Source organism: Diceros bicornis, chromosome 4, assembly GCF_020826845.1.
Source record: "Diceros bicornis minor isolate mBicDic1 chromosome 4, mDicBic1.mat.cur, whole genome shotgun sequence".
Taxonomy (NCBI): Eukaryota; Metazoa; Chordata; class Mammalia; order Perissodactyla; family Rhinocerotidae; genus Diceros; species Diceros bicornis.
In genome coordinates this window covers 102,388,318-102,458,576 of record NC_080743.1, presented here as the reverse complement: position 1 = coordinate 102,458,576, position 70,259 = coordinate 102,388,318, and the positions used below count along the sequence as shown (strand labels likewise).

At 45.5% G+C, this 70,259-nt stretch overlaps 1 protein-coding gene across 3 annotated transcripts; it reads right to left on the bottom strand.

The window, feature by feature from the left end:
• Positions 1 to 36,933: 36,933 nt before the first annotated feature.
• On the bottom strand, positions 36,934 to 62,279 carry LOC131405005 (uncharacterized). 3 transcript variants are annotated; one of them, XR_009219891.1, is made up of 6 exons: positions 62,012 to 62,279; positions 51,865 to 51,945; positions 50,903 to 51,164; positions 44,740 to 44,920; positions 39,086 to 39,163; positions 36,934 to 38,432 (listed from the first exon to the last, which is right to left on the bottom strand). XR_009219891.1 is itself a non-coding variant. In XM_058540308.1 (5 exons), exons 3-5 carry the CDS (start codon positions 50,999 to 51,001, stop codon positions 37,947 to 37,949), a joined length of 663 nt encoding a protein of 220 aa, XP_058396291.1. In that variant the 5' UTR covers positions 51,002 to 51,164; positions 51,865 to 51,945; positions 62,012 to 62,279; the 3' UTR covers positions 36,934 to 37,946. The 3 variants fall into 3 exon arrangements, 1 of the variants encoding a protein (XP_058396291.1); XM_058540308.1 differs by lacking the exon at positions 44,740 to 44,920; XR_009219892.1 differs by lacking the exons at positions 36,934 to 38,432; positions 39,086 to 39,163 and adding an exon at positions 39,485 to 40,468.
• Between the last annotated feature and the right edge of the window lie 7,980 nt (positions 62,280 to 70,259).

Genomic DNA, 70,259 nt, shown 5'->3' with positions numbered 1-70,259 from the left:
ACTTGGGCGTTGATTTATTCTGAATGAGATGGTGACCATTTGGAAGGTTTTGAAAGGAGGAGTAACGTGGCTGGACATATGTTTAGCAGACTCGATCTGGCTGCTCTGTTGAGAATATACCACACAGGGGCCAGGGCAGAGGCAAGGAGACCAGTTAAGGGGCTGTTGCAATAAGCCAGGCAAGAGGCCTTGGAGGTTTAGGTCAGGGTGGAGAGAGGAGGTTGAATTCTGGGTGTGTTTGGATGTTGAGACAGTAGGACCGCGTACAGATGGGAAGTGGTGAGGGGTGGGGCTGGGGAGGGAGGACTTGAAGTCGGTACTGAGTTTATGGCCTGAGTCAAGAAATAAGAGACTCAGCTGGGGAGACTTGGGGCAGTCCTGCTTGGTGGGTAGCTGTTGGGAGTTTGCTTTTGGCTGAGTTGACTGTGAGATTTATATTTTGTCTGTGGTTCTTTTCCATAAGAGGAGAGCAGAGAATGGCCACCTGGAATCTGTCGTATGAAGCCCCTCCCAGGCTCCCTCCTGGCACAGACATCCTATGGGAAGGCCTTGGAGTGGAGGCTCCTCTGTGCCAACTTTCTTGGGTGTTCTGGCCTGTCAGCACTGCCCCTCCCTGGGTTTGTCACCTTGAAAAGATTTACTCACTTATTGGAGACTCAGGTTTTCAAAAGTTAAAGTTTATGTAATCAGTGGGCTTGAAAAGCAGTATAAAATATTTCCAAAGAGGCAAGAAATAGGTAAACTTCAGAAAAAAATAAAAGATTCTAGTATTACACTGAATGTGTTAAAAATTCTTGTTTCCCTTTCTGCCTCCCCTGAGCGTGTGTAGTCATATTGTTAGTTCTGTTCTTTTCTTTGGGATGCAGTGTTTTCAAATGGAATTCCAGGGCTTACACTTGAACAGCAAGTGTTAAATATGATTAATTGTTTATAAAACAATGTCTTGCCACGGAAATAACAGTTAACATTATTTTCTGAATGTAATAAATACATGTGGCTTTTCTTGTTGAACTAGAAAAATGCTTTACAACTTTCTTCTCTCCTTTCCATTAAAGTGTAGGTTGTGTGAATTTGCTGGATTCTGCAACACGGGATTTGCCATTTACAAGATCACTGTGGTCCAAAGCAACGTGACTGGGAGCAGAGGCCTGGGGTCAGGGTCTCTAAGCTAAGCCCCCCTTGAGCCTGCACAAGGAAGTACTTGAGGGCCCACACGTTCTTCCTGCATGTCCTCTCTGCTCATATCCACCACAGAAGGAGCCTTTCTGCTGAGAGAAGCTACAGAGCCCTGGAAAGCTGGGAAGGCACCTGCACAGGGGGTGGAGGTTGCTGCCCTTCCTGAGGTCGTCCCTGTGCTCCCCTTGGGCCTGTGTCTACACACAGGGTGGAGTTTTGCACCCACAGTGTAGGGGCCCACAGAGTGTAATTTGTGCACATTGAGAAAGTCTGTGAATGTCAGGAGTTCTGTGTCTGGATTAGAGTTTATGAACTTAGGGTTCATTTGAGTCACAACCTTAAACTGCATCCTGTCGAGAGTCTCCTCACTTGTGAGAGTGGAAGCTGAGAGAGGGAGCCCTTCTCTTCCTCAACAGGCAGAGGAGGATGTGTGAGCTCCCAGAGTGCATTCCTGTGGCTCCTCAGGTGTCCCCACCCTTCTGCACCAGGGATTGACCCACTCCAGGGCTTCTGTCTCTACCAGAAGAGTTTAAAATGTGTTTAACTTTCTGAATGTGGCTTTCCTTCTGTCCTGTGGGAAGAAGGCTGCTTATCTGTGCTGATTCTAATATTTGTGTTTCTTTCCTTTGGATTCCTGTATCAATTGAACACTGCAGCCCTGTGCTTCTGGTTTCCCTTAGCTCTTTGTAATTTTATTTCCTGTATGAGAAATAACATTTTGAGTTTCTTGGGCTTAAAAACGTGAATTGATGGAGATATATAATGTCAGTAAGACAAGAAAATTGTAGAACTACATAGAATTTTTGTTTTTAGGCAAGAGAATCCCAAGATGTGAAATGAATGTGTTGACGTTTTCAGGTGCAGTTTTCATTTTTACATCAGTGTTTGCATGTGCATGTCCCTAGAGAACATTGAGATTTAAAAAGCTAAGCAATGGAATTTCTGTTTTAATTGATGTGAAGAAAATTAATCAAATAAATCCCACTATGTTTAAGGAGCTAAACCCAGACCCCTCTTGCATTATAATATGCCACTGATTCCTGAAAATACTGCCTGTGTGAGACACAGTGGAAGGACAAACTAAGACGTAGCTTGTCCTTTTAGTTAGCGAGAGATATGAAAATTTCATTTCGTATGGTTACTCTTGTGTAACCGTTAGTGTGCTAAAGCAATTAAATCTTAGAATGGTTTCCTATGTACAGAAGTTAAAATTAAAGAAAAACTATTAAATGGGAAAATATGGTATGTGTAAATTTCTGTTTATATTAGATAAATCTGTAAGATAGAAAAGTCTAACCTCAGAAGAGTCACTGCCAACATTTTTGGGTCCCCTCCAGCGCTGTTACTCCAGCCACCCCCAGTATACAGTTCTGATCATTCTTGAGCTTCCTGTTGGTGTTTCTTTGTAATAAACAAAGCCATTGTGAACGCATATTTTTGTACTCATGCTTGTCCTTGTAATGAGCGGTCAGACTCAGCAATTTTTGATGTATGCTGACAGCTTACGCCTCTCCTCTCCATCTTCCCCTTGTGTCCACACCTGGATAAGCTGATGAGCAAGTCCGGAGGCTCTGTTCTCTGGCATTTGCTTTGGATCCAACCACACAAGTCCCTGTCTGTGTGCAGAAGTCTTGCCCTGGTCTCAGCCCTGGCAAAGATTTCTTGCTTTGACCAAACTTTACTCAGGCCCCTGAACCTTCTTGTAGGCCTGTCTGTGCACTTCCTTGTAAAATCCAGTTTTAGCAAGAACCTTGCTAAGTCAGTTTAACCAGAACCCACACACGAATGTCTGATCACACTTGAGATTTGTTCAGGCTCCTCCTCCTCCTCCACTATCCCTCAGGTGGTGTCTGATCACTCTGGCCTGTCTCTGGTAAGAATCCTGTTAGGTTAGGTTAGCCAGAAACCCCAACACTTGAGTTTCTCTTAGTAATTGTCCATCCCTTTACCCCCACCATGCTGCCTGGTCATGAATTCCCACTTGCCCATGCTGCATTCAGAGTCGAGCCCAATCTCATTTCGCCCCTGCTGTGAATCCCATCAAGGTGGTCTCTGCGTATCACAGTGGTTCTGAATAAAATATGCCTTACTATCTTTGACAAATGTCACTGAATATTTCTTGTTTAAAACCGCCAACCATAATAAAAACCCAGGCCAGTCTCCTTTCCTTGCTCCCTCAAGCCATTTCAGAGCTGCTTGAGATTCTGGCCCTGCTCTCCTCAGAGACGTCTATTATGTGAGTCATAAGACTTTTCCTAACTTCTGTGTGTGTGTGGAGGGGGGCACACACCAGCATCAGTCTCGGCATGGGAATCACAGCACTTGCCAGTGATCAGTCATATTTTGAAAGGAATCTCTTTCTCTGAGCGGTAGGTCTCAACAGTGGGCACAAAGAATTCAGTGAACCATGTTATAAACAGGTGTCCTGTCATCCAGGCTTTGTTGTTCCATTTGAGCATTGACTTTAACTTAAAGTCACCAGATGCATCACCACTAACAAGAGAGTGAGCCTGTACAAATGCCCGGGGGGTGGATCAGAGGGGGAGGGGAGAGAACAGGATCCGTTAGAGGAACCAGAGGTCAGAGTGTGAGACAGGAGTTGGAGAAGGGGCCAGAGCAGTTGGTAACAGCACAGAAGCCAGGTCAAGGCCCTGTGCACCATGTCTGGGAGTCAGGATCTTCTAATTGCAGTCAGTGGGGGAGCCCCACTTCTGTTTGGATACCTGGGGGACAAGAAGACAGTGTCTTACCATGTCTGTCTGTCCACAGCTACCAGACCCTGGCCAGGGAGCATGAAGCGCTGATGCACAAGTACCTGCACCTGCTGCAGATCGTGGAGACGAGAAGACAGTGGCCAAGCAGCTACAGCAGCAGATCGAGGATGGGGAGATCAATATCGAGTGACTGAAGGCAGAGGTGACTGCTGGCTAGGGGTGCAGAGGAGGCTGGCCAGGGGGCCCAGGGCACAGGCCCAACACCTCACACTCCGGGCTCCTGCAGGACCAGGGGGCACATGATGGGCAGGGCAACCAGCTTCCAGCCACAGCTAGGCCAGCCTCCAAACTTAAATTTAGTGATGCTGGCAGAGTGGGAAGGGCCTTAGTCAGATCTGAGTTCAGATCCTACCTCTGCCACTTGACAGTTGCAAACTGGAGTACGTCCACCCATCCTCTGTGCATCCATTCCTTCATCTATAAAACAGCCTTTTTATACTTGCCTGACAAAGTTGTGAGAATTGAGTGAGGTTATTTATAGGCGAGGTTTTAGTTACTCTTCTGATGACCACATTGACTAAGCATTCCCACATTATCAGCTGAAGAGTCTGGGGACACAGTTACTGGTGAGTCATCATAGTGTGGGCTCCTGGCTCAGTTCCAAGCAGTGGTTCCCTCTGCCTGTTATAAGAGCTCCTACAGGGGCTCACCAGGCATGAGTTTGGAGGCCATGCTGTTGCTAGGTTAAGCCTTCTAAAACTTAACTACTCAAAATGTGGTCCATGAAGCAAGAGCATGTTAGAAATGCAGAATTTCAGGCCCTGCCCAGACCTCCAGAATCATAATCTGCACTGTCACAAATCCCAGTTGATTGCCATTTACATTAAAGCTTGGGAGGCGCTGGCTCTCTTAGACGCCCCTCACCAGCTGTCTACTCCAGCACTGAATGATGTGATTGCCTCTCCCCCCTCATCTCACCAGTGATCACCAGATGCTCAGAGCCATTTGGTCATGTCACACGAGGAACTTGGCCTCTCAGCTGAGGATGGGAAAACGGAAACACAGATTCTAACCAGGGTCGGCTGCATGATTTGTAGGGCCTGATGCAAGGGAAAAATGTAAGGTGGAATCACGGAAGTCGACTTTCCCTTCTCACAGTCCACCAACCCACCCATGGCAGACAGGCGACCCCCCAATTTCAACCTCCAACCTCCTCTAAACTCTGTGCCATGATACACTTGGTACCTAGATGAGGGGTGGGCAAGATGCCCATGCTGAGTCACCCACCTAGTGCCCAAGTATTGTCTCCTTGCCCTGCCCTGAGACACCATCGGGTGTGCACTGAACCCACTCTTACTGCACCTACACCAAGGCCCCTGCAGAGGGTGGAAGGTGACTCTCGGTGGGATGTGAGTCTTCCTGGCTGACTCAACCCATTTGCTCCCAGACAGCAGGTAGAAGAGGTCATGGGTTCTGGGGTGCCAACGTGTGGGGGTCGAGCAGCTGAGAAACCATCCCAGGGAGGCAGCAGGAGGCAGGAACACATGAGGCCTGAGGCTCCAAGCCCCTGGGGCGTGTTCCATCGTTCCATCAGATGTTACTCATGAAACATAAATTCAAAGAAAAATGATTAAGAACTTCAAGGTTGCAACTGCAGAACTTGAAGCTCCAAGCATGGGGCTTTCTGAGCATAGGATCCCATCACACGCCCTTGAAAACAGCTCTGCCTGGAATGTTCAAATATCTGAAGTTGCCAATTCCACCTTATGGTGCCGCTGCCAAGCTCTGAACTGATGGTCACGTCAGCTCGGAACTTGAGGTTGAACAATAGTCTCAGATTCCACACACCTCCTCTACCCTGCACCAGGCACTGTCAGACATGCTTCCTTAGTCAGTCCACACAACCATCCTCATAGGATCGAATGAGGAAGCAAGCTCAGAGAACTCAAGACACCTGCCCAAGCTCACACAGCTGGGAGGTTGCAGAGCCAGGACTAGAACCCAGATCTGCGTGTCTACTTGCCAGTCTTGCCACTCGTAGCCTCTTCTCACATGGCAGCTGGGATGGGGGCTTGTCCCGTGTCTAAACCATCTGGTTCATGCTGAGATCTATCCTAGCCCTACACATATCCATGAAGCCAAGCTGAGTCCTTGTTAGGGACCAGGGAATAGGTCTAGGGACCAGCACCAGATTAGTGGCTTCATGTTCAAGGTGTCATTCACTCACTCACTCGTTCACTAACTGCCTAAGATCAGCTGACCACTGCCTCATCCTCTTCCCCAGGCCCCTCTTCCCCCATCATTCGGGGCTCCAGCCAGTGTCCCTGGTCATGAGCTGTGCACCTCTTGGCCTCTGCACATGCTGGGGCTTCTGTTTGGAGTGCTCCTGCCACCCCCACGCTTTCTTCCCTGGTGGAATCCTACCAAGCTCGAATGCCTCCTCCTGGGGACTCTCATCACAGAATGTGCTTTGCGTCCCCTGCTCCCTTGGCTTTCCCACTCTCAGCATGCCACGTCAGAGCCAGGTCCCTGGGTGTCTGTCCCCCACCCGGCCTGGTGGGACCTCCTTGAAGGCAGGAGTGTCCTTTATCACTCTGTCCCTTCTGCCTCACACATAGTAGGTACTCTGTAAGGGCTTGATGAATGAATGGACATCAGGCTCTGTGGTAGGCAGTAAAGAGATGGAAGTTTCTACCCTTAAGGTCTGATTGTGGTAGAGTGTGACTGGCACCATAATAGAGTTCCGGTGTGAACCCAGGTAGAAAATGAGTCACTTTATGGCCAAGAGGGTGCGGGTTCATGTTGCATATGACCTTGAAAGGTTTTGGGGGTTGACAGGCGAGAGAAGGGGTGGGTGCAAAGGGCAGGGCCCTCTCTGGTGCTGGGGAGCACAAAACTTGTCAGTTTTGAGTGAAAGTGTGTGTGTGTCAGTGTGGCAGCAGAGGCCTTTTTGGTGGGAATTTGGAGCAACGTTTCCAACTGAGTGCGTTACTCTCCAAGGCAAATGATTTTTTTAAAGAAGCCTTTGAAAGATCAGCTTGGTAAAGCTTTCTGGCTGTAGTCTCTCTCTCTCTCTCTCTCACTCACACACACACACACACATACACATCCTGCAGGGCAGAGGGCACGTGTGTGCTCTGGAGGGGCTCCAGTAAGGTGAAACAGACCCTATTTCCCAGGAAGTAGGCCATCAGGTAGGCAGGAGGTGCTAAGGAGCCAAGTAAGTGATGAGTGACATCCGTGACAAAGAGGGTCTTAGAACTTCAGAGATCGGAGGGATCTGAGAACTCTGAGGTCCACAGAAGAGGAAGGGACTTATCCAAGGTCACTTCCAGCGCTGGAATCCAGGCTTAACCTTGGGTCTCCCGGCTGTAGACCCTTGGCCTGTACCTGCCCCACAACTTATTCCTTCCTTGCTGGGGAGACGGGCCATATGAAAGGTGCAAGTTCAGGAACCACCATGTCACCTGGATGGCCTCAAGCTCTCATGGTCCACCTGATAGCCAGAAAAATTCCTCAAACTCCATCCCACATATTCCTGAGGATTTTCAGGGTCTTCCATGTTCCTGGCCACATGTGGCTTCCAATTCTGCTCCCCTGACTTCTTGTACCACTTCTCACAGTGGCTGTCTTCACTCAGTCTTGACTGCTCCTTACCCCTGTGTGGTCACTCCATGTGTCCGTCAGGTGGAGCTAGATTCTGCTGCAATTACAAACATCCGCCAAGTCTCAGAGGCTTAAAACAACAAAGATTGCTTTCTCTCTCACACTGTGTGTCCATTGTGGATTCTGCTCCACAACATTCTCAGAGACAGGGACACAGGCTGACGGGGCTCCAGCATCAGGAAATTCACTAGTCCCATTGCAGGGGAAGCAATGTGGCAAATGGTGCCTGACAGCTCTGCTCACATTTCATTGGACAAAGCGAGTCACATGACCACGCCTGACTTCAGGGTCCTGGGCAGTACAGTCCTGCCCTGTCCCAGGAGGAGAACCAGAGTATCCAGGAAAGCCCTAATGACACCCGACTGGCTCCTCCTTCAGTCCTCAAGCCCCCGACACTGGCCAAGTATGAACCAGACTTTCTGAACGGTTTAGATACAGTAGAGGGGGTTTCCAGTACTGAAAGAGAAAATGGTTTACAGGTGAATAGAAGACATCTTTGCCCTCCTGTCACTCAGCCTTTCCTGCTATAGGGATTTCTTGCTGACCTCCTCTCCTCACACTGGCCACTCCCCACACCCTCCCAACTGCCATTTTGGTGGTGGTGGGGGGTGTTCATAATCCCTTTATTTGCCAAGACCCTCGCACTCATCCAGTGATGTGCTGGAGCTGGCTCATACCAACTTGCAAGTCAGTTGTGAAATTTTCAAGAATCTTGCAAGCTTGTTATTTTAAGCTTTGGTAGCTTAAAACAGGCCAAGGTAGGAATGTTTACACCATGGAAATCGGCCGGCGCTACCAGAGTTTTTATTTCAGAGAGCTGGTGGTTAATCCTTTAACAATATACACTTGTCTACACCTTTTTTCAGGACCAGCTAAATACTTTGCTGGGCCCAGTGCAAAATGAAAATGCAGGGTTCTTAAGAATTTCAAGGCAGCAACAGCAGATCTTTAAACCAGGCATTAGGCCCTTCTAAGCAGGCTGTGCACAGGTCACACATCGAGGACACTGGCCCTGTCTCTACTCCCTCTATATTCTCCACCCCGGATCCCCCACCCATAGCCGTCTCTCCCTAGAGGTAATGGGAGATGACACCTAAACAAAAGTCTGCACAAAATTTATTAAGCAAAACTATCCAGCTCTGCTCAGTCTCTTCTCTCCCACCTAAACAGGCCTCTTGGACCTCATCTTTTGTAACCAGAAAGCTCCAAGGACCATCTAAAACAAAGGGAGCATCCTCCTCTGAGAAGAATCCTCCCCTCCTCTGGAATCCTCAGTTTGGCCCCATTTCATTGTTTTAATAGCTATTTTTCTCCCATTTATGATTGGAAGTAAGTTGGGACGGCTCAGGCAGCCCTAGAAGGCAGGGTAGGAGTTTAGAAACGGTCGTGGTATTTTCCTGGCTTGGAAGCACTCAGAATCCTGGAAGGCTGACTCTGCAAGAAACTGCAGAGATCTTTAGTTCAGGGTTTAAGGTAAAACTGTAGCCGTGGAATCAGGTTTGCAAACCAACTTTGTCATGGAGAGGGCCGCCTTGACCCCTCCCCAGTCAGCCCCTCTGTAGGGCCCACTCTGTGCTTTGAGTCCTGTTTCCCATGTTCCTCCTGACATCCCCACCCCTGTTGTCCTGCACTCAACACCCTGTCATACTCTGAATCTTTGTTCACATCATCCCCTCTGCTCCAATTCCTTCCATTCTATAACACAGCTGCTGGGCTCCTTTTTTGTGTGTGTCAGGAAGATCAACCCTGAGCAAATATCCACGCCAATCCTCCTCCTTTTGCTGAGGAAGACTGGCCCTGGGCTAACATCTGTGCCCATTTTACTCCACTTTTATATGGGATGACACCACAGCACTGCCTGACAAGCGGTGCATGGGTGCAGGCCTGGGATCCGAATCCCAGGCCGCCAACAGCAGAGCACATACACTTAACCACTATACCACGGGGCCAGCCCAATTGGGCTCCTTTTTTGTCCTGCTAAACCTCTGGGTAGCGCTTGTGGCTTCCACGGTGAGACCACTCCCCTGCAGTAGGTGTGCACCTCTGTTCTGTCCTCACCTTGTTGGAGTATAAGTTACCTCTGTGGGTATCTGACCCCCTTCTTAGGCTGGAAGCTCCTCCAGAGAAGGGATCTGACTTATCCACCTCTGGCTGTATCTCACCTGTGCCCAGCATGTTGCCCACCACAGAGACTCCATCAGGACATGCTGACAGCATTGGCACAAAGGGAGACAGAGATGGGCATCTCTTAGGCTTGGAAGAGGCCGGAGGGAATGGAGAAGGAAGGAGACAGAACTGAGTTGTGTGGCAGCTGTTTGAAAAGCAAGAAGTACGGAGACTTTAGCAAAACCTTGACTGCTAACAAAAGAGAGAAAACCATGGACTAATTCCTCCATCAATGACTGCACTGACTAAATGAATTCTGGATTAAAGACACTGTCTCTAGAGAGGGGAGTGGGGTGGGGTAGGAGCCAACGAGCAGTGCCCCTAAGGGGTGTGGCAAATAAGGGTTTGCCTGTGATGGGCCAAGAAGGCCAGACTGTGGGGTGGCAAGTGGGCAGGGCTCAGCTGAGACACCAGACATTGAGCCAGGTTGGGCAGCCAGAGCTAGACTCTAGCCGGAGAGTTGGGGTATAAGCCAAAGTCCCAACTCTCCATGGCCATCGTTGACAAAGGTCAACTGAGCAAGCTTGGACGTTAGCCAAGCCAACCCAGATCCAAAGCAAATGCATCCCCAGAAGGGAACTGCAGGATAAGGGAAAGGCAGCCTCTGCGAGCTCAGTGGGGCTGGGGCTCCTGCCACCATCCTGACACTGGTTCGTAGCAGGGGTGGGCCATGGCCCAAGGCTTCTGCAGGGTCCCCAGGCTCACAGCTTTCCAGAGCTTTACCCACCCGGCCCGATCCTTAAATCAGATTCCCAGACTGCCGGTGCTGCCTGTGCAGGGAGCAGAGCGCCTGACCTGACTGCCTCTGGTTTTTGCTCTGGTCCCTGGGGAGTAGATGTCCTGTCGATGTCTCTGTGAAGAGCGCCATCAGTTTTTCATACAGACTACTTTTAGACACACACACACACACACACACCCTGCCACCCTAAAGAGAAAAGAATACCATGTGCACATCCCAGAACCGGCCAAGAGAGCAGACTGGCATGGGGGGTGACGACGTGAGGGTGCTGATTGGGCATCCACGTGTCTCTGAGCTCTCCACAACCGTGTGTGAGTCCCTTAGCTCTTTAGAGTTCAGATCCAAGAACAGCCATTATTTCATGTGCCAAGGTTCTCAGAGAACCGAAAAAATAGAAAAGCCTGCATCAGCCCTGAATATTTCTCCATTAGATATTTTCAGCCACTCTTCAAGCACAGGCTGGGGTAGTTTTAGCAACCCGAAAGTGGAGAGCGGGTAACTGTCCCATTTTGCTTTCCAAGTGCTCCATTCGCTCAATTGTCAGAGCCCATTCATCTTGCCCTCCCACTGGGCCCCTCAGCTCTGCTGGGCTTGGCAGTGGGGGCCCCTTGGAGGGGCAGGAACTCTGTGGCCGGAGCTTACCCTGTGCCTCCTCTGTCAGTGAGGCCATCGTGGGTTTCCACCAGATCTTTACCAAGGCCTGAAGGCCTGCATCTCCAGCTGGCCCACTGGGGCCTGGGTGAGCAGGCAGCCGTGGCAGAGGTCCCCAGCCCCTTCTGCCCCCGCCTCCACCTGAGACATCTCTCTCCAGGGCCCACTCCTCCAGGCTGGGGGCACTTACATCCTCCCAGAGTGTAACAGTGACCCCTTAAAAATTCACGGAATCCCTCAGAGGGAGCAGAAGAGGAAACACAAGTTGGCAAAAGCTGTTTTTCTAGATGGAAGAGATATATTTTTAGTTTCTTATCTACTTTTCCCTTTTTTTTACTTAAGATTGTAGCACAATCGTTTTCTCATGCTGAAAGTATGCTTTTTGAAGGCTGTATGATGCTCCAGTACCTGTGAGCATGCTATCATCCATGCAGCCATCTCCCATCCTTGGCTCTTAAAGTTGTTGCAACTTTTTGTTACTAGAAACACTCATCTCTGCATCTGAAATATTCATATGAGAGAGCGTCTCCTTGGGACAGGTTTCCAAAAGTAGAATGACTGAAACAAAAGGTAGAAGCAGGGTCAAGGCTCCCACTCCGTCCACCCTGCGTCACTGCTCTCCGACCTGGCTGGACCGTCCTGACGGCCCCGAGGGCTGTACAGCAGGACCCCTGCATTGCGCCTCTCCCACACTGTGTGACATTTTGTTGTTCACTTCCCTAAGTCATAGAGCCCCGTTTTTCCCCAAGGTCACAATGGGAAAAGGCCCTAAAATGACGAGGTCTGCACTTCCTGTAGTTGTGTGGTTGAAGGTGCCGTCCCTTGGGTAGTGGAATGCCCTGTGTAAGCTCCCACTTAGAGTTCATTGCAAAGGAGGCATGTTTTTCTTTTTTAATGGAGTTTATAAGCAGAGGTTTCAGTGGACCCATCCCTGCCAATCAAGTACTGAAGGGCAGGTTTGGGGAGACTGGCTGGGCTTTTGGGGGCTGGAAGGCAGGGTATTGTGTTTCCAAGAGGTTGGGACAGAGCAGGCCAGCAGCAGACCCAAGTTGCTGAGCCTGGGGAGGTGTGGAAGGACAGGGACACATGGATAAAGGGACAGACAGCTGAAGGGACGTGACTCGGGAGGGCATGTCTTGTGGATAGAAGCCCTGGGATGGGGGACTCAGGAGACCTGGTTCCAGGCCAGCTACTGACTCACCTTATGACCTCGGATGGGTCACTTCTGTCACTTGTGGGGTACTCTGGGAGGGAGACCTCTTGGGGGAGCCAGGGCTGAGGGGGATATGGAGCTGCAATTCAGTGACCACAGAGGCCTCAGCTGAACCCCCAAAACTGCAGCTGGGTGGCCCTTCAGGCCCTTCAGGCGGCGAGGCACACCACAGCACCCACAACAGCCCTCTCCGACCTTCCAATACACAGGTGTCAGACAAGATGGGGCCCCATGTCTATAAAGATCTGTGACTCTGATGGTGTCCCGATGCCTGGGGCCACCTATCTGGCCCTGGATAGGGCAGTGGTGCCAGAGTCATCCCCAAAGGCAAGGGTGTCTCTGGGTGGGAGCTCTGAACTTGGTCTTGACCTCTGTGGGTGGGGCTGGGTGACCAAGGGCTTGTGGAGCCACTCCTCGTGCAGACCCATTAGACATCCTGCTGCCCATGGTCAATTTCTATCAGGAGTTGGTCTCCAGCCACCAGTACAGCCTGCAGATCCTGGCCCACTGCAAGCAGAACAGTAACTTTGACAAGCTGCTGAAGCACTATGAGGCCAAAGTGACTGCAAGGAGAGAGTTCTGGAGATCTTCCTCACTGACCCCATGTTCCAGCTGGCACCTAGCCCTGTCCTTGAGGGCACATGCCTGGGGAGTCTGCTGGGGGTCCATGGCAGTGAAGGCCCCAGCTGGCAGCAAGCCACAGCTGGGGGCACCATGTGGCCATGGCGGCGAGGGCCCAGGCCTTAATAGGCCCCAGCTCTGGGCTGCCTGGAGAATGGGGTTAGAGCCAGCCTCTGACCCAGATGACCGCAGGCCTGTCCAGCTCCACAGAGCAGGCAGTGTGGGAAGGTGAGGGGGACCTCTTGGTCCTGAGCCCACCTCCAGGCCCGTTCTCCTCCCAGCTTAGAGCCTCAAGATCTGGGCTCTTGCCCCAGACAAGACCCTGGAAGGGCCTCCACATTAGAGTCTGAGATCAGAAGTGCTGTGGGTGTCCGTCCTCAGCCTTGCTCGTGGGAGTGCTGGGAGCTGAGAGAACCATTCTCCGTCCACTTGGTCACACTCTCTCCCTCTCTACATTGCTGTTTTCTCTCAGACTTGCTTCATCACTGTCTCTCTCGTTGCCTCTGTCTCCCTGTCCCTCTGAACTTCCTCATCCTTGCCTCTGTCCCTGTCCCCCTGCCTCTCCCTGCTGCAGATTCCCAGGCACATTCTGACACTGCACAAGCTCCTGGCCCACTTTTCATGAGCACATAGAGCCAACAGCCTGGATAACACCAAGGCTAAACTGGGGTAGCTATCTGGGTGAGCCCGGCTCCCAGGTGCTCCCACCAGTGGACAGGCCAGGACTAAGGATGCTCCCCAGTGGCAGTTTCCTGAGCCCCAGATGCTAAAATCTCATGTTCAGGTTAGGATCCGAAGAGGTGGGTGTTGGGGCACCCCAGCCTGCCCCACCTGGAAGCAGGGTCCCCAGAGCAATCTGAGGAGTTCACAGCTCAAGCCCAGGGGAAAGTTGGTGGGATGGTGTGGGTGGTGTGCTGTCCTTGGCACAGATGGGGTTCGAGGAAGGGCCCTGGGCACTCACGTGTGCCCATCTGCCAGGACAGGGATCTGCCCGGGGACTCGCAGGCACTCTGCCAACTTCCTCTGTTCTCCAGTGTCAGTGTCTCACAACCTGTGGTATAGGAGCCCCAGAGGGGGGCCTGGGTGATGGGCCTTTATATGCCCAAGGCTGCAGTCAACAGCAAGCAGTGTCATGGGTGGACAAGCCCAAGACTTGTCCAGTGTCAGAGGCCCCAGCCCTCTGGTCAAGGCCCCTCCGCTGTCCCTCATTCAGTCTCCAAAGCCCAGGGGAATCCTTCCTCTGCCAGGGCAGAAGCAGAGGGATCAGGGAGGAGGGGCCTACAACAGCCCAGGCAGCAGTTGACGGGGGGCCTGCACCAGGTGGTGGCAGTGGAGGTAAGGAGGAGGTTCAGATTCGGGGTGTGTTTTGAAGATGGAACCAACAGGAGTTTCTGATGCATTAGATGTGAGGAGAGAGAAGATGGGAGGCAAGAGTGATTGGAGAGTTTTTGGCTGAGCAAGCAGAAGGTTGGAGTTGTTGCTAACCGAGATGGAGAAAGGTGCAGGAGGGGCAGGTGTGGAGGGGGAGTCTTTCTTGCTTCACTGGAGCTTGACTGGGGGCATGTTGAACTTGAGATGGACAACAGTGGTGGAGGGGACAAGATGGAGGAGGGCGTTTGAGTCTGGAGTGTAAGGGAGTGAGCCATTCAGGAGCCATCAGCTCAGAGATGGTATTTAAAGGCACAAGACTGGTGAGATCACCAAGGGAGTAGGTTTAGGCAGGAACGAGGTGGGTACCAAGAGCTGAGCCCTGGGGTCTGCACCTTATGGAGGCCAAGAGATGATGAGCAGCCTGGTACTCAGTCATGGCCTGGCAGAATCTGCAAAGGAGTCTCAGTCTGCAGCAGGTGAGGTCCAGTCCCCAGCCCTGCCAACCACTCAGTGCCCTAAATGGCTTCCCGAGTCCAGCAAAAGGCAGCCAGTAGGGCCACGTCTCCCAGCTGGGCAGAGGGGGGACCAGGCTGGACTAGGGCAGGGCACAGGCTCAGGAGTGGAGGATCATTCAGGGAGCAGATGTAATCAGAACGTGTTTGTAGACTAACAAAAACCATTGTGGGGTGGAGACCCCAGTCCTCTGGTGTCCCAAGCAGCCAAATCCTGCACACTTCCCCAAGGAGAAGACTTGGGACTCCAAGGAGGCTCCTCATCCCTGTGGGATGCCCTGTCCCGGTGCGGGCAGTAGCGAGGAAGGCACATGGGTGCCAAGGCATTTATCCTACGATCCTGATCCCCTTTCCTTAAGCCTACTCATCTGATCACCTGCATCTGGGCTGAACACAGCCCTAGTGGTACAGAACAGTGTTTTTCTATAGCCCTGACAGCAGCCCTTTCATCCTCCCCTCTCCCTCCCTTGGGGGACTGAGGAAAGCTCCCAGCCAGGCAGGAAGCCATCAGATAACAAACCCTCCCTGGCTCTACTCAGAAACACTCCTCCCCTGGGGCTGACTCTCTCCTACCTCTGGCCTTTATCCCGCTTTTTCTCCTGAACCTCATCTCTTGGGCTCACTGTAACCCAGGTCAATTCCAGCTCCCCCGGGAGCCTGTGGCCCTGGGAACTCCTCCCCAGCTGCGTGGACGGTGTGGCTCTCAGCACAAACCCCAGCCGGGGCTGGCAGCAGTCCTGAGCAGCTGCAGCTGGCACTTGTCTAACAGTGAAACTAGTGTTGCTACTGTGGGATCGCCCCCTTGTTTGTAGCAAATACAGCCCTCCTCAGCAAAATCCCCACCCTCGTCAAAAGAAATGGTTCTGCTTATCTTGCTAACTTCCAAAAATGAATCCCTATCCAGGGAACTAGCATATCCTTGAAAGGTGCCTTCCTGTGCCCCATCCCTTCCAGAAGAGGGCTAGGGCCTGGGCTGCTGAGAAGAGCATTGTTGGGAGGGAGGGACTGAGGATTCTAAGGAAGAGACCCCGTTTCCATGCCCCAGTCTGATAACCAGAAAACAAGGGGTAATAATAGTTGGATAATAACACCTTTGCAACCAGTGATACTACCAACAGTGATCACGGCCCTTTACTCAAGCACCTGCCGTGTGTGCTGGGCCTGAGGTCAGCACGTGAAATGCATTCTCTTCCATCTTCACTCTGACCTTCTACAGGTGAGCAAACTGAGGGTCAGAAGGGCCCAGTAATTTGCTCATCACACTGAGTTCGTTAATCACCGATCCAGCTCGACCAGTGTCATCTCTCATTGCTCGGAAGGTTAAATTGGACAGTGTCTACTAGAGAACTTCGTAAGCCACACATATTAACCAGCCCTCTTGGTGATCTGGTCGTGGTTGTAGAATTTGAGGCATCAGCAGACAAATAAGAGGTTTGTGCTTTTCTTGGAGTAAGTGGGGTACTTTCTCCAGACGCTTCTCTCCACAAAATTACTATCTTCCTAAGACTCCTGAAAACCCAACAAGGCTCTTAAAGTTGGCAACTCATAGACCTCTTTTCCCACCAATGTTATTTTTTTGTGTGTGTGAGGAAGATCAGCCCTGAGCTAACATCCACGCTAATCCTTTTTTTTTTTTTTTTGCTTAGGAAGACCAACTCTGAGATAACATCTATTGCCAGTCCTCCTCCTTTTTTCCCCCAAAGCCCCAGTAGATAGTTGTATATCATAGTTGCACATCCCTCTAGTTGCTGTATGTGGGACGTGGCCTCAGCATGGCCGGAAAAGCAGTGTGTCGGTGTGCGCCCAGGATCCGAACCAGGGCCGCCAGTAGCGGAGCGTGCGCATTTAACCGCTAAGCCAGGGGGCCGGCCCCACCACCAATGCTCTTTTTAAAAAGCAGTTAAATGGCGCCACCTCCTGGAGGAGGAGTGTTGCGGCAGTCATAACAGGAAAAATAGGAGAGTTGTCCTTATTCTCAGATTAAGGGGCAAGGTGTGTCTTGCTCCCCCCAGACGTGCTGGAGCCTACTGGAGTCAGACTTTCCGTGAGCCAGCTGGATTGCCAGGTGCTCCAAAACTAAGCCATTCCAGGACCCGAACATTAATGAAGCAACTGTATAACGTGCATTGGCGGAGGGGTGGAGATAGTAAGTGCAAAGGCCCTGAGGCAGGATGGGTGGGTGGAGTTCTATGGATGGAGATAAGGCCAGTAGTGGTGTGGGGGGCAGAGTAATGAAGAAAGGTTGTTTCCTGTACTCCTAGCCTCCCAGTTTTGCCATCTCTGTTCCACGTGGACCTTCTTCCTAGGTCTGGCCAGAGGCCTGGCATTCTCTTCTCCCTGAGAGATGGGGTCAGCCTGTCTCTGACATTTTCTGTCTTGACAAGATAATGTACAATGAAGTAAACGAGACAGAGAGCATCCAGGAAAACACAGCCATGGAGGGCATGATTGTCGAAGGCTGTGAGACCCTCCTGGACACCAGCCAGACTTTTGTGAGATGGGGCATGGCACCCTGCCTCCCCCCAACATCAAGGTAGGCCCCAGCAGTGGTGGCACTCGGAGACACCACCAGTTGGTTTGGCTACCATGTGCCAAAACCTGCCAGCGTGATTGTGGAGTATTCCAGGGCTGCTGGAGGAAGGTGACAGCTGCATGTAGATGTCGGTATCTGCACACATGGATGCAGATATTACTGTTTTTCACAGTTCCCTTCTCTCCAGATGTACACATGATTCTTCCCAGATGCCCTTGATGTGTCTGTGGATGTCATAGTAAACACTGACATGTCCTTTTGGGGAGAGAGGAGTGGAGGAGGAGGACAGATACTGATTGGCCTGGTGAATCACAAGCATGTTCAGCATCCGAGGGGAAGTCGTGTGGGTCAGTCCCTCTGTCCCTTGCTCATCATCCTTGGCCCCTTGCGGGAGGCCGTGATCACAGCGGTTCTCACGGGTAGGAGGTTGCCTTCACCCTCAGCCTCCTCTCGCCTTGGGAGCTGTGTTTGAGAGGCACAACCCTGTGAGGGGGCAGCTAGAGGCTGTGATAGAGAGGACTGACTTCCAACTCGGAGACTTTAGAGCTGCAAGGAGTTTCAGGGTCAGCTCTTCAGATTCCACTTGCTGTGGGACCCTCACCTTCTGCTTGCATGCCCCCGAGGTGACCTCCACCTCAGATGGGCCTCCTGAGTTCCTTCTATCCAGCCCTGGGACTCTCTGAGCAGATGAAAAGCTCGCCAGCACTTCCTGTGGCCTGTGCAGCTGCCTTTGGCCCCTGCTGCCCTTAGCAAGGGTATTGTTGACTTGGAGTTTTGTCCTGAGCCCCTGTGTGTGGTCCCCTGTGCCTTTTCCCTAGGCCCACCCTGTGACCTGCTGGGCCCAGAGCCAGCCTCCCTGTGTCCTGGCTCCCCCTGAGCTGCAATGGGCCAAAGCTGGAAGAGGCCCAAAGAATGACCTCTCCTGAGATGGGCAGTGTCACCACAGTCTAGGAATCTGCTTCATTGCCCTGAGCCTAAGAATTTCCTTCCCACCTGAGGGGCTGGGGTACACATGAAGACCAGAGAACGGGGCCCAGCAAGGTTCTAGGCAGTGACGGACGTGGACAGAAGGCAGAGTGGTGGCCCAGAGCAGGCCTGGGGAGATGGAGCATCAGGGAGGGCTTCCTGAGGAGGCATCACTGGAGTCGAGTCTTGAAGGGTAAGTAGGAGTGCACAGGGTGGATGGGGTGAAGGAAGGCCCTTCCAGGCCAAGGAGCAGCACTCAGGAGCCATAGGTAACTTGCCCTGGACCTAGAGTGGGAGCAGAGAGGGGAGGCGATGGTAAGGAAGGAGAAGTGCTGGAGCAGCCTGCTGGCGGGCCTTGAAGGCCTGAGTCTCGAGGACAGTGAGGAGCTGGCGGAGTAAGTGGGGAAAGGAGGCCTGGAGCACGTCTTAGGGAAGCTGGGTCGGCAAATGGGTTCATCACAGTCCCCTGCTCTGCCCGGGAGTGGCTTCCCTGTGCACCTTGTTGAGGACTGGGGGGCTCTCTGGGCTCTGCAGCCCAGCACGTCGTGACTGATTTGTGATGTCTGCTGTGGCCATGTGTGGCAGCAGGTGCCCTGTGTCTCTTGCTCATCCCTCTGGGCCAGAGCCATCTCCACACTTGTCCAGCCTCCTGCCTTCCCCAGACCCAACTCTAAAGAGGTACAACCTTTTAGATACAGGATACAACCTTCCTTAGAGAGGGAGTACAAACCGTACCCTAGTTGGCCTAAATTCAGCCACCAATTAAGAAAGCCTTCAGGTTCGACAATATACTTATCTTAATTTCAGTCACAGAAACTAACTGCTAATCTAATACTGCATTAATCTATTAATTCATAAAAGTACTACTGTTACTATGAGGAACAAGAATTATTTCTCCTTGCATAATCTTAGAACAGATCATCACCGAAAGTTAACAATAAAATAAATTCAATCCAACAATTACTTATTACATTAATTGTTAACCCAACACAGGTAGGCATTCAAGGAAAGACTTAATAAAGTAAAAGAAACTCGGCAAACACAGCCCCCACCTGTTTACCAAAAGCATCTCCTCTGGCATTTCTGGTATTACAGGCACTGCTTGCCCAGTGACACGGTGTAAAGGCCACAGTGACTGGACCCTGCAAAGACAACATCATCATTTGTTGTCTAAATGAGGACTTGTATGAACGGCCACTCGAGGGTTTTACTCTCTCTTACTTTTAATCAGTGAAATTGACCTTTCCCTGAAGAGGCGGGAATGACAAAGTAAGACGAGAAGACCCTATGGAGCTTCAATTAATTCAAAAAAAACAAAGGTAAGCCAAATCAAGGGATAACAAAACTTAAATGGACTAACAATTTTGGTTGGGGTGACCTCAGAGAATAAAATAACCTCTGAGTGATTAAAATCTAGACCAGCAAGTCAAAATATTTTATCACTTATTGATCCAAAATATTGATCAACAGAACAAGTTACCCTTGGGAAAACAGCACAGTCCTATTCTACAGTCCATATCCACTATAGGGTGTATGACTGCGATGTTGGTTCAGGAGATCCCAGTGATGTAGCCGCCATTAATCGCTCATTTGTTGAACGATTCAAGCCCTATGCGATCTGAGTTCAGACCAGAGTAATCCAGTCAGTTTCTAGCTATTCCATATTTCTCCCAGTACAAAAGGGCAAGAGAAACAAGGCATACTTTACAAAAGCACATTCAAACTAATAGATGATATAATCTTAATCTACTATATATATATATATATATATATATATATATATATATATATATATATATATACACACACATATAGACCTGCCTATAAACGGGGTTTGTTAGGGTGGCTGATTAATTGCATAAAAAGTAACCCTTTATAGCCAGACGTTCAATTTTTCTCCCTAATAGCATGTTCATAATCAATCGTCTTTTATTAATTGTCACCAATCTACTTTCCACAGCATTCCTTACACTAATTGAATGAAAAAGTATTAGGTTATATATGACTCTGTAAAGGACTACACATCATTGGCCCCATGATCTGTGGAGACACCAGTATTTATATCAGTGTCACAAGGCCATCAGCTGGAGTTCACATTGGAAAACGTACCCGGGAAGACACCCTACGGAGGACCCCTTAGCACACAACTGAACAAGTAATGTGGACTTTTGTCGATGACCATGTGAAAATGTACCTGGGAAGACACCCTACAAAGCATCCACTAGCACACAACTGAACGAGTAATGTGGACTTTTGTCGATGACTAGTATTTAAAATGGTAGGATAGGGCCGGCCCCGTGGCTTAGCGGTTAAGTGCGCGTGCTCTGCTGCTGGCGGCCCAGGTTCAAATCCCAGGCGCGCACCGACGCACTGCTTCTCCGGCCATGCTGAGGCCACATCCCACATACAGCAACTAGAAGGATGTGCAGCTATGACATACAACTATCTACTGGGGCTTTGGGGGGAAAAATAAATAAAAATTATAACAAAAAATTAAAATAAAAAAATAAAATGGTAGGATAAAGATGCAGGACTCTAAAGTGTTCATGGAAATGCTGAATGCACAATTCAGAAACAAAGAATAATCAACAAGGTAAACCAACTACAATAGATTTATAATTGCTTACATGTACACAGAGTTTTTGCTGAACAATTAAGTATTCACGTATTTGTCTTGATGAAAACATGAAACTTTATGTTGAATAAAAATGGGCCATTTTCCTGTATTAGTACATTACTACTCATCGCTTAGCCAATTTCTATACTTAATGGAGTTATAAACATAATTACAAAGGCATGCATCCATCAGAAAATAACTATGAGTGAATCTGGAGATTGCAGGGCCAAAAATAATGTTTTCAATATTATGTATTAGAACATGTATATACATAACAAGGATGAGAGAAAACTCTGATTAAAGGAGATTAAAATGTAATCTAATCTTAAAAGAATAAAAAGAGTGTCAGTCCTTGGAGACTGGGGATAGGCAGTAAAATTTCACAGAATTCTGAGACTAGAAATGGGCCATTCCCTACTTTCATTCTTTTATTGTCATTGCCAAGGGAATTTGGCCACCAAGAACAGAGAGATGGAGGGGAAAGAGGACGTGGAAGGATATTGCAGACATAAGAAGGTTCCATTTTCAGGACACCTTAGAGCAGTCAGGTGTCCATATTCTAGGTCATGTAACCACAAAGAATTTCCCCTGGGAGATGCCGTCTGTAGCTCTTCCCTCCCAATTTCCACTCATTCCTCCTGGTGAGATCATCCTAAATGAGAACAGACTGGGAGAAAGACAGAGCTGCCTGGAGAAAAGCCCATCTTGAAAATTGACCCTGCTCTAGAGCTGGCTGGGCAGAGGACAGGAGCTGCACGATGGATACCAACCCCTCTTCAGTCCAAGGACTTTCCTTTATTGCCCTTTGGGGAATACACTGACTGCAACACTGAGGTTCACTGAAGGCCAATGGGATCAGGTGTGAGACTAAGGTGTCAATAAAGCACTTGATGCATGTTTTCTTGTGTATCAATATGTGCATAACTATGGAGAAGGGCCTAATATCTTTATGATCCTTAAGGGAAATTTGACTCACACCAATTTAGGAATCATTGGCAATAACGTGTCATGTAGAAGAAGGATCGTCAATCTAAATGAACTTATTCACACACTCTGTGTCCTAGTCAGTATGGGATGCTGTAACAAAAATATCATAGACTGGGTACTTTATTTATTTATATTTTTGCTGAGGAAGATTCACCATGAGCTAACATCCGTGCCAGTCTTCCTCTATTTTGTATATGGGTCACCCCCACAGCATGGCTGCTGATGAGTGGTGTAGGTCTGTGTCCAGGAACCAAACCCAGGCCACCGAAGAGAAGCTCAGTGAACTTAAACACTAGACCATGGGGCAGGCCCCTAGACTGGGCATTTTTGGGTTTTGTGTGTGTGTGTGTGTGAGGAAGATCAGCCCTGAGCTAACATCTGATGCCAATCCTCCTCTTTTTTGCTGAGGAAGATTGGCCCTGGGCTAATGCCCACCTTCCTCTACTTTTTATATGGGATGCCGGCACAGCATGGTTTGAGAAGCGGTGCATCGGTGCATGCCCAGGATCTGAACCTGTGAACCCTGGGGCCACCAAAGCAGAGCACCCACACTTAACCACTGCACCACCGGGCCATACCTAGACTGGACACTCTTAACAACAGAAGTGCATTCCTCACAGTTCTGAAGACTGGGATGTTCAAGATCTAGGTTCAAGCTGATTTGCTTTTGGTGAGAGCTCTCTTCCTGTTTTGCAGAAGGACAGCTTCTTGCTCTACCCTCATCTGGCAGAGAGAGCTCTGGCCCTCCATCTCCTTGTAAGGGCACTAATCCCATCATGGGGGCATCACACTCATGGCCTCATCTAAGCTAATTAACTCCCAAAGGCCCCAATTCCAAATACCCTCAGGTCGGGGATTAGGATTTTAACGTATGAAATTGGATTACATAGACATTCAGTCCATAGCATTCAGGAAACCAACAATTAACAAGTATTTATAGAAGTCATACAGCCCAAACTGAAGAATGTTCTGGAGATCGTGTGGCAAATGATACAATGTCTTTCCTTTCATAGAGTCTCCTAGTGGAGGCAGTAAAAATTAACAACCAAACAAAACTTGTGATATTTAAAAGCTAACATAGATCAATTATGACAGACTGTACTTACGATTGTCTTCTGGTAAGACAGGTCTGATTATCAGAGTCCAGATTAAGCAAATTCCCCCAGGTGAGGGCATGTGTGGCAATCTCACCTAAAAAGGCTCTTTCCTTTTTGAAATTTTATTTCATCTAGTCCTCTTTGCTTCCACATCCCTTTGGTGTTTTCCAACGTACGGTATTTATTAAATCAATGTTTAATTGTTGCTCTGCCTTTACCACATCTGACTAGAAGCAGAAGTTACTGGACTTGGGGCCGGCCCCCTGGCTTAGCAGTTAAGTGCGCGTGCTCCGCTGCTGGCAGCCCGGGTTCGGATCCCGGATGCGCACCGACGCACTGCTTCTCCGACCATGCTGAGGCCTCGTCCCACATACAGCAACTAGAAAGATGTGCAGCTATGACATACAACTATCTACTGGGGGAAAAATAAATAAATAAAATCTTTGTAAAAAAAAAAGAAGTTGTTACTGGACTTCATTGGAACCAAATTTCAGTTCATTTTTCCTCCTCTTTCTGCTCAGACTCTCTTCTCTCACTGTTGAAATAGCAAATGCCTTAGGGAAGAAGCCACATGGAGATGGTGCTCACAAATTTTGTGCTTCCCTCGTCTCAGAGATTGTAGACCCTCAAGTCCTGTCTGCACAGGATTTTCTACAACCCTTCAAACAGCTGTTCTGTGTGCTTTGTTCAGCTTTTATAGCTGCCCAAGAAAAGCTACTCAATAAAAGTGGAACCTGCAGTCATTTTACCCTGAAATGTTTTAAATATTTTAAACCAATGAATATTTGTCATTTTTCAAGGAGTATTTCTATAATTTTGAAAGAAACATTTAAATAGGAATTTTAACAGCAATAATGGCTGTTCTCTGGCCAGAATTCCATGTCATTCATTGTTTGGAATTATATCTAAGCTTTGATGCACTCTCTTCAGTGCCTTTTAAAATATCACTGTTCTGGGCTGGCCCCGGGCTTAGCGGTTAAGTGCGTGCACTCTGCTGCTGGCAGCCTGGGTTCGGATCCCAGCCGTGCACCGACACACCGCTTCTCCGGCCACGCTGAGGCCGTGTCCCACATACAGCAACTAGAAGGATGTGTAGCTATGACATACAACTATCTACTGGGGATTTGGGGGAATAAAATAAATAAATAAATAAAATTATAAAAATAAATAAATAAATAAAATATCACTGTTCTTTACATTTAAATATCTTGTGATGGGTTTGTATCAGTCACCTCCTTTGTACCATTTCAGATCCTCTTGGGTCCTCATACCCCTGAGTCATATGTCATTTAACAACCAGCATTGCAAGTATCATATTTGCTTTATGCAAGTGCCTCCTGACTGCTCCCCACATTTTTTCCCTGTGCCCTCTGCCTCTCCCTCTCGCCCTGGGGTGTCCATGTTGATGTTGAGGTGTGAAAAACCTCTTCATCAAGCCCACTCGTGCACGACCACGTTCCTTGTTGTGTGGATGTGTGTGTGTTCAGCAATTCTGTATGGTCACAGGGTGCATGGCTATTATGGCATCTATGTGAAGGTGTGTTTTGTTGACGTGTGTGTGTTTAGAGAGTTCAAGTCACTGTGGTCTCTGAGACAGTGAGTGCTCTGTATGTGTGTGAGTGTGTATGTTCTGAGTATCAGTGTGCATTATCGTGTAGTTTACAGTCTGAACGCTGCTGGTCATTTGCAAATAGTGTGTGTGTGTGGGTGTGGGTGTGTCTTGTCAGCATTTCCACATGTTCAGAGGATGTCTGTCATTGTGGGAATGTGTGGAATAAGTATGTTGTTAGAGATCAGTGTGGGCACCAAGATTGTTTGCCTGTTACCAGTTCAACACTCAACACCCCTGAAGAAACATTGAGTCCAGACAGTCACAGGCTCCACCAGGCCCACAGAGATCCTACTCAGCTGTTTTCTTCCCGTCACAGACATATGAACAGGTAGCCAAGGACCACTCGATATTTGAGGAATTCCTCTAGCATGAAAGATGGAGCAAGAAACACATACACTGAAGTGAGGGACTAAAGGAGCAGCAAGGAAATCCAGAGATCATAGTGAAAGTTCAACTGCATATCTAGTAATATCTTCAAAACATTTAGAGATGGGCTAGTCCCATGGCCTAGTGGTTAAGTTCAGAGAACTCCACTTCAGTGGTCCAGGTGCAGTTCCTGGGCGTGGACCTACACCACTCATCAGTGGCCAGGCTGTGGTGGCAACCCACATACAAAATAGAGGAAGGCTGGCACAGATGTTAGCTCAGGGTGAATCTTCCTCAGCAAAAAGAAGAAGATTGGCAACAGATGTTAGCTCAGGGTGAATCCTCCTCAGCAAAAAAATAAAAAAGATAAAACAACCAGTAAGTGCATATATATGTATTGATGTTACTGCACAATATTGGGGTTCTCTTGCCCAACGCACATTAAAAAAGCCAATTATTCTGGCATCAGCTTTTGGGAAATGAAGTGTAGCTTTATTTTGTGAGATTGATCTGCAAGGAGACAGGGAGCATGTGTTTGTCTCAGATCTGTCTCCCTGATCCAGGTCTTGGGGCACAATTTATGGGATGAAGGGCACAGCGGTCTGATATGTGGAGGTACATGATTGGAAGTAAGGAGAAGTGAGGTAACTGATGATCTGCGCAAGCAAAGTCAAGCTGCGTGGCTCTTCATCGGATGTGTATTCACAAATTGGCAGTGGTACCATGATCGGAGAATGGAGTTTTTAGCTCCTTGATGTCAAAAAGGTCACATATAAAGCATTTGTGAACTCCCAGTTGATGAGTTGGTGGTCTCAACTGGTCTGAACTGGACGAGGGGTCTCAGTTCCTGAAAGAAAACTCTTAACTACTCTGTTGATAAGATGGGGTCACTTGAACTGGTCCTGGAGGGCCCACGGTTACGTTTGTATATGCGTATCTATGCATATGCCTGAGATTATCTGTATGTGTGTTAAATGTAGAGTATACACAAAGCCAGACTCTAGTTAAAGTGGTCAGGACAGATTTTAATCAAGCATATACTACCGCAATAGGGAAGAAGGAACAGGATGAACTGAACTCAATTTGATTTGTAAAGAGGTGACTGGGCATTTGAAAGGGAGAATGAGGGAGCAGGCAGAGGGATGAGCAGGGGCTCAGTAGAGTCAGGGAGGGAAAAGTTACAGAGTGTTGGTCAGTGCAATGTGATCTGGCCAGTTGTGTCTGCTAGTTGGAAATGACCAAGTTTCACTTCTCTCCTCTCACAGAGTCTGGGAGACAGACACCCTGTCCTCATCTCAAGGAATGGCTCTCAGGACCTTGAGAAATGCACTCCTGAGTTATAGGAGACACACATACAACTCAAAAGGACAGAGGAAAGATTCACAGTTGTAAGCACTTTTGGGTGAATGCTCTAAGAAAGGAATGTCACGGGCCAATGATCGAGTGTTGGCCAGAACAGTCAATTCTTTTGGCTGCCTTGAGCTTTCTCAGGCAGGCACTTTAAGGGGGCAGGGGTAATCCTAGGGATGTGGATTTCAGCTGTTAGAAACTATGTCAGTGTTTAAGTCTTATAAAGTGTGTGGGGGGGAGTGAAATCATTTGTGCTCAGAGGCTGTAGTTATTATAGGCCAAGATCAAGGCCTAGACAAGAATAGGGCTTAAAGGAGCCTGACTTGAGTTTGGTCAAGTAGAGGAAACTATATATATAAATAATATATGTATATTTTTTGAATAATACAAATCACTATATTGAATAGTATAATATATTGAATTAAATAATATAAATATATATTTAATGAATATATAATGAATGTGTATGTTTATATATATTTGAATGAAATAATATAAATATATATATATGATTTAAAGGAATATTTAGACATAATAACAGAAATTTACAGATTTGATAAAAGACTTCTACTCTAGATTCAGGCAGCTGAATACATCTCAAGCACAATTAAAAAAAAAAAAATCTAGAGCCAGATCCATCCAGGGAAAGCAAAGAACACTAAATAAAAAAGAAGATATTCAAAGCCCCACAGAGGAACCGAACACTTACGGAGACATACATTTAGACCTATGATACATTTCTTAACAATGGAAGGCAAGAGAGAGTTGGATTAAATCTTCAAGGTACAGAGAGAAAATAACTTTCAGTGTATACCCAATCAAACCATACCTCAAGAACTAAGGTGACTTAAAAATATTTTTATGCAAACATTTACTAAGAGTATTACCACGAACAAATGCTCAAGGAACTTCTAAAAAATGTACTTTAAGGGGGCCAGCCACCTGGTGTAGTGGTTTAAGTTCAGCACACTCTGCATCCAAGGCCTGGGTTTGTGGGTTTGGATCCCAGGTGTGGATATACACCACTCATCAGCCATGCCATAGTGGTGACCCACATACAAAATAGAGGAAGATTGGCACAGATGTTAGCCCAGGGCTAATCTTCCTCAAGGAAAAAACTTAAAAAGTAAAAAAGAATATACTTTAAGAAGAAAGATATTGATAGAAGAAGAAATGCTAAGAGGTAAAAATGGATCGTGAGGATAAAAAAGGGTAAACATCTGAATAAATCATTGAAAGCATGACTTTACAAAACAATAATAATACTGACAATGTATCACTGATGGAGTTAAAAACTAATGACAAGGGAACTTCTGTTTTAGAGTAGACCAGGACAGGAAAGCACTTCTGCTGCAAAACTGGACACAGGCAGATAAATTATAAATATATTTTTAGAGCATCAGAGAACTTCAGAACCAACCAACTAAAATTCCAGAAAGAAGAAAAACTCTTTTATGTGAGCAAGGATTTTTATCTTTGTTTCCCCTGCAGGCGTTTTCTGATTCTGGGTGCCTGCTGAGGATCTGGCTTGCTCAGTCAGAGCCTCGGCTAGGGAAAAGAGAAACTAGCCAAACTTGCAGTGATTCTGCAGGACTGGTGTGGGAGAGGAAACCTGAGGGCTTTCAGACACACAACTGCTCTTCCTCAAAGCACCTGTGCTAAGTTTGGTGCCACACAGGAATCTGGGGAACTAGGCCAAAAGCTTCCACAAAACAAAGTGAAACCTCCAGAAGTGGCGGAAGTGGGCTGAGTCCAACATACTGCTAGTCTGACCTTCAGGGAATGTGCCATATTGTGAAGGTAGGAGGCTGGAGGGCTGCGCTGAGATATCTGAAGGGCGTAGCTGAATTTTCTGTGGGCTCCCAAACCTGAAGAGACAGAGATCTACCAGATTTAGAACCAGACCCCTGTGCAGGGTAGGGGAGCAGAGCAAACAGGAACAGGGGGAAAGTGGAAGGGCTCGGTTTACTAAAAGCGAGACCCAGCCCCAACTCTGATCAATGTCTGATTGGACTCAGGCTCTCCAACCTCACTCTGTTTCTCAACGAAGGAAAATAAGGTCATGTGGAGCCTCTCGAGTTACGTTACACAGACCTTCCACAGACACTGGTGAGAGGATGGAGAAGGCACGCCACAGACTGGGAGAAGACTTTTGCAAATCACATATCTGACAGGGCTATAAAGAACTCTCAAAACTCGGCAATAAGAAAATCCAAGTTTAAAATGGACACAGATTTGGACACTTCACCAAAGAAGATACACAGATGGCAAATAAGCACATGAAAAGATGCTCAACGTCATTAATCGTGAGAAAAATGCACATAAAAACCACATTGAGATACTGCTATGTACCTATTGGAATGACTAGAACTAAAGAGGATGAACATACCAAGTGTTAATGAGGATGGAAGGTAACTGGAACACTCCTACATTGTGTGGGAACACAAAGTGGTTCAGCCTCTTTGGAAAACAGTTTTATTTATTTATTGTTTTGTGAGGAAGATCAACCCTGAGCTAACATCCATGCCAATCCTCCTCCTTTTTTTTTTCCCCCCAAAGCCCCAGTAGATAGTTGTATGTCATAGTTGCACATCTTTATAGTTGCTGTATGTGGGACGCGGCATCAGCATGGCCGGAGAAGCGGTGCATCGGTGCCCGCCCGGATCTGAACCCGGGCCGCCAGTAGTGGATCGGACACACTTAACCACTAAGACAAGGGGCAGACCCCTGGAAAACAGTTTTAAAGTGGAGTTTGTTATGCTGCTGTAAAAAACTAGCACAAATTTCATGGCTTAAAACAACTCAGATTTATTGTTTTACAGTTCTGTAGGTTAGCAGTCTGACACGGGTCTCCTTGGGCTAAAATCAAGGTGTTGGCAGAGCTAGGTTCTTTTTCGGAGACTCTAAAGATTAATGCATTTCCTAGCCTTTTCCAGCTTCTAGAGACCACCACATTCCTTACCCTATGGCTCCCCTCCTCCACCCTCAAGACCAAGAACTCTGCATCTCTCTGGCCCTGCTTCCCTTGTTGCATCTTTTTTCTACTCGCCTGCTTCTCTTTCCCTTTTAAGGGCCTTTGTGATGCACTGGGCCCACCTGGATAATCCAGGATAATCTCCCTATTTTGAAGTCAGTTGATTAGCAACCTTAATTCCATCTGCAAACTTAATTCACCTTTGCCAAGTAAACTAATGTATTCCCAGGTTCCAGGGATTACAACATCTTTGTGGGCCATGACTTTGCTACCACAAACAGTTTTTAAAATAAAGTTAAACATACACATACCATGTGACCCAGCAATTCCACTTCTAGGTGCTCACCTAAGAGAAGAAGACTTATGTTCACACAAAAACTTGTTTTCAAATATTTATAACAGCTTTATTCATAGTCAAAAAACACAATACTGAAAATAAGTCAAATGTCCTTCAACTGGTGGATGGATAAACTGTTGTACATTCATACAATGGATACTACGTTCAGCAATAAAACAGAAGGAACTGCTGATACAGGCAACAACACGGATGAACACTCAAATAAATGTCTTGTGCTAAATGAAAGAAACCAGACTCAAAAGGCCACATACTGTAGGATTCCATTTATATGATATTCTAGAAAAGACAAACCATAGGGAAAGACAACAGATCATTGGTCGCCAGGGGTTAAGGGTGGGGGAAGAGTTCACTACAAAAGAGCAACTCAAGGGAGTTCTGGGTGCTGGAACTGTTCTGTATCTTGATTTTGGTAGTTGCACAGCTCCATGCATTTGTCAAAACAGTTGTACAAAGAGGAAAACAAATACATCATTTCTCACCCATCAGATTGGCAAAAATTCAAAAATCTGACAATGCCGATCTGACAATTCCCAGAGCAAGGAGGACTGAGACACTGTTGGCGGGAATGGAAATTGTTAAAATTTCGGAGAATGATTTGGCTGCAGCTCGTCAAGTTGCAGATGCACATCAGCCTCTGGCCCAGCAATCCACTCACAGGCAGGTGTCCATTCTAGGGAGTCCTTCACGTGTGTGCTCGAGGAGACACACACAAGGATAGTCATTAAACATGGCAGGGGAATGAATTAATTGTGGTTAGTAGTTATTTAAAAAAGAAAGGAAAGAAATGCATATGGGAAAGAATCAACCCTGCTGGCTACATATATGATTTGGGAAGGTAACTCATCGGTTTGTCTACTTAATAGTACGTAGCACAGAGAGCACTGTACTAGGAATCTGGAGACAAGTCTCTGAGCACTTAGTTCCAACCCTGCCACTAAAGTAGCAGTCAGACTATGGACGACTTGAGAAACCTCACTTTCCATCTCCTGGAAAATGAAGAGGTTAGGATCTACAATCACTAAAATTATTTCCAACTCAACAGTTCTATGATTCAATAAGTCAACAATCAAAATTATATTCCAAAGTAGCTATGTTGAGAAACTGTTTTTCCCAGACACCCTGAAATCAGAAACTATGAGAGACATAAGACATCTTAATATATTGATACATGAAATGGTCCAAATTTCTTGGCCTGTCTATGACCAGCTGTTTAATCAAGATTGTAACTCAGAAAGAGCATATAAACAGCGAAACCCACCATATTAACTTGGGTCACCCTCAGGTAAAACTTATATATCCTCTCCCATTTTAACATTCCAAAACAAGTTCACCATACCAATGAGTCCATCTTGTCAACTCCAGGTCTGTCTAGCGAAAAGTCATTCATGTATATGGTAAGATTTACCTGATTTTTTAACAAAGATAAAATCATGAATGTCTTTTTGTATTTTCGCCTGTTTCATCTATAAAGATCTTACATTATAATTTAATAGCTTCAGCCTGCTACAATAATTTAAAGAGCCTTTTGAAACTTGCAATATGCCATGTCCAACAGGATCTAGCAAAAAAGTCAGTAGTTCAGAATTCAAAAAATCTTATTTAAAAATGTCATTACCGCCAATACTTACACTTCAAAGACACCAATAGCCAACTTGTCATTTGTTCCTACTGCAGAATTTAATAGGCTATTAACTTCTGGTATCATCCAAAAGCATAATTAGGATGCTAACATTAAAATGTATTTATTTAATGAGAAATATTAAAACTAATGATTAAACTATTAAACTAAATGATTAAATATTAAAACTAATGACAACTATCTGTTGTCTTTCCCTATGGTTTATCTTTTCTAGAATATCATATAATGAAATCCTACCGTATTTGGCCTTTTGACCTTTCACCTTGTCAGTCAAATCAAAATTTCAAAATTCTTGTTCTATGGGCTTTCCAAATCTAAATTCTTACAATTCTAAATGAGTACGGAGACAAAACACACACTACATACTACTTCTAAAAACCTCATCCTTATCCGATCTTAATTTTAGCAGCAACTGCCAAGAAAAACCTTTCCACTGAAACCTAAGTTCCATACACATTATGTCAATCGATCTCATCAACTGATCAATCTTCAATCTTAACAGAAGGTGAGTTATTATTGGGAAGTTACATAATTTGCACCAAAGATTGTTTAAAGCTCCTTTCATTAAATGCAGTTTACAAGAATTCACAGGTTTCAAGTTTGCCTTGCAAATATAGAGTCAATTATCAGAAACCATAAATGAGATTAGGCTTTTCTATAAAGGTGGTCCCAAGGAAGTAGGAACATTTATTTGTTTAAAGAAGGCAATGAGGAGCCCAATAGCCTGAGCAGAGTCAGGCAGAGGAGGGCTGACCACAGTCCACCTTCTGAAGGGCAGTGTTCACCCGGGGATACGGAGACCTGGCCTAGACCGGGTCCCGGGGGCGTGAACTCAAGGGCGCGCGCAGAGGGCAGGCGACTCCCTGCCGCCCCCTGCACCTCCGCTGGGTGGGCAGGAGGCCCTACCGAGGTAAGGCCCCGCCAAAGCAGAGGGACCCGCCGGCCAGGCGGCGCTCCTCTGCTCCTCCAAGGGACAGAGGTTGGCCTCCCCCGCCTGGGGCAGCCCGCCAGCAGCCCCGTCCCCTGGCCCCCACCCCCGACACCGCGCTCCCGCCATCTGCGGCGGCGATCTCCACGCCGAGCCCGACCCCCACCGCCTACCTGGGCGCCGCTCCTACCCACCGCTCCTCCACACTGCAGAAAGAAGAGCTCCCCAGCGCTGAAAATCCTGGAGGAAGGATCCAGAAACCGCCCATCCCCCCACACAAACCTCCGAGGCAGCCACCTCCGCACCAGGGACCCCGCCTCCAGCGCAGGCGCCCAGGGGCTCTCCCGCTCCCCAGCGCCTCTGCCGCTCAGAGCGCCGGTCCTGCGCATGCGCGGGCCTCCGAGGCTACAATGGGAAACGCTGGGGGGGGCGCTGGGAGGAGGGTGGGGATCGAGGTGTCCCTGAGACGGAGAGCGGGAGCGGGAGCGGGCTGGCGCTCTGCAGCCCTTGACTCTGCTCTCCGTGGATGACCGTCAGCTCCTGGAGATGATGTGCCTTCCCTTGAGGCGGCTCCTCCTGTCCTGAGAAGCGCGTCACGCGATGTAACATTTGTTTTAAAAAGAACGATGACATCCTTAACACCCGATGTGTCGTGTCCCCAGAAGAATTCTCTGCTTCCCCAGAAGACTAGACAGTGAGCAGCTGGGACAGAGTTCTGACCCAGGAAGGAAGGATGCTGAGGGCGAAGCAGTCTCCCCTCTGCCGGCTCCTTCCCCTGATCTGTGGCCGTGATGGGGCGACAGCGCTGGGGACTCGTGCAGGCGACAACGCTCAACTGTTTGCCCACGGTATTACATTTCTTACGGTTTAGTGGTTAAAACGGGAGGCTAGCTGTCAGTTTTTCAGACAACTTCATTTGCAGAAGTGTCTTTTGACAAAGAAGTTTGTTTTCCTCATTTCTGATTTTTAAAATCAATAACAATAATTAAAATACTTATTTTCTTAATTTCATTGGCATGCTAAAACAAACTTAAGTCACTTGGTTTTCACCAAATTGGCCACATTTTCATTAAAACTTTGAAAGTATTGCTGTTTGAGGTAAAGAAAGCTTTTGGGAAGAACAATTACCCTCAGATAATATCTTCCCAGATAAATGTACAAGCACACAGTTATGAGCCCTTTTGAGGGGCCTGGCAAATCCAGTTTGAGTTCTACAATGGATCATCCAAAGTAAAGGTTAAATTAGTGATTTTCTGAGGAGTTTGCAAGTAAATGTTCGTGTCGCCTTCATCAAATAGGTCTGGTGACTTAAATGAAGTTTGAGCTTAATGATAGAAGTTTTCAAGAGACTGAGAAATACTACATAAATGTACTTTATAAAAAAGGTGCAAATTAAAGTAAAACCTGCCATTATCTTCTTTAAAACAGTCACAGTAGCACTATTGTCAAGGTATGAGAAGGAATAGAAATGCTTTATAAAGTCAATTCTTCACTTCTAAAGGACCTAACGTGACATTCTAGAAGTCTCCGTAGTCTTCCACTCATCTAGATTTAAATTGCTCAATTTATATTTTAAAGACTAATGAATCTGAGGGCAAAATATTCAAGGTCATTGTTTAATTGTTGTTCATTGTTGCAAAGTACGTGGGTATAAAGTGTGGCTGAAATCCATGGTCTTAGAGAAGAAAAATATAGAGAAATTATTTATCACTCTCATAGCATGTCCTGACTTACTCCTGCAAATGTCCCAAGAATAAAGCCTCAGTGAATTCCATTCTGTTCTTAGATAGGACATCTTTCATTTCTAATGAATATTCTCAAATTAGGCTCTAGCTAGTAACTATGTTCCTGATGCAAAGAGGCAACGAAAAAGAACCCAAGCTTGATCAAATTGGGCTCAAGAGGACTACTTAGAACAAAAATTTGTTTTTGGCTTTGTTTTTCTTTATGAATTTCTTTCTTTGTCCTCAGCGGAGTCGGCAGATAAATGATACAGAAAGCTGAGAGCAGGGTCTTGAAGAATATGGAATTTCCTAATCTTCAAGATCCTTTTTATCTTTAAAATTCTATGATTTCTGCTATTTATATAGGGGTTCCTTTTTTCATTATTTCTAATAGTGATCGTAATAGTGAGAGTAACAAAACTTAGCACCTGTGGAACATTTTTCATCGTAAAAATTTATGTTATTCTGACAATTGTTAATATTTTAAAAAGCCATTAAGAGCTAATCTGATGCTCAGAGGATTTTTAGGGTAGTGAAACTGTTCTGTACGTAATGGTGGCTACATGTCACTATACGTGTGTCAAAACCCATGAAACTGTACAACACAAAGGGTGACCTTCAAACTAGGGACTGTAGTTCATAACAACGTTTCAATATTGTTCATTCATTATAACAAACGTATCACACTAATGCAAGGTGTTAATAATAGGGGATATGGGGCTTGGGAGAGAGGAGAGAGGCAGTGCGGTGGGTGTATGGAACGCTATGTACTCTCTGTTCAATTATCTGTAAATCTAAAACTCTACTTTTAAAAATAAAGGATTTAAAAGTTTTTTTGAAAGGTAATCTAACACGGTAAGGCATCTATTTTGTGCAGAAGGGCAAGGAAGAAAAAGTTGAAATGATTTAAAAGGTTCACCTTGTGACAGTTTGAATTGTGGTGTGTTTCTGAAGCCTTAGACAAGGGCAGGACATAGAATTTGAGACATGAGTGAAATAAAGGAGAAGGAAGACATCAGAGTGATCAGACCTGATCAATTAATATTTAGGACAAATTACTATATTGGATGGATTTGTTTTTGTTTTCTTTGCTTTTTAGAAACCTTACACCTTTCTATGAAAGCCACACGTGCACAGTGTCAACAGGTGTGTTTCCTACCGAGTGGCAGCTGCTTCTCTCCCTCTGCATCTTCTATTCCTTTTCCCCTCTCACCACCTCTGACTGATGGTCGCTGTGTCTATCTCCCTTCCTCACTCTCCCTCTCTCCTGTTTGTTTTATTTTCTTTATCTTTGTGCTTCTTTCTCCTCTAACACATCAGACTAACCATAACCTTCCTGGTCATTGTTTAGTTCCACTGAAAGAACTCAGTGGTTTCCATCAAGAAATGACAGATCAGTGTTCTGGGAAAAATTTCTCTGTTTCAGCTACTTCTCCACCCTCAATCTGAAGCAGGAAAATTTCTTGAACGTTGAACCAATCTTTTATGTTTTTTCTTTTTTGAACCTAAATTTCAGAGCTCCTGGTCATATTGGAAAAATTCCTGAAGACGGCTGCCTGGAGTTGAGCCGATAGATCTTCCTGTGGCTATAAAGGAGAATCCTTATTTTGTCCATGGGGCCTCAGGAGACTCCCTCGTGAGAGAGGAATCCTTGCTAACCCTATGTTGTACCCAGGACTGGCTTCTCCTAAGACAGTGGTTCTCGAACTCCAGTGTGCATTAGAACCGTGTGGAGGTCCCCTACAACACAGAATGCTGAGCCCATCCCAGAGTTTGTGATCAAGTAGGATGAGGGGACCTGAGAATTTACTATAATAGAAGAAAACATAAGCCAAAACTTTACAAGATAGGATTTGGTAATGATTTCATGGATATGACATCCAAGGAGCAGGCAATAAAATAAGAAAATACACACACTGGACTTCATGGATATTAAAAGTTTTGTGCCTCAAAATTCATTATCAACAGAGTAAAAGCACAACCCACAGGATGGGAGACCATATTTGCAAACCATGTATCTGACAAGGCCTTAATATCCAGAATAGATAGAGAACTCCTAAATTCAATAACAAAAAACAAGCCAAATCAAAATTGAACAAAGTACATGAGTAAACATTTCCTCAAAGAAGATCTGCAAATGACCAACAGGCATATGAAAAGATGCTCACCATCAGTAATCATTAGGGAAATGCAAATCAGAAACACAGTGAGAGACCACCTCACATTCATTGGGAAGGCATCTATTGAAAAAATAAAAAGAAGAAGAGTAAGAAAAAGAATAGAACCAGTGTTGGCCAAGATGTGGAGAAGTTGGAACCCTTGTGCACTGTCTTGGGAATATAAAATATACAGTTGCTGTAGAAATCAGTATAACAATTCCAAAAAAAAATTAAAAATATAATTATATAGGACCCAGCAATTCCACTTCTGGGTATATACCCCCTAAACAGTTGAAAGCGTGTTCTCCAAAACATATTTTAACACCCATATTCATAGCATCATTATTCATAATAACTAAAACATGGAACCCATCCAAGTATTGTAACCGAGGAAGGGCTCATTGCCCAATGCACCCCTTAAGCCAACCATGAGATACCCGTTCCTGAAGAAGGGAAAAAGCTTTATTACGAGGTTGACCAGCAGGGAGACAGGAGACAAAGGTTAAATCCTTCTCCCTGATGGGCTGTTGAAAAGGACTTTTTAAGGGCAAAGGAGTGGGTGCAGGAAGGTTGGGGGCAGTCCTAGGCCTTTTGTGCAAGAAAATTTTCGTGTTCTGTCATACATCCCACGTTCAAAAGGCGGTGTCCTTAACATGATCAGCAGGGGAGTTCTTGGTCCCACAAGTCATCCTCCAGTCACTTGTGCAGTCACGGTTTGAGTCTTGCCAGCCATCTTGTGGTCTCACTGGCTCAAACCAGTTGAAACTTGCTCAAAGAGGAAAAACGGAGTTTCTGAAAAACAACTCATGGCCCAAGACCAGATCCTTAGTAAATATATGGAACATGGCTTAAGAAAGTAGTCTCCAGGGGACCGTTGATAAAAATCGGGTCAGGGCCCCATTTTATTTTTGGCTTGGTTTTGGGCCTGGCTATGGTATCTGTCCAGGGATGTATGGATATGCAAAATGTGGTATATACATACAATGGTATATTATTCATTCTTAACAAAGGAAGGAAATTCTAAGATACAGCACACCATGGATGAACCTTCAGGATATTACTCTAAAGGAAATAAGCCAGTCACAGAAATACAACCTTGTGTGATTTCCCTTCTATGAGGTTCCTGAAATCGCTAGATTCAGAGAGACAGAAAGTAGAATGGTGTTTGCCAGGGGCTGGGAGGAGGAGGAATGGGGGTCATTCATGAATGGATATAGAATTTCAGTTTGGCAGATGAGAAGAGTTCAGAAGATGGGTCGTGGTGATGATTTCACAGCAATATTAATGTCTTCAATACACTTAAATTGTACTTAATGTATCTATGGGGCCTGATGACTTGTCCTGGCCGAGCACATGCTTGTGCTGTTGCACATCTTACCCCTCACTGTACAGTTGGGAAACTGGCCCAGAAAGAGGCAGGTACTGGCCCAGACCACAGGAGGTAGTCAGGGTCCTGAAGACTAGACAAAGCTCCAGCTTCCTTGGCCAACGCTCCGCCCCTTCCCTCAGGTTTCCTTTGGCAATGAGAGGCATTAAGATCCTAGGGGGTTGCTGCCCACCCCTGTCCATATGGAGTCATTTACCTCTCCTCATCATCACATGTGCACAGGCACCCCCACTCACACTGACTTCTCATGTAGGGGCCATGGAGGTGCAGTCAAGAAAGAGCCGAACCGGAGGAAGTGACAAGAGGCAGGAGGGAGAGAGGCTGGAGGCAGCTCTCCCATGGGGCCATAGCATCTGTTCTCCTAGATACGTGTCCAGGGGCACAGAGATGGGCAGAGGAATCCCTAAGTTTCCTAGGTTTCTACCTGTTCCAGACCCATCCCTGGCCCAGCTTGGAGAGCACAGGACTGGGGTCCCGCAGTCCACCTCTGTGGGCACCCAGAACTGTGATGAGCCCATCCTCCCCTTGTGTATGCATTGGGAACAGGAGAGAAGACCTCAGTGAGGGTCCTCCTGTATAAAGTCGAGTGCATCCAGCAGGTGACTCCAAGGGTTCCATGCACTCACAACATGTCTGTTGGACTAGGTTCTCTGTTGATGACCTACTGTGCTCTACAACGCTGAGAAAATGCTTTCCACCCACTTGAGACTGTTTAGAACTGAGGAGGCTTGGGGGCTTGGGTGGATGAGAACTGGGGATAATGAAGAAGATGCCAGAGCACTGGACACCAAGTCTAGAGATGGGGGAGAAGACCAGTCCTTGTTGGACCTTCGGGGTCCTCATCTGGAGGCAGGGGGGAGTCATTGTCCTCGTTAAGGTTGGATGCCTCAGGAGTGAAGAGGACATCTGGTGGGGGACAGCAAAATGCGGGGAAAAGTAAGTTCCCGAGATTCCTCCCACTCCCTCCAAGGCGACAGGTCCTGCTCCTTTACCTCTGGGACCCTGGAGAGCCTCTGCCTTGAGGACACGCAAAGAAAGGTTCCTGTTTTGGCGAGGGCTGCAGTGCTAGTGCTGGCCACCAGGGGGCGGGAAGCCTCTTGTGTTAGTGGTGGCCAGTGAGTTTTTGTTTTTATTTTTTTCAGTTGTATTGTGATATACTTGATATACAGCACTATGCAAGTTAACATTGCTGTGTGGTACATTTGAAAGTTGCTAAGATAGTAGATCCTAAAACTTCTCATCAACAGGAAAAATCCTTTTATTTCTGTTTGGTGATTGATATTAACTAGACTTATTTTGGTAACCATTACCTAATATATATATATACATCAAGTCCTTTCCTTCTGCTGTAAACCTGGAATTTACTCGATGTCCACTGAACTTTACTTGACCTCCTGGAGCAGCAAAGAGTCAAGCAGAGGTCTTTCCCCCTGCCTCAGAAACAACTTGTACCTCCTATTACTAGTGTTCATCTCCACAATCACAGTTGGTCAGAAGCAGGGGGAGGGGTTCAAGATCTTCCCATGTACTTATTCAGCAGTTGTGCAATGAGCACTCACCTTGTGCCAGGTGCCCTGGTGTGCCAAAGTGCGGGATGAAAATGACCAAGTGGTCCCTGCCTGCCAGGAGCTCACACTCTAGAGGGGAAATGGACAAAAGCAAAGACATGAGAAAGAAAAGAGCAAGTGCTGTAGAGAAACACAGCAGTGGGCTGTGAGGGAGGACTGGGGGTCACTGGGTAGGAGGGTCTGAAAGGCCTCACTAGGGTGACATTTTCTGCGACCAGAATGACAAGAGGGAGCCAGCCCTGCACAAGTCTGGGAGCAGTGTGTCAGGGAGATGGCCCCACTGGCCCTGAATCTCACAGGCAGAAGTGAGTTTGGCCAGAGGAGGTTAGAAAGGTGGCCAGTGCGGCTGGAGGGAGGCTGGGAGGAGAGAACAGGAGCTGGGGTGGAAGGTAGGGCCAGGGCCTGGTAGGCTGTGTCAGTTACCTTTCCCTCTCTGACTTCATTGCCCCTAACCTTGCATTTCAAAACTACAAATGTTAACTATCTCGCAATATGTGTGGATCAGCAATCAGGCATGTTTTAGCTGGGTGCCTCTGCCTCAGTGAGTCGAATAGGTTGGGGCTGTGGCCTCAACTGAGGCTCAACTGGGGGAGGACTGGCCCCCAATTTCACTCTCAGCCTTCAGGCTTCAGTTTGGACTGAGAGCCTGAGTTCCTTTCTGTCTGTTGGCCTGGGCACTCCCGTGCTTCTCTCCTCTATAGGCCTCCACCTTGGGCAGCCCCAAAACACTGGTATTTGATTCCTCAGTTACAGGGATTCGACAGAGTGAGAGAGAGAGAGAGATGGAACATGAGAGAGGGAGTAAGAGGAAGTGAGAGACTTGTTTAGTTAAAATTTAGACAAGACATCCCATCATTTTGGCTGTTATTATGTTCAGAAGCCAGTTACTAACCACTTAGTGGTTCCACGGGGATGTGTATAACATGAGTGGGGCTTACTGGGTACCATTGTGGAGGCTGCCCACCTCATAGGCCAAGATGAGGCACTTGGGTCTCATTCTCCATAAAACAGGAAACAATTGAATGGTTTTATGCCGCAGGATGGCAGTATCTAAATTTCCATTAGTTTCAACCCCCTCATGATGCTGACCTGAAAATGAGGCCAAGTTGGAAGCAGCTGTTCCAATATCACATTCATGGAACCCAGGCATGTTTTGAGTGGTGTTCTGTGCTACCTCCCACCCCTCCTTGTTATTCTTCCATCTCTAAGTTTGTGCCTTAGGTACATGTGACACCAGCCCACAGGGGTAATAGATATTATCTCATATACACTGGGTGACGTCCCTAGGATGTAGATTCTAGTCTGATCCCCATAGTGCAGGTTTGGAGACTGGGGAGGACCTGAGAGGCACAGGGACTTTCCCAGGATGTAGAACTGGCAAGAAAAAGGAGGTCTGCATTCATCTCTGTCTCTTCAAAGCTAGGACCTGAGTTAGGTTTCCAGGGAGCTTTGGCTAGGGATATGTAGGCTCCTTGTGTACAGTTCAGGAGATGACATAGGGGAGGAGGGTTAGCAGCCCAGGCGCAGGGGGCAGCTCTGGACAAGTCTGATTGAGGGAAGGGGCCCAGGTAAAGGAATCTTGAAAAATGACCCCACTTCCTTGGTCATAGACCTCATCAGATCTTAGAACTCTGGTAACCAGGCACCCACAGCTTGCCATCAAGCTCACTTGACTGGAGACAGTCAACAAGCAAAAATGTTTTGTTGTTGTATCCCAAATTTTTGAGGATCTGGGCTCAAAACAGCCCAGAAAGAGAATCTTTTTGGTCATTGCCGACGTTGGCTCAGCCCTCATCCCAGACACCTCTGGGTGTCTGACAGGAGGCAATGAAGGGTAACATGGGGCAGCCCAGGAAAGGCCAGTGCAGGCCAGGGCACAACTGTGATCCTACCTGATCAGCCCCACACCCCTTGCCCCTCTTTGTGTGTGTGTGTGTGTGTGTGTGTGTGCGCGCGCGCACGCGCGCGCATGTGTCTGTGCAGAGTGGGGAAGGCAGGGCATGAGGGGCGGGTCATTCCTGGGCAGGAGCTGGACATTAGATGTCAGAAGACTGGTGGGTCTGTCATGTTCATACTCCAGGTCATGACTGGCAGCATGAGAAGGTGAGCTCCTCTACTCATATGTTACCAAGCCCTAGAGGTTTTATCTCCTTCCCTCCCTGACATGAGTCCTTTGCAGGGATGCCCCTCTGTGCCGGAAATGAGGAGCAGACTTTCTCTTGGGGGTTGACCCCAGTGGCAATGTGCAGGCAGCCCCTGATTCCTTCTGGCCCAGCTCCCGGGCAGTCTTTGCAGAACTCCACTCAGGAGGTCGTCGAGGAGTTGCCCAATGGTTTCAACTTCACCTACTCACTAGACAAGGGGCAGGTGCATGAGGCCACAAACACCATCCAGTGCTGCTCTGAGATGAGAGCAGGAGCAGAGGGCCTCCACACTCAGGACCTTGAGATGACGGGGTTGGACCAGAACCAGGGCGGGACCAGACTGGGGCTGTCCCTTATTCAAGCTAAAGGGAATGTACATGCATGTCTCCTTGCCTGGTTCACAGCTGAGCTGCAGCGACCCTCTTTCCCTTGTCTGGTGTGAGCTTCTGGAGGCCACTGAGGCAGAGCCAGAGGGTAAGGGGGATTGCAAGCTGGCTATTCCTGGAAGGGAAGTGGGATCTTTCCTGTGTTTAGAAGGACACATGGAAAGTCAGCTATATGGGTGAACCTTTCTCTTTATCCAGCTCCAGCGCCAGCTGCAGAGCTCCAGCCAGCGGCAGAAGCAGAGCAGTGGGCAGTGGTGGAGGTAGAGCTGGCTCCAGCTCCGTTGACAACACCCCCTCTAGCGCTGGAGCCAGCATCCCCTCCATCAGCAGTGTTGGAGCTGGAGCAAGGGCCAACATCGGCTCCAGCAGGAGTGGGAGCTGCTCAGCTGGAGTCACCTGGACCATCATTTCTAGTGGGAAGTCCATCTCCACCTGTGGCTGTTAAGGAGCGTGAGAAGAAGCCTAACCTCACGGCCTTCCCTCCTAAGCTGGTGGTGGAGCAGTTGACAGTGATGGATGCGGTGAGCAGCTGGGCTCTCAGGGCGGGGTGGGGCAGGCCTGCCCTCTGCCACCGTTGCCCCAGACCTGACCCAGACTCCTATGATCTGGGCCCAAATCCCGGCTCCACCCCTTACCAAGCATATGACCTGGGCAACTTTCTGAACCCCCAAGCCTTTGCTGTCCACCTGCAGACCGTAGAGGTGGATATTAAGAGGACCTGCTGCACAGAGTGCCTGTGCCGACTCCATGAGGTAGAAGAGATGGAAAACTGGGGGGGCCCTGGCCCATCAGTGGCAGAGTGGAACTCACTGTGTGAAGCCAGGTCCACAGTGGCCCAACCGGCTGCTCAGGAGGCTCAAGAGCCTCAGGACTTATTAGACACCTGATGTGTATTTCACTACAAGGGAGACAGACAAGGCATTGTAGCTTCCACAGGGGAATGTGCATCAGAATGTGGAACGGGACCAGAGGGGGGATCAGGGTGGTGGAAGATGCCCCCTTGGGATGAGCCGAGTTGAGCCACCATCTGGAGCTTGGAGTTAGCCAGGACGGGCTGGGTGCAAATGCCCCTCTCCCTTCCCTGCCAGTATTGGGTCCTGGGTCATCCTGTGCTGGGTGCCCTCGGTGGACAGAGAAGAAAACCCAGGGACTCTCACAAGGCTCAGGCCACATCCTGAGCTTCCTGAGCTCCAGCTCTAGACTGTGACCCCTGTGTGGGACTTTGGGGACTGTGGACCCAGCTGGGGTGTGGCAGGGCTGGGTGACACTCCCCTTGTTCCCCAGGAGCTCTTCCAGAAGGTGGTGCCCTCTCAGTGCCTGGGCTCCACCTGGGGCAAGAGGAACAAGCCCGGCAATGAGCACCTGGCACCCAACGTCCAGGCCACCGTCGACCACTTGAGAAGGGTGGCCAGCCTCGTCATCACCACCTGCCTCGGGGACCCGAGCATGACAGCCCAGGACAGGGCGAGGGTGGTGGAGAACTGGATCCAGGTGGCCCAGGTGTGCTGTGGGAGGCCCAATGGAGCCCCTCTCTGGAGGCTTGGGAACTGCCTCCACCTTTGTCAGCTCCCAGGATTGCAGTGTGTGGTCTAAGCCCCTGCAAGTCCCTAGGCCCTTCCTGCCAGGGGCCCGCTGACCTTGACTCCAGGTCCCAGTGCGGGGATGCTCACTTCCTACCTGGCTCCTTCCCTGGATTGAGCTAAAATCATCCTCCCTGTGAGTGTTACTCTTTGGGTCCTAAATGTGCCCTTCTGGGGCTCCCTGAGCATCTGTCTCATCCAGGAGGGGTGATTTAAATAGAAGGGGACTGAAGCTAGAGCAAGTGGGACTCCAGCACCCCACCTCACAGCTCATTGTCTTCCCTTCCCCAGGAGTGCAAGATCCTGAAGAACTTCTCCTTACCCCACAGTGTCATCTCTGCTCTGCGGAAAACCTCCACAAGCCACCTGAAGAACACACGGGGGAAGTTTCCCTGTGGATAGGCCTCTCTCCATAGGAGGACCAGGATGGATGGGGGATCTCCTGTATGTCTGCCATTGGCCCCTCAGTCAGCTGGGAACTCCTGGGTGGCAGCAAATGCTGGGGACAGGGCCTGGGCCTCGGCAGTGTGTCTCTAAGTCTCCTGGGGTCCTTAATGCACCAGTTCTGCTTCAGGATTCGGTTTCCCTAAATGGCAGGTACTGGCTTGAGCCACATTGGAGATTTTCAAGTGTTTATAGCAATAGAACTCTACGCTCAGTTGAAACTCAAAGTGGTCAAAACAGAGCTGCTCTGTATAGCTGGGGAATGGAAACCACAGTTAGCAACAGGAGAGCCCTGTCCCAGTCCCATGAGACCTTAGCGCTCAGAGAAGCCCAGTGAGAACACTCCTTCAGGCAGGTTGAATCTCTCGGGTTGTCCAAGAAAAGGGAATTGCACTCAGACTCCTCACATTATCCCTAAATTTATCCTTCCCTCTTTCCTCTCCCCTCAGGGAGAGCTCTGAAAAACTTAAGGAGCTCTATAGCCAAGACGAGTCCTTGAGCAGAGAACTGATGACCAAGGTACAGTGGAGACTGGGGGTCTAGAAAGAGAGGAGGGGGGGAGGTGGGTGACTGGGTAGGCTGTGGTTTTGATATTTTCTCACTTGAATTTTCTCTGAAACATTCCCATCTATCTTGCACAGATTAACAAGCAGAGGGATCTATTCAGCCCGTGGGCTGGCGGGGTGCCGTTTGTGGGCAGGAGGCCCTGGTCATGGGACACAGTGGTGTTGGCTGGGCTGTTCCAGGAAGAGTTGCTGAGCTGGCGCCATCAGCAGGACTCTGGCTTCCATCCTGCTGGATCTAGCTTCTTCCAGGCTGTTGGGTGTTTGGGGTGGGTTTAGCCCTCAGCCTAAACCTGTCCTCAGGAAGCCAGGACCCTGCTGTTCCTTCTGTCTTCACCATGTCTCCAAGGGGCGGCACCCTACCTGCCCCGGGGATGGGCACAGCAGGGGATTCTCATGGCCCAGGTGGACAAACAGGCTGCTCATCCTTGGGTCTGAAGGGCTGGACCAGAGACAGTTGTGTGTGCATTCTGGGACACCCCCCCGAACCCCTAGAGCAGTGACTGGAGTCAACCACAGGAGTCTCACCTGAGTGCCTGGTTGGCAATGACATATGACCCCGGTGGCTTATGAGAAGCATCTAGGCAACTGATGGATTCTTAGTGGATCCTGCTGCAAGGACGTTAGGAGTGTCATGTAAAAGAGGAAGCAAAGTATCCTGTCACCCCCTTCCCTGTGGATCAGAGGTGGCACCTTTGGGGTCCAGTTCCTGAGTGGATAGAGAAAGAGTTCAGTGCAGGGGAATGTCCTGAGGGGTTCCTTGGGGAGGAGAAGGTTTTGGCATGGCCTCTGTCCCAGCCTGGGGGCCAGACACTCCACGGGACTGGGGCAGGCAGGAGCCACTCAACCAGACTCCCAAGACACCCCATCCTCTCCATCCACGGCTCGGCCCAGGACCAAGATTTGAGAGCTCAGGGGACAGGACTGTTCTCAGTGGTGGGGCTGGGGGTTAGGTGAGGATGTTGGAACAGGTCTTCTGATTGGGAAGGGCAAGCGGCCTTTCCTCTGTGGGCCCCTGAGCAACTCACTGCCCATGTTTGGGCCTCTGTCTCCTCATCAGGGAAATGAAAGGATGGTGATCATATGGTACAGGCCTCACAGGGTGGTGATGAGGAGCTAAGAGGGAGGAAAGGAATGTGGGAGCTTTCTGCCTGCTCCACCTGGAGGGGTGAGGGTGAGAACAATGATGACAGTCATGTGACACTGAGTCCTCAGGAGAACCTGTGAGGTAGGTGGAGTTCTCACACCTTCCAGATGAGGAAATAGGCTCGGGAAGGCCAGACCACAAGCCCAAGCTCACACCCAGAGTAAGAGCTGGAGCTGGGCTTGTTCTAGAATCACAACACCTTGGAGGGTGGAATGGCATTGGTACCAGTTGACTCAAATCAGATGTCCAGGGTCGGAGGCCAGTGGTGCTGGAGAGAAATGAGGTGAGGGGAGTATGGCCTCGCTGACACTGTCCTTGACCCTGGCAGGAGGGGCCCTCCACGTTTGCCCCCGCGGAGATCAGCCCCCAGAGAGTGCAGGAGAAGCAGCAGCAGCAGCAGCAGGTGAGTGTGCCTGTGGGGGAGGGGCTCAGCCCTCCCAGCTGGAGGCCTCAAATCAAGAGAGGAGGGCCCTTCCTCCTGGTGCCAGTGTCTGAATCCCCTAGTAGAAGTGACCAGGAGGGGGCCTGGAAGAGCTGGTGCAGGATGGGTTGTTGTGGGGAGGGCTGGGGACCGCACACCCTGTGATTTGCCAGAAGCTGGTCCTGGGAAGTGAGGAGGAGGAGTGTGGTGTTCTTGGGGTGTGAAGGGAGGAAGAATTGTGGGGAGGCTGCTAAGGGTCCTAGGCTGCTCCCCGTGGGAACCCTGGTGTGGGCCAGGAGGCTGTGGCTGTGGACTTTTCAGGGGAGGGTCTGCAGGGGGTCAACTTGAGAGCAAGGGTTCATCCCACCTACACCCCAATGTCACAGGGTGTCATCCCCAATCTTGGCACTTTCCTCGGTGACCTGCTGATGTTGCACCTGGTGATGGGTGATTATCTCGAGGTGGGTGAACATGGGGACCAGGCAGGGAGGACCAGGATCCTGAGCCTTGGGATGCGGGAGACCCCAAACTGAGCTCTGAGCTCTCAGCACTTGGCACATCTCTCATGAGAGCCTTGCAGCCACCCCTGGGAGCTGGGGCAGCAGGCCTATCTTAGGGATGAGTGAACAGAGGCTCCAGCTGAGACACCCATTCCGGTTCCCCAGGCTGGGGAAGCTCAGAGCTGCCTGATGGCACAGCTGCATGAGATTTTATCTGAGCTGGACTCAGCCTCTCCCTCCCATGCTGCACATTGGGGAGAGAGATGTCGGGTCCCTCCAAGTCAGGCAGCATATAAGTGGCTGAGCAGTCCCCTCTGCCTGAGGCCTCAGCCTCCAAGTCTGTCATCAGAGAGGGTTGTGCTGCCAGGTCCCTCAGCCTCACCCCCATGTCCTCCTTCTCTGGAGCCCAGAGCCCGGCCTAGGTCCAAGTCCTGTTTTCTCTGCATGCCCGGCCCCCTCTGGGGACCTGGCAGTAGTGCACCATGAGAAGGGGTGGGCATAGGGGGCTAGGCGGGCTAGGGGGCTCTGTCTGATGGATTCTGGCTGTCTGCCTTCCAGGGGAATGAGATCAACCTTGAGAAGAGGACTGAGGAGCAGCTGCAGCACTCCCTGCAGGGGAGGGGAAGGAGGAGGAATTCAGAGACCCTCTGGGCAGAACAGTCCCTGGTTCCACCCCTGTATCTTACATTGAGTGTAAGAGTTTGATAACAGAGAAGTGGGAGACCGATCCAATTGGCGGGTGGATCGAGGGGAGGATGGCACCAAGGAAAACTTCCTGGAGGAGGGGCTGATTATTCCCATTCTGAGAACAGGTAGAGCTGGATGGAACTGGAGGGAAGGAGGGTTCCCAAGACTGGTCCCCTGCCCCACTCCTCACCCCCCACAAGGCCCCTGCAGCATCCCCCACCCAGGCCCTGTCTGCATCCTCTCCTTCCCTCTGGTCCCAGGAATACCGTGTCATGAGGGAGAGCCTGCTGCTCCAGGTGGCTGCAAAGAATTACAACCTAGAGCCCGAGGAGCGATTTTGGGCCTGGTTCCAGGACATGGAGCTGCTCAACGAGAATGAGAGGTGAGACCGGGCAGGAGTTGGGTGAGGGCAGGGGTGGACTCTCCCTGTTGGCCAGTCCAGAGAGCCTGTCTCCATGGGCCCCCGGTCAGCCCCAGGCCTTATTGCCTGGCGACCCCGGGGCACCCAGACTCCAGCTGCTGGGCAGGCAGTGGGGAGACACCTGAGGTGTGGCTCCTGGTAGGCTCACAGGTGCCTCTCTGTCCTGTAGCTACAGCCTGTCCGGCCAGCCGGAGCCCTAGACCTAGTTGGCCAGCAGAATACTCAAGGCCAAGAAGAACCGGCCATCATCAAGGTCAGGGGTGAGTGAGTGTCTGGGCCGGGATGACTGACTCCTAGGGGTTCAGTAAAGCTTTGGGCTAAGTGTGGCCTTGGGGAGTTGGACAGCTGGCACTGGGATCCCAGCTCCACTACTGAGCAGTCCTGTGACTGGGGTTACTCTCTTCAGCTTCCTGAGACTCTGTTTCCTCCTCTGTGAAATAAGTGATACTAAATGACCACTCACATGGCAGGGACAAACGGGGTACTGGTGGCTGACAGCACTGAGCACAGGGTCTGGAGCACCCAGTGCAGTGGAGACAGGGTGGGAGGCGATGATTCTGAGGGAGGTCCCTCAAGATACCCGACTCTTCTACTCAGCTGCCAGGCCCCAACACCGAACCCCATACCAGTGGCCCATCACAGCCCCATCCTCAGCAGCAGGGATACAGCTGGGATGCTTGCGATGCACCGGGCCAGCTCCTCCCACCTGATGGGAAGGGGAGCATTGTAGGCTGATTCCTGGGGCCCCTGAAGCCCAAGAGAGAGGCAATGACCCCACCCCAGCTCCCTGACATCTCTACCCCAGCACCTATTCACACATTGGGGAGGGACAGTGGTTATTTGTTTTAAATAATAAATACCATATTTGACTATTATATTAAAGTCCTTTTCCCTTTACAACCTGGGAGTTGTGGTGTGGTTCTGTCACTTTCTGTAGGCATGTAAGTGAGAACTGAATCTCACATTTCTCCTTGAATCAAGAACTCTTCCGGGTCATCAGCTTATTGTATGTGGGAGAAGAGAGAAGGGCCAGCTCCTTCCCTGGCTACTGGGGACACTCCCCAGTCCCCCTAACTCCGAGGACTGGTTCATTTCAGTATCATTCAGCTGCTCCAGGAGCAGACACGGCCCCTCACCCGTTCCCTTGGGATATAAAGGTTGAAGGTACTTTCACAGGCAGAGCAACAACCACTGAAATGTGGGTGTCTTTAAAACAGCACTACCCAGGACCAGGTCGTGCCACAGGCAGGGGCTGCCTTTCTACATTCTGGAGGAACAGGGAATGTTTTCTGCTTCTCTTCTTGAGTTTTCTTTTGACCAAATTTTAGGAACTTGTAGTTTTCTAGTTCAATCTCTGGAATTGCATCAGCTCTTAGTGGGGAAAACAATGTGAAAAGATCAAAACGTGCAGGTGGAGAGGACAAGGCCTGAGGAAGGTCATTTGCAAATGGTCTAAAGGCAGGCAGGATTTTCCCTCCTGAGGCCCCTCTAGGGGCTCCCTGTTCACCCCTGACCTAGCTTTGAATCCTGCTGGGATCCTTGTCCAGGACTCTGATTTCCTTTTCCTGCTTGTTCTGTATCCAGGAGGAAAGATTTGTGACGCAGCTTTTAAAGCTACTGCTGGGCCTCTTTCCATAAAGATGACTGCTCCCTGTGAACTAGGATTTTCAGCACCCCTGCCTTCCTTATGCAATTCCCTTTAGGACAGAAAATCCCTAGAAGGCCCCCAGCCTCCTCCCTCGCTTGGCCTGATGGAGCCCGGGTGAGCTCTACTTTACAAGGATGAGGGACCATATTCCTGGCCAGTGAGTGACCCCACACTGTCCCTTGCTGTTCAAGGTGACTTCTGAGCCCGTGTCATTCTGAGGTCCATGGTCTTGGACAATCCTCCAGTTTACACACTCAGTGTTGGTGTTATCAACTCGTCCAAATGGGGCATTTGGGCCCGAGACCTTAAAGTGTGTGGCCCCTGGGTAGTTGTGTTTTTTTCCAGTCTTGTGCTGTGGTTATATTACAACCACCTGCTGGGGTGTGAACCTTGTTTGGTGCTTTGAAAGATGAGGCATGACAGGGGTATGGGGGTGGTCCAGCAGGAAATGCCATGGAACTGATGATCCATGGACGTGCATGAACACAGCCTTACCAATTAAAATACTGAAATGCTTCCCATCTGGTGGTGAACAGACACTGCTCTGAGCTCACACCGAGAACCCACCCCATGACTAGGAGCTTTCAAAGGGTCACCAAGTGGCATTTTGACCCTCATCCCTCGGAAAGACCCTGTAAGACAAGGGCCAGATGAATCGCTTGGCACTTGTGAGTTATCCCCTCCTTTCTGATGGCTGCAAGTGTCACCCAGACACACAGGCTGGACTCTGCCAGGGAAGCCTTCTCAGGACAGCCAGAAGCTGAGGATGAATCCTGGTACCCGGCATCCCAGGCTCTTCCTGACACGGCACAGCCACCCAGGAAAGTGACTTGGTAAAAGAAAGACTGGGAAGGCCGTACTTTCCCTCAAAAGAGAAAGAGAAGTGCCAACAGTGAAAGCTTGATCCCTCAAATAGACAATTAAATCCCAACAAGCAGTGGGTTCTTGTCAGATTACTGATGCTGAAAAGGCCTCTTTTGATAATAGCACGATCCCCCAACTGCCATGTCCATTTTCATGAATCAAATTTCCAACACATATGGATCCAAAAAACTAAGGGAAATCTGATATTTCCTTAGATGCAACTCTGAATTAGCATGCAACAAAGAACAGAAAAACGGAGACCTACTAGTAAATATCTAATTTGAGAACATAGACCTAAAAGAGCTTTTGAAATAATATTTTGGAATATTACACAAAAAGAATAATCCACTTTTAGTAGGTTTTACTGTGACTGTGAGGGGAAAAACTGAATCATCCCGTGACATTGATAACTCACTGCTGACTTGAAAGTACAAATAAATAATGTACGTAGTAGAGGAAAATAAGAGAACAGCATGAAAAAGGAAGATCTTCTCTCCTCACCTGAAACTCAACCTCTCACTTCAGAAAGAAACCACTGTCTATATTTTCTATGTCACGCAGCAGAGTTTAATAAAAGAAACGTATTGGTATATTTTAAAGTTTCAAGAGCTCAAAGCAAGGAAACATTAGGGATGCTGCCAAGAGACCTCACTGAGGTGCCTGCTCCATTTCATCTGCTGTCAGGACGTCCTTCTTGGCCCCTCACTTTCTCTGCCTCGCTAGCAAGTCTGTCCGCCATCAGTGCTATCACCAGTCTCTCTCCTGTGCTCTTCACTGCCCTTTCCTCCTTCCTGATACCTTCCTCAGTCACCAGAAATTGTTGGCAGTGGGGCTGTGGAATGCCCAGATCAGCTCCTGGAATCATCTCTGCCAAATCTGAAGACAGGCAGGAGTGGGCATGGGACCTGGGGTACAGACCACCTGCGAGCACACCTGGCAAGGATTCACCTGAGTGACTAGGTGCAAGTTTTTGCAATGCTTTGGCAAGATTGAAAGGACTTACCAGTGGTCCTTCACTGCTGCAGGCCTGGAGTCCTTGTGGTCTCTCGGGCCAGCAGACCTGGTGGGGCTGGTCCAATGTGTCCTCCCAGAGACCCGTCATTGCCAGAATCGGATGGGATTCTAGTAACCGGCCTCTTGAATATGTCACTGGACATCCTCAAAGGGATGAAGATGCTTAAACCAGGCTTTGGTTTGGACTGGTTCCCACAGTTACACTGCTTCCTCTGTGAAGACGTGACTGTCATCCTTCTTTTCCTCTTACTCTACAAAAATAAATCATGAAATTGGGTCAAATGATAAAGGAAGCCTGCCTTTTTAGGACAATTATCCTGGCTGTTTTGTACTTCCACCTTCCCTCTATCCTCTGGGGATAGACCTGACCTGTCCTGGGATGTCATCAGGCAGATTTGCATCAAGAACAGAAAGCTCAAGGTCAAAGCTCAAGGCTACTCCAGATCATTTTTCCTCCTCCATCCTGTTAACTCCTTCTTTGAGTGTGTTTCTATTCTCTTCTTGTCCTTGTCACTCTCAACCGCACAAGTCCTGGCATTCCCTCTCAGGACAGTCGGTCCCAAGTCCTTTACTGAATCCCATATCCTACCATTTCTGTGTTTTCTGACTACTCATTTGCTTAATCCATTGACCACTTGGTGTTCATAGAAGTTAAATCAATAGTGACATTATCAACCACCCTGTTATTGACTTACTCCCATATCCCAGATGTTCACATAATCCAAATGGTGATGTTCAAAAGTAAATAATTCAGAAAACTTATTCATCCACCACAAATTCCTGATCTCTAATATTTTTATTCAAACGCTCATAGAGTAGATATCTGTCCCTCAAGTTCAGAAATAATGCCAGATCACCGATGCTCACCTTAATTTCCTCCTACACCTATCAATCCTGGATTCCATCGACTATGATCTCAAGAATTTCCTTGAAGAATAAAAAATTCCTTACCACTCATTTATGTTGTAAATCTCCAAACCAAGAAGATCCCGATATCTGCCATGCCGCAGCTACTGCTGGTCTTATAACATGCTGAAGAAAATCACGAAACATGATCTTTTGGTACCACTGTAAATACAAAGCCGTCTGCATCAACTGGGAAGCAGCCAAAATGCTTGGAAATTTTGTTCTCTTTTTTTGTGTTGGCTCAATAACAAAAATAAAAATCAATTTAAAAAATGGGTAAAGGACCAGAATAGACTTTTTCCAATGAAGACATACAAGTGGCCAATAGGTGTCTGAAAAGTTGTTCGACATCACTAATCATCAGGGAATGCAAATCAAAACCACAATGAGCTATCACTTCACACCTGTTAAGATGGCTATTATCAAAAACTCTAAAGATGGTAAATGTTGGTGAGGATGTGGAGAAAAGGAACCCTTGTGGGAATGTAAACTAGTACAGCCATTATGGAAAACAGTATGGAGGTTCCTCCAAAAATGAAAACTTGCATATGATCCAGCAATCTCACTTCTGGTATATACCCACAGGAATTGAAATCAGGGTCTCAAAGAGATACCTGCCCTCTAATGTTCATTGCAGCTAATTCACAATAGCCAAGATAAGGAAGTAACCTAAATGTCACTGACGGATGAATAGATAAAGAAATGGAATATTAATCAACCTTGAAAAAAGAAGGAATTCCTGCCATTTTTGACAACATGGATGGACCTAGAAGACATTATGCTAAGTGAAATAAGGCAAACAGAGAAAGTCAAATACTCATTTATATGTGGAATCTAAAATAGTTAAACTCATACAAGCAGAGGTTGGAATGGTGGTTGCCAGGGGCTGGGGGGATAGAGAAATGGGGAGCTGATGGTCAAAGGATACAAAGTTTCAGTTATGAAGATAAATAAGTTCTGGAGATCTAGGATACGGCATAGTGCCTACAGCTAACAAGACTGTGTTGCATAAGTCACATTTGCTAATAGAGTAGATATTAAGAGTTCTTACCACAGAATAATACTAATAAAGAAGGTGAAAGAAAACTTTGGGAGGTGATGGATATGTTTGTGGCCTTGATGGTGGTGACAGTCTCAAGGGTGTATGCTTATGTCCAAATTCATCAAGCTGTATATAGAAAAGTATGACATCATCGTTGATTCTTCTGCACCTTGAAATACGCCATGTCCTCATCACAAGAGAAAAGTTTTGTAACTCTATATGGGGACGGATGTTAACTGGACTTATTGTGGTGATCATTTCAACACATATACAAACATTGAATCATTACGTCGTAACCCTAAAACTAATATAATGTTGCATGTCAACTATACCTCAATAAAAAAAAACACAACAGACAAAACCATTTGAATATTGTAAATGAGTTCAGTGAATCCCAGAAACTGTCCCATTCTCATATGGGAGTTACAGGAAGCAGAGAGGATGAAGTAAGATGGAAGAAAGTTGTACAAAACAGTATTCAAATTAAAATCATTTAATTTGATATCAGCTCCTTGTGGCAAAGTTCTGTGAGCACTGATCTTTCACACTTTTCCTGGAAAAGCATACTTTCAGATCCAACCCATAATAGTTTCATCATTTGCTCTAATAAGAAAATTTCAACTTAATAAATAAAACCAAAAGCATCCCTTATGTATGAATAAAGTTAGTGAACTTTACAGAGAAAAGAGCATATTTGCAAAATCTCACTAAAGGAAACAGAAAACTGAATGATGATGAAGTCTCATCCAAGCTTATCTTTGAAAGCCAGTAAAACCAGGTTATCTTTTCAAGGATGTGTGTAGAGCTGTTAGCCTTGGAAGATAGAAATAGTGCCGCTCTTGCCCAGTATAATAAAAATAACAGCCCCCAGGGCAAAGGTCAGCAGACATGCTGCCCATTATCAAAGATTTGAGTTCCTTAAGATCTGAGTTCTTGCAACCCTCTGCATGTCACCTGGCCCACTGTGTATCACCCTGTAGGAAGTGGGATTTAGTGAACCGGTGCAAATGCTGATACTCTGGCCACTGCTATTGCTGTGTCATTAAGTCCTTTGTTTCTGACCCATGGGTCTCATGTCTTTTGCCAGCTTCTATAAGACCATGGTAGGCTGACTTATTAGCTTGCAGGTAAGGTAAAATATCAGACCTTTCACAGTTCCTGACAGGCCCTTAAAGTAACTAGTAGTCTTAGGAACAGAGAGCTATCCAGAACAATATGCATGGATGGTCTTCATAGATGACTTCATGCAACCAAAATTTTAATAAGTCTCTCTGACCTCTTTTATTTCTACCCCAAGTAGAAGGAGAGGCACCAAGCTATTACAGACCTAGGGCTTGTGCAAGCCACCTGGAGACCTAGTGACCACAAACTTCCCATGCGGAGCAAAGACAGATGGGCATATTTCCAAAATGGACCCATATGCCTCCCGATCATCCAAAAGACAATACATTATCTTAATTTATGATGATTTCATTCATTAAAATCTTGTGATTGGCCAAAGATACACTTCTAAGAGGAGTGAGACACATGGCAGTTGTAAGCAGATTAACACATTTGGTGAACTACACTTAGTGTTCTAATCAATTATAAGGTACAACAAATTTAATTAGGTCAATTAAATGATATTTAATGCTATGCCTGATTATTACTCTGCAATAATGAACAAGAAGCTCATGTAGATAACTATAATTGGTCTTACTTTAAAATATGATAGTCAAGACTGTTTGAGATAAGCTGGAGAGAAGGAAGGGGAGAAATAGATAAAAGTTAGCTGCTCTGAAGCCACTCTCAAGACCCCTGGATCTACACATAACCCAGGAGATTGAGGCAGATGGCTGTGTGCCTAGATCCTCCTGCACTGTGGTTCTCAGGGATGTCACGGGGCTGAAACACCTTCCTGAATCGTGTTTACACATCCATGTGTACAATACCCCTGACCATGGGGATGAATCACCATTCAATCATCACTTACACCCCTCTAATTAACAATTAGATTTCAGAATCATTGTATCATTACATGATAATTTATTCCTCAAACCTGTGGGATGCCGAGCTAAAAGAAAATCAAATTCAATGGATTCTTTTCTTTGAAGGACCAAGATGTTCTTTTACACTTGGAATCTGGATTAGAGGATAAATCCATCAAATCAATGGAAACAACTTAAGAAATGGACAGAGGGATATTTCATTCATATATACACAGTTTGCACTGTGGCAAAAATAGAGTTATATTTTAAAAAATTAGAATTTTTTGAAATTTTATAGATATTAAAGACTTCGTTCTGCTTTTACTCTCTTTGGTTTACCAAATCAAACTCACTCTTTAATGGGCATTTCTAGCATTGAGTGCTAATAACAACAGCTTTTTAAAATTCTTATTTTTCCAAGGTCAAATACCAAGGGCAGAGGTCGTAGAGAGGTCAAGTCTAATCTACCTACGGGTGTGGCAGGTTTAACTATGCATGTTGAAGCCAGATATTGCCAGCAGAACCACATCTCTTCACCCATAGTTGAGTTTTTACTAGTAATCACAGAGACTTAAGGAAATTCTTTATTAAGAACCAAAGTTATAGATTCCTATCTTGGGTTTGTTGGGGGAAGAGGGAGAATCTCTCTCTGTCCTTTTTTTTAAGGTTTTTATGGCTGGCCAAATAATTAACAAGACAGGTTAGTAGGAGAAAATAATATCAAGTTTAATAACATGTATGCATGGGAGAAAGCAGGGACACTGTGTTTTTTAACACACTAGCAGAAATTTTCGTCTTAAATATCACGTTCAGTCAATGACAAAGGAGGATTTTGGGGGTTGGGGGGAGTCAGTTATAGGAGATTACCATTAAAGCACAGTAAACAAGAGTAAGGTTTTATTATGTAGCCCTAAGGCCTCACCTTTTACATTGATTAAGTCTCTAGAAATGAGCTCATCTCTCTTTTTTTTAATACAGAGAGGGAGATATCTTTATAAATGGAGATTTCTCTTATAAATGTAAATGATTGTCTGGCAACTCCTCACAGGGTCATTTAGAGAATGTGGCCAGAGAGACAAAACTTTTGATAAGAGGGGCTTGTTGGTGTCTTTCCTATTGTAACATTTACCCTACGTTATCTTTATAGCCATCATGATAGATCTGTTTTTGGAAGGAGCCACCATGTCAAATTTTTTAGGCAGTTAGTGGGGGAGGTCAAATGTCCCTAGAGAAAACAACCAAGGTAAAGAGATAGATTTCAGGGTGGCCAAATCTTGATCTCCCACAGTCCCGCCTTTGAAACTAAAAGTTTTACAGTCCTTTTGAAACTTAAAGAAGTTTTATAGTCTAGAAGCTGAGTTGGTAGGCTGTTTTATCTCACCGAACACATTTTATTGTCTTGATAATAGATCAGTTTATTTTGGAAGGTGGTGATGTAGGTGGGCTCTTAAGGTTACGCCTATATTATGGAAGTAAGCAATCAAGTATTTAATAGAAGCATTTTTATGTAAACAAAAGAAAAACAAGGTTAATGGTTAGAGTAAGTTGTAAAGTAGTTTTTGAGTTTAGAGGACAGCCAGTGAAGAAGAATTTTAGATGTCAGCGTCAAAGCATCTTTTGCAGTTTAAAATGTCTCTGATGATGTCATCAAGTAATCTTTTAAGTTTGTATCAAGTCCATTAGCTTCAGTTTGTAAGGCTTTAGGAAAAAGGGCAGGTTCAGTTTTTAGTGATTTTAAATGAAAATGATGGAAAAAATCAGAAACGTTAGTTTGGACATCTGTAGCCAGATATTTCAGGAGACTAGAAGAAATCAGCATCTAGTCCCATCAACAGATATAAAACAAAAACCTTAAAATTAATAAAACTAGGATCTAATATCTGCAAATGTATATTATAGTTTTTACTGAAATATAATTTTTTTCTCTAAAATCACCCTTATTTTTATCAAAGATAGCCAAATTAAAACTAACTAGTTTGTAAAATAAGTCTAGTTCTAATAGAGTTGGCCCAATTATTTACATAAGTACAGCAAGAATAGCAATTGATCACATAGGCTCTTTTAAATCTGCTTTGTTGGAACTTTTTGTAAGGAATTTTACATTGAACTTTAAAGGCCTCTTGAGGCCAGGAAAGCCAAGCCAAGGATTTTGTCATCAGACTTTGCCTGTAATATCTATAGATTTGGGTGAATTTTTCTCTTTTGAGGTTCCCCCAAAATATTTCGAGGTTTTTTGTACCTGCCAGATAAGTGACATTTTTTACTTATCTTGGTAAGTGTTGCTTGTGTAGGGGGAAGAGGGAGAATCTCCCTCTGCCCTTTCCCTTAAGGTTCTTTTGGCTGGCCAAATAATCAACAAGACAGGTTAGCAGGAGAAAATAATATTAAGTTTAGTAACATGTATACATGGGAGAAAGCAGGGACACTGCGTTTTTCAACACAATAGTAGAAATTCTCGTCTTAAATATCATTTTCAGCCAATGACAAAGGAGGATTTTGGGGGTGGGGGGAGTCAGTTACAGGAGATTACCACTAAAGCACAGTAAACAAGAGTAAGGTTTATTATGTAGCTCAAGGCCTCACCTTTCACATTGATAAGTCACTAGAAATGAGCTCCTCTCCCTCTCTTCTCCAAACAGAGAGGGAGATATCTTTACAAATGGAGATTTCTCTTATAAATGTAAATGATTGTCTGGTAACTCTTTGCAGGGTCATCCAGAGAATGTGGCCAGAGAGACAGAACTTCTGATAAGAGGGGCTTGTTGGTGCCTTTCCTATTGTAACATTTACCCTACGTTATCTTTACAGCCATCATGATAGATCTATTCCAGGAAGGAGCCACCATGTCAAATTTTTTAGGCAGTTAGTGGGGGAGGTCACATGTCCTCAGAGAAAACAACCAAGGTAAAGAGATAGATTTCAGGGTGGCCAAATCGTGATCTCCCACAGTCCCGCCTTTGAAACTAAAAGTTTCACAGTCTTTTTGAAACTTAAAGAAGTTTCATAGTCTAGAAGCTGAGTTGGTAGATTGTTTCATCTCACTGAGCCCATTTTTTAGTCTTGATAATAGATCAGTTCAATTAAGTTCTTTTTGGAAGGTGGTGATGTAGGTGGGCTCTCAAGGTTATGTCTATATTGTGGAAGCAAGCAATCAAGTATTTAATAGAAGCATTTTGATAAAAGAAAAACAAAGTTAATGGTTGGAGCAAGTTGTAAAGCAGTTTTTGAGTTCAGAGGACAGCCAGTGAAGAAGAATTTTAGATGTCAGCGTCAAAGCATCTTTTGCAGTTTAAAATGTCTCGGATGGTGTCGTCAGGTCATCTCAAGTTTATATCAAGTCCATCAGCTTTAGTTTGTAAGGCTTTAGGAAAAAGGGCAGGTTTAGTTTTTAGTGATTTCAAATGAAAATGATGGAAAAAATCAAAAACGTTAGTTTGGATATCTGTAGCCAGATATTTTAGGAGACTAGAAGAAATCAGGATCTAGTCTAGTCACCAGATATAAAACAAAAACCTCAAAAGACAATTAACAAAACTAGGATCCAATATCTGCAAATGTATACTATAGTTTTTACTGAAATATAATTTTTTTCTCTAAAATCACCCTCATTTTTATCAAAGATAGCCAAATTAAAACTAACTAGTTTGCAAAATAAGTCTAGTTCCAGTAGAGTTGGCCCAATTATTTACATAAGTACAGCAAGAATAGCAATTGATCACATAGGCTCTTTTAAATCTGCTTTGTTGGAACTTTTTATAAGGAATCTCAGATTGAACTTTAAAGGCCTCTTGAGGCCAGGAAAGCCAAGCCAAGGATTTTGTCATCAGACGTTGTCTGTAATATCTACAGATTTGGGTGAATTTTTTTCTTACGAGGTTTCCCCAAAATATTTTGAGGTTCCTTGTACCTGCCAGATAAGTGACATTCTTTATTTATCCTGCTAAGTGCTGTTTGGAACATAAGGTACCAGGCCAATATTTCCACGTGGCTTTATTCCATAAAGTCGAATCTTCATTTCTCAAAAGCTGTATGGTTATATCGCAAATATGATGTTCTAGCCACAGCCTTGGTAATATAACCAGTGTTTCCAATTGTGTCTTGTTATAAGGAGAACAGATTCTTATTGAACTTATGCAAATAACTATATTGCCATGAAAACAACAATATTCACTTATTAAGAGTTTTTAAATTCGAGGGATCAGGTAGAGAGAAAAAGATAAATATTTTAATTTTACTTACAAAAGTATCATTTACCAAATTGCTATAAGTCATAGTTAGCTCAGGAGAAAAGAGAAAAAGTTTTCTTTGAATCTGAAAAAACAAAACATTAAAAATTCAGCAATACTTCAAATGAAAAATCATAAAAATTATAATCATCCTTATCAGTTTATTCAGTCTTGTGTAATCTATTTTTGATCCCAATCTTTTTGTTAGCAGCTTTATGAAGTCAGTTTTTCCATCAGATTTCTGTAATTTCTTACCAAGTTCAGTTTTATGATCAGAAAGTTTGTCAGAAACCTGTATTCCAGTATAAATATCAGAGTCCTTTTCATGAATTTTTCTGAAGTTGAAACATATTTTGTAAAAGCATTAGAGTAAAGAAATAAGTCTGTAAACAACAAGACCTCAAAATGGCAATTGACAAAGAAATTTGGTTAATTTTGTGACATACAACATTTTAAAATAATAACCAGAATTATGACTGATAATCAGGACAGATCAGAATTTTAGTAATGTTATACAATTTTAAAACACCTATGTCAATAACATTTGCCCACATAATAGCACCTAAGCAGACTTATCATCACTTGTCTGACAATGTTTTCTATGTAATTTAACATACTGAATAAGCCTAATAAGTTAAGTATCTTTCTCTTTATAGGAAGAGAGCAAATTTCTTTGAGAAGTTCCAGGGCCCTTTGAAAATTCTCAAAGAAAAAAAGACTTATTTTAAGATATGAATTTTGGTGGAGCTTGTCAAAAATATAAACAGTCAAAGCAAACAGAGTATTAACAGTCTAAAAAACCTTAGTAGAGAGACCTCAGTCTTTTGAACACAGGAAATTATTTTAACAGGTTTTTTTTTTTTTTTGGTAGACTTACTCAAAGGTAAAGAAAAATCTTTTATAACCTCTTTATCAAGTTTAAGCAAATTATCTTTTTACGAGAAATTTCAATTTTGCATCAGCTTACTTCTGCTATTAAAACTCATTTACTTAATTAAATTCATTTCAATCTTAGCCAACTTGACCATGTAAAAACTCCTTTTCTAGAATTCCTCTTCCACAAACCTTCTATAACTTTCTTTTTACATTCAGAATTTGTCCCATGTCTTTTTTTTCTCTCCTAGTACTTGAGGACAAATTTATCTTTCTTAACCAAACAAAATATTTCTATTCTTTGTTCCTTCTTTATACATCTTATTTTCCTTGTACACAGACATATTTTTCTTAATTTTTTAGTAGCTTCAATCACATATATTAATTAGAAATTTTAACCCTTAGAAACCTTAATTTGTAAGTAAAAACTAAACAATTATAAACTTTTTTTTACATTAGTATCTTGTGGCTTGGAAAATTTATGAACACTTCATAACTTCTAGAAACATGTTACTTTATAGTACAATCTTTTAATAAAACACATGTTTACCAATAGACCTAAAACATCTTTTAGTTTTCCTGTAATGAAAAGCCAAAAGTAGACAAATGTATATTTAGCAATCAATGTCTAATATCTTATCTTATTTGGAAATTATCTAGATACTCAATTGAATTTTTATCATAAAATTTAGCAAAACTCTAAAGTTTTAAGTCACCAAAAAGAGTTTGGAAGCTGTAACCACCATAACACATAATTATTGTTTAAAGTTTATCTATCATTTATCTTTTTCACAACTATTTATTTGTTCTCAATAATTATTTAGATTGCCTATAAGACTTTATAAGACTTCAGATAAAATTAGCCATCATTTAAATTACTATTTTTGTTAACCAGTTCTGTAATAGAAATAACATCAGTTTTTCCTACAAAATTTCATGCAATTTTCATCACTTCTTATACCTTTAAACATAGTTATCATTAAAATTTTTATCAATAGGTCTTGGTCTTATAATTTTGGACCAGGGGAGCATTCTCAGTCAGACATTTTAAAACATATTCAGGCAAGGTTGATGTAACCTCTTTATATAAAATTAGCTCAAACATTCTAACCTTTATAATCTTATCAACACTTACACTTTTACATGTTTTCAATTTAATTGTAACCTGAATCAAGGTCTTAAGGCTAGTCAAATTTTTTCTTTCCTTTTTCTGGCCTTTTCTAGGTACCAAATAAATAATTATGTGAGAGCTCTCAAAACATTTTTTTTCCCCCAATTTAGAAGTTTTTCCAATTCAAAGGATCCGTCGTCTGGCCATTGACGAGTAGGATCTTCATTTGTATATTTATTCTAATAGTGACTCAAACCAATAAGCCTTTTTAAGGAAAGACCCGGAGGTAACTTTCCACGCTTAGAAGAAATTTACCATGGACGCAAAGAGGCGTCCCTGGTGAGGGCACAGATGATGTAGCCCCCATGATCCACAGAATTTACTCCCAAAGATATTCAGAGAAAATGAAGACCTTCGTTGCACAGGCGGTAAGGATGGTGTCTCCGGTCTCTCACAATAGTGTGGGACGCCTCCAGTCACAGACCCGCTAATCTGTGACACCGGGCAGGCGATACTGGAATGGGATTTTTCCAGCACTAACAAGCAACGAAGGTAAAGATGACAAAAGCCCTTATGGACTGGGTCTTTTATGACAAAATCCCCTGAGAACTTGGCACAACCGGACAAAGAGACAGTTCGGAACCCCAGTCTACTCGACTGGCCACCAAGGTGCACCCTGGTAAATGCACCTTCCGTATGGTGGAGACCAAGAAGATTCTCACTGGTCACAAAGCCAAGTTCTCAGGACACAGAACAAGACAGAGACTACTCTGGGAGGAAAAGGGATCAAGATCAAAACCAAGAGTACTCTACCAAATTTAAACCAAGAGTCACTAAAAGCCCAAGAAACTAGTTTCCCAAATATTTTCTCCTACCAATCTAAATTTAGAAAGAGAAAAAAATTCTCATCACTTCTTTCCACCGGACTCTGCAGATAGAGATTCCGGGAGGCTGACGTGGTAAGAAGTCTTACCTTTTGCCGGCTTTCGTCAGGCGTTCCCGTATCTCATCATCTGCAGCAGTCCAGGTAGAAGGCAGGTCTTCTAGCCAGAGAAGGCAACTTGCCAGCCAGTGTGGTCTCCTGGCTGGCTCGCCAAAACTGTAGGGGGGAGAGGGAGACTCTCCCTCTGCCCTTTCCCTTAAGGTTCTTCTGGCTGGCCAAATAATCAACAAGACAGGTTAGCAGGAGAAAATAATACTAAGTTTAATAACATGTATACATGGGAGAAAGCAGGGACACTGCGTTTTTCAACGCAATAGTAGAAATTCTCGTCTTAAATATCATTTTCAGCCAATGACAAAGGAGGATTTTGGGGGTGGGGGGAGTCAGTTACAGGAGATTACCACTAAAGCACAGTAAACAAGAGTAAGGTTTATTATGTAGCTCAAGGCCTCACCTTCCACATTGATAAGTCACTAGAAATGAGCTCATCCCCCTCTCTTCTCCAAACAGAGAGGGAGATACCTTTACAAATGGAGATTTCCCTTATAAATGTAAATGATTGTCTGGCAACTCTTTGCAGGGTCATCCAGAGAATGTGGCTAGAGAGACAGAACTTCTGATAAGAGGGGCTTGTTGGTGCCTTTCCTATTGTAACATTTACCCTACGTTATCTTTACAGCCATCATGATAGATCTGTTCCAGGAAGGAGCCACCATGTCAAATTTTTTAGGCAGTTAGTGGGGGAGGTCAAATGTCCTCAGAGAAAACAACCAAGGTAAAGAGATAGATTTCAGGGTGGCCAAATCTTGATCTCCCACACTTGGAACATAAGGTACTAGGCCAATACTTTTATGTGGCTTTATTCTATAAAGTCTAATCTTTATTCTTCAAAACTTGTATGGTTATATCGCAAATATGATGTTTTAGCCACAACTTTGGTAATATAACCAGTGTTTTTAATTGTGTCCTGTTATAAGGAGAACAGATTCTTATTGAACTTATGTAAATAACTATATTGCCATGAAAACAACAATATTCACTTATTAAGAGTTTTTAAATCTTGGAGGGATCAGGTAGAGAGAAAAAGATAAATATTTTTTTTTTTATAAAAGTATCATTTACCAAATTGTTATAAATCATAGCTAGCTCAGGAGAAAAGAGAAAAAGTTTTCCTTAAATCTGAAAAATCAAAACATTAAAAATTTAGAAATACTTCAAATGAAAAATCATAAAAATTATAATCAGTTCATTTAGTATTGTGCAATCTATTTTTGATCTCAATCTTTTTGTTAGCAGCTTTATGAAGTTATCAGTCTCTCTATCAGATTTTTGTAATTTTTTACCAAGTTCAGTTTTATGATCAGAAAGTTTATCAGAAGCCTGTACTTCAGTGTAAATGTCAGAGTCTTTTCTATGAATTTTTTTGAAGTTGAAACATTTTTTAAAAGCATTAGAGCAAAGAAATGTCTGTAAACAACAAGACCTCAAAATGGCAATTGACAAAAGAAATTTGGTTAATTTTGTGACATATAACACTTTAAAATAATAATAACCAGAATTATGACTGATAATCAGGACAGGTCAGAATTTCAGTAATCTTATACAATTTTAAAACGCCTATATCAATAACATTTGCCCACATAATAGCACCTAAGCAGATTTATCATCACTTGTCTGACAATGTTTTTCACGTAGTTTAACATACTGAATAAGCCTAATAAGTTTAGTGTCTTCTTCCTTATAGGAAGAGAGCAAATTTCTTGGAGAAGTTTCAGGGCCCTTTGAAAATTCTCAAAGAAAAAAAGTAAAAAAAAGACTTTATTTAAGATATGAATTTTGGGGGAGCTTGTCAAAAATATAAAAAGTCAAAGTAAACAGAGCATTAACAGTCTAAAAAGCCTTAATAGAGAGACCTCAGTCTTTTGAACACAGGAAATTATTTTAACAGTTTTTTTTTTTTTTTTTGGTAGACTTACTCAAAGGTAAAGAAAAATCTTTTATAACTTTTTTATCAAATTTAAGCAAATTATCTTTTTAAGAGAAATAAGACCAAATTATAATTTTGTACCAGCTTATTTCTGCTATTAAAACTCATTTAATTAAATTCATTTCAATCTTAGCCAACTTGACTATGTATAAAACTCCTTTTCCAGAATTCTCTCTACAAACCTTTTATAGCTTTTTTTTTATATTCAGAATTTGTCCCATGTCTTTCTTTTCCCTCCTAGTACTTGAGGACAAATTTATCTTTTTTAATCGACCAGACAAAACATTTCCATTCTTTGTACCTTTATATATCTTATTTTTCTTGTACACAGACATTTTTTTTTAATATTTAGTAGCTTTAATCACATACACTAATTAGAAATTTTAACTCAGACTTTGACTTTTAAGTAAAAACTAAGTAAGCAGTTATAAACTTTTTTTTTATATTAGCATTTTGTGGATTGGAAAATTTATGAACACTTTATAACTTTTAGAAATATGTTACTTTATAGTACAATCTTTTAATAAAACACATGTTTACCAATAGACCCAAAACACCTTTTAGTTTCCTGTAATGAAAAGCCAAATGTAGACAAACGTAAGTTTAGCAATCAATGTCTAATATCTTATCTTATTTGGAAATGATCTAGTCAACTGAATTTTTATCATAAAATTTAGCAAAACTCTAAAGTTTTAAGTCACCAAAAAAGAGTTTGGAAGCTGTAACCACCATAATACATAATTATTGTTTAAAGTTCACCCAACATTTATCTTTTTTACAACTATTTACTTGTTCCCAATAATTATTTAGATTGCCTATAAGACTTTATAAGACATCAGATAAAATTAGCCATCATTTAAATTATTATTTTTGTTAACCAGTTCTGTAATGGAAATAACATCAGTATTTTTCCTACAAAATTTCATGTAAATTTTATCACCTCTTATACTTTTAAACATAGTTATCATTAAAATTTTTATCAATAGGTCTTGGTCTTTTAATTTTGGACAAGGGAAGCATTCTCAGTCAGACATTTGAAAACATACTCAGACAAAGTTGATGTAACCTCTTTATATAAAATTAGCTCAAACATTCTAACCTTTATAATCTTATCAACACTTACACTTTTACATGTTCTCAATTTAATTGTAACTTGAGTCAAGGTCTTAAGGCTAGTCAAATTTTTCCCTTCTTTTTTTTTGGCCTTTTTTCTTAGGTACCAATTAAACAATTATGTGAGAGCTCTCAAAAAAATTTTTTTTCTCCAATTTAGAAGTTTTTTCAATTTAAAGGATCTGTCTTCTGGCCATTGATGAGTAGGATCTTCATTTGTATATTTATTCCAATAGTGACTCGAACCAATAAGCCTTTTTAATGAAAGACCCGGAGGTAACTTTCTACGCTTAGAATAAATTTATCATGGACGTAAGAGACGTCCTTGGTGAGGGCGCAGATGATGTAGCCCCCGTAATCCACAGAATTCACTCCCAAAGATATTCAGAAAAAGTAAAGACCTTCGTTGCACAGGCGGTAAGGATGGTGTAGTGAAAACGGTGTCTCCGGTCTCTCACAATAGTGTGGGATGCCTCCAGTCACAGACCCGCTAATCTGTGACACCGGGCAGGCGATACTGGAATGGGATTTTTCCAGCACTAACAAGCAACGAAGGTTAAGACGACAAAAGCCCTTATGGACTGGGCCCTGTATGACAAACTCCCCTGAGAGCTTGGCACAGCTGGACAAAGACAGTTCGGAACCCCAGTCTACTCGACTGGCCACCAAGGTGCACCCCGGTAAATGTACCTTCTGTATGGTGGAGACCAAGGAGAAGATTCTCACTGATCACAAAGCCAAGTTCTCTCAGGACACAGAACAAGACAGAAGGAAAAACCTCATCCGGTTTTTTTTTTTTTCTTATGTGCACAATGACAGCTTTAGCCACGCCTTAGGTCTCTTGGAGCCAGAATAATACTTAGCGGGGCAGGTGCCGCGGGGTTGGGGACTGTGTGCTTTACAGAATACCTCGTCGTTGCACGGACATTGTCTTGCAGTTGGCGGGGGACCTGTGTCGTCTACCCCATTCCGTGACCCAACTTATCCTGACACGGGAGTCTTCTGAAAGTGGCGAGCGCCCTAATGGCTCTTAACTGCTCGACCCGCGCCCACCAAATTTGCGGTCTTTTTGGCTTCTAAGATGCCCTCGGCAACCAAAAGGCAATGGCCTTCACTTCATGTGTATAATAACCCACAGCAAAGTTTGTAGACGCTGGTCTGGTGAGACCCACAAACTCACCAGTCTGTGGGGCTGGCCCGGACAGCAGGCTTATAGGGCCTATGCCTGCGTCCTACCCTATGGTATTTCCTTCTTATGACAAAAGACACAGACAAAAGAGAACAACAGAGACTACCTCTGGGAGGAAAAGGGATCAAGATCAAAACCAAGAGTACTCTACCAAATTTAAACCGAGTCACTAAAAGCACAAGAAACTAGTTTCCCAAATATTTTCTCCTACCAATCTAAATTTAGAAAGAGAAAAAATTCTCACCGTTTCCTTCCGCCGGACTCCGCAGATAGAGATTCCGGGAGGCTGACATGGTAAGAAGTCTTACCTTTTGCCAGCTTTCGTCAGGCGTTCCCGTATCTCATCATCCACAGTAGTCCAGAGAGAAGGCAGGTCTTCCAGCTAGAGAAGGCAACTTGCCAGCCAGTGCTTCTCCTGGCTGGCTCGCCAAAACTGTCGGGGGAAGAGGGAGAATCTCCCTCTGCCCTTTTCTTTAAGGTTCTTATGGCTGGCCAAATAATTAACAAGACAGGTTAGCAGGAGAAAATAATACCAAGTTTAATAACATGTATACATGGGAGAAAGCAGGGACACTGCGTTTCTCAACACAATAGCAGAAATTCTCGTCTTAAATATCACGTTCAGCCAATGACAAAGGAGGATTTTGGGGGTTGGGGGGAGTCAGTTACAGGAGATTACCACTAAAGCACAGTAAACAAGAGTAAGGTTTTATTATGTAGCCCCAAGGCCTCACCTTTCACATTGATTAAGTCTCTAGAAATGAGCTCATCTCCCCTCTTCCCAATACAGAGAGGGAGATACCTTTACAAATGGAGATTTCCCTTATAAATGTAAATGATTGTCTGGCAACTCCTCGCAGGGTCATCCAGAGAATGTGGCCAGAGAGACAGAACTTTTGATAAGAGGGGCTTGTTGGTGCCTTTCCTATTGTAACATTTACCCTACGTTATCTTTACAGCCATCATGATAGATCTGTTCCTGGAAGGAGCCACCATGTCCAATTCTTTAGGCAGTTAGTGGGGAAGGTGAAAGGTCCCTAGAGAAAACAACCAAGGTAAAGAGATAGATTTCAGGGTGGCCAAATCTTGATCTCCCACAGGTTCATTATTTTGAATTTTTGACCCAAATCGTATATATCAATTGGACCATGTTCAATTCTATGATCCTTAGAAGATGCAGCCTACAGCTGAAAAGAAACAGATACAACACCAATATCTTATCCTCTCTGAAGCCCAACTGAGAGCCCCTGGAGTCAGAAGTTTTTAAGACAAGAAAAAGTCATCCTTCTTCGGAACAGAGAGAGTAGAGGCTATTCAAACATTCAACTTTAAATTGTTAACATGACTTGTTAGAATGTGATGGAGCAAGCATAATACCTTCTAAGTTTCATGATTTTTCTCCAGAATACTGAGATGGATGACCTTGAAGGCCAGTTTACCCATAAATGTCTTTATTCAGTGATAAAATTTATAAATTAATTATAAAATAATTCCCTTAAAAATGTTAAAAATATATCATAGTCTCTGACTAAAAGGAAACAAAACAAATTGAGCAATTGAATAACAGTGTAATAAATTCCATACAAGGATCTTACTGCAGCATTATGTATAATAGTGAAACTGGATGTAACCCCGTTTCTATCAAAGAAGAGATAAACAGATCATGGTATTCCTATTCTTTGGAATACCTCTAAAACTTCTAAAAAGATAAGTTAGAGTGATGTGCACTGATAAGGAGAGATGTCTATGACATATGGTTTGGGAAACAGCAAATTGCAAAACGATGTAGTTATGTAATCTATGTTTAAAAAAAAACTTTGTGTATTCATAAATACATAGGAAATGTCCTGAACAATAAACCGCAACCTCTTAACAATAGTTCCTTCTGAGTAGGGGAGTGAGTTTGCAGGGAAGAGGATGAAAGGGCAAGGTTTCACTTTACTCTACATAGATCTGTGTAATTTGACTTTTTTTACAGTATGTATTTCTTTCATAATTAGAAAAATGAGTGATGTGACCGTTTGGTGCAGGGCAACAGTATTATGTTCACCAGTCTCTGTGCTGTATGTTACTGCACAGCACGGACTGTAGGAGAAAGCCCAGAGGAGCAATGAAGACAAAGAAGACATGACAACTGCAAAATGTCAGCGGAGTATTTCTACATAACAAACCTTCCAGGTGAGTGACAGTCAGTATCTTCCACTGCTCCAGCTCTCGTAAGAAACCTAAAACCTGCCCAGGGTAAGCCAGAGGTCCACGCCCCACTAGTCCACTCTCCGCCCGGGGCCTGTTTGTGCAGAGTGACTCTCATCAAGCAGACAATGGACTCAGGATGGGGCGTGTGCCTTTGAGGAGGCTGGCAGAGAGGCACAAAGTGGAACACCAGCTAAGTGCACACACCTGAGAGATGGAGTTCCAGGTGGACACTCAAAATGTACCAAGAAACTGTGTGAAGTGATGGAAGCTACTCGACCTCTCTGAACCTCAGTGTCCCCCCCTGTAAAATGGGTGTCACAGGCCTACTTCACAGAGCTGTTGGGGAAGATACATAAAAGCGCCTGTGACAGCCAGTGTCCACATTATTAACAAAGTCATATCCGACTTCAAAATAATCAATGAAAAGAATAAAGTTGATGAGATCAAAGACGAGATGCCCAGCTTCGTAAGCAGCCCCAGCAGCATCAGAATGAGAGGAGCTCCGAGTAAGCAGAGTTCTTCACAGCTCCACTGGAGAGGACGAACATGGGCTACACCAGGATAAGTCGCTGTTGTACAGCGACACATGTAGTGAGAGTGGGTCCCTAAAGACACTGTGAAATACAGTTACACACAGTGGCTCCTAGGAAACAACTACAAAGCAATAAACAAAGCAGCTAGGAATGGGAAGGGGGCGAGCAGAGGAGGGTCAGAGCCACAAAATCTGATGGAAGTCACTGAACCATGATGAGCACCCAGCTCTGTCAACAGCTGTTGTAGTTGTGCTAGGAGATCAAACGTCTGAGACAGCCATTGTGGGGACTGCTGGGAGCAGAGTGGTCACTGCAGCCACACCCCAACAGCAGTGCATCGGAGCACACAGACCCCGAGCCTTTCCTCTCCATTAATCTTTGTTTTAAGATGATGATTATCCTCATGTTACAATGTCTCCTTCCAACCCTTGTGGATGAGTGTCATCAGAACCCCCTGAAGAGGTCACAGGCCAGAGTAGGATGGAACACTGGGGGCTGGGGTGGCGGCGCTGCACCTGACTACACGGACTATCACCTGGGCCTATTGAACATGAGAGAAGAACCCGAGGATGTGGTCTAATGAGAATTCCCTGTCTTGCCACATTCAGAAACACTACAGTTTCTCATCCTTTCTCTACAAAAATGTTAAAGAATTCATGTGCCATTAATTCATAAAGAGGAAAATCCAGGTTTTTCAGTTGTTTTGATAATATCCCACATTCAGGAATCGGAAATGTAACCTATTGGGATGTGTAATATAAACAAGGATTTTTCTTGATGTAGATCAATGCCCAGATTTTAAGGAGGACATAAATCATGAAGGCTGCTAACCATTCCTCCACAGGTTTCAATAAAACTTTTAAGTTATTTTACCAATCTTAGGAAAAGAGAATTTGGCAATTCAAATTTTTTGTTTCTGCATTCAAGCATACAGTACAGCAGAAAAAAATTAACAAGAAGGTCTTGCTTGCATTTCATCTTTTGCAAATATGCAGGATATTTTATGCTCTGTTCGTTTCACTACTCTAATGAATTTTTAAAGAATATAGTACATCTGACTATCCCTAGGTTGTTTATCCTGGGAACCTACCGGAATCCAAAGCAGAGATGTTACAGCTGACGGGTTTCAAATGCTGCCCAAGTGCTGTCTACCTTGAACATCCCTTTCCCAAAGCTGGACCACCAGTCTCTTCCTGAGGGATCAGAGTCATGACCCGTGTCCCTGAGAGACTGGCCACTCAGGCCTGAGCTGAGATTAGG

Excerpts from the sequence above, each read along its gene's own strand:
- LOC131405005 (XM_058540308.1), bottom strand. The coding sequence starts at position 51,001 with ATGACGGGTCTCTGGGAGGACACATTGGACCAGCCCCACCAGGTCTGC. Across the intron at positions 39,164-50,902 it reads GCAGCAGTGAAGGACCACTG|AGTGTGAGCTCCTGGCAGGC; the intron begins GTAAGTCCTTTC and ends TTTCCCCTCTAG. Across the intron at positions 38,433-39,085 it reads ACCAGGGCACCTGGCACAAG|ATGTCCTCTTCACTCCTGAG; the intron begins GTGAGTGCTCAT and ends GTCCCCCACCAG.